Genomic DNA, 69,962 nt, shown 5'->3' with positions numbered 1-69,962 from the left:
GTTTTCAAATAAGTTATAAAGAGGACAGTGATTGATTGTTCATGTCCACTGAAGGTAGAACAAGAACTAAGGCTTAATCTGCGATAAGGGACGTTTCGATTAGCTATTAGGAAAAATTGTGTAATTATAAGGGTAGTTAAGCACTGGAATAGGTTATGAAGGGAGGCTGTGGAATCCTCATCATTGGAGGTTTTAAAGAACAGCTTGGACAAACGCTGGTCAGGGATGGTGTAGAACGGTTTACTTGGCCCTGCCTCAGCGCAAGGGGCTGGATTAGATAAACTCTTGAGGTCCCTTCCAGCCAGAGCCGTCCCTAGGGTATGGCAAATCGGGGCGACCGCCCTGGGCCCTGCGCTTTGAGGGGCCCCATGCTTTGTGAGGAGGAGACGGGGGGAAGGAGAGCAGGGGTGGGGGTGAGGAGGAGCCCCCCACCAACCTCCTCCTCTCCCCAGTGCTTCCTGCCTGCCAGCAGCCCTGCCGATCAGCGCCTCCCCCTCCCTGACTCCCAGCACCTACTGCTAATCAATTGTTTTGCGGTGACTGGAGGTGCTAGGAGGGAGGAGCGAGGGTGCAATGTGCGAGGGGGAGGGGGCAGAACTGGTGGGGAAGAGGTGGGGTGGGGCCTTGGGTGGATCCGGGTGGGAGTACCCCCTGGCAGATAGGCCCAGAGTTTCTATGTCCTGGGCCCCATACCCCCCTAGGGCTATGATAAACATCTATTGAAAGCTTTGGGATTTACTAATTTTTGGCTCATAACTGGTAAATTAAAAAATATATTCTAGTAATCGCCTAGCTATTGAACAAGACCCTAACAAATTTAGAATTCATTTTGGAAATTCTTGGCTGCTTTTCTTTCTGTGTAATACACATCGGATAATTCCTTTTTGGTGCACCAGCATTATTGGTTTTAGCACGCTTTTGTGGGAATGGCACACTTGTATTGGTAAAATATGCATTCGTGCTATGGTTTAAGTTGCAATACTAAACGCTAATTAATTTTACAGCATGTACTTGTGACTGTAAGAGCATCCCAGTGCCAGATAGCAAAGGGCTCTCTGGTATTTAACAGTAAATCTCAGCTGGCCTGACCAGCTCAATGCACCTCACACTGTTGCCATGATAGACATTTAAAAGTTGTCTTGTAATCTATCATTTGAAAACTAATAACACATTGGTTGTTGATATCACTGGGAAATGTATGTAATAACATTGTGTGTGAAAGTATGGATGCTCTAATACTGTGTTTTGGAGACTGTAAACAGACAAAGGAGACAAACCAGGCTTTTTTCCAGACAAAGGAGAAGGGCAAAAACCTCTGTCTCAATTGCAAACAGAGCCAGGTGTGACCAGGGACTGGAACAACGGGCTGTTCACTTGCTTGTGAGATTGTAGGAAGACCATTTGCATTGTAAGCCACAGGAGACTGCAAAAGTAATGTGGTGTCTGCTCCCTAGTGGATATGGGAAGCTGAGCCTCCAGGAAGGCTTTCTGACTTTGAAGACAAAAACTTTGGGGATATAAAGATCAGCTTGAAAGACTTTTGGGGGATCTACCAAGTGAGAGAAGCAAAATGCTACGTTCTTTGACCTATGAAAGATGGGTTCTCCTGCTAATCTAGCTGGAGAATGCTGACCCCTTGATGTGAATAAGAAACTAGATTAGGCAAGGATGTATCTTGCTAGAGTTAAGTTTTAGACACTAGAAATACTATTATTTTGTTTATAATCCTTTCATATCTCTTGCACTTTAACAAACAAATTTAAGAGAGATATTTTTTAATAAACCTATTCTTAGTTTTACTGCAAATCATCTCAGTGCTGTGTATTGGGGTGGAGTGTATAACTCCAGCTGAGTTAACAGGTTGGTGTGTGTACTGGCTTTTTGGAGGTAGGGAAATTGGTGTTACTGAGCACTCAGAGATAAGAGGGACTGGACACTGCAGGAGAGACAGTTTTGGGGAGAATTGGGACCAGAGGAGGTGTTGGGGTCACCCTGCAAGGCGTAGCTGGTCTGGTGGAAGCAGGGGTGAAACCATTGTGCTGTGAGCATGCTGCTTGTGTCAGGATTCTGTGCCAAAGCTGCGCAGCCCAGAGGCATCCAGAGTTAGAGGGCAGGTGGGACAAAACCTCTTACTGGTCAGGGTGAACTCCCAAAGTGTGTCAGTGCTACAGTACATTTCCTAGTATACTGTCAAGTGTTATGATAAAATGAAAGTATTTATCAGAATAAATGACTAAATAGTATTATGTGATGTAGCGTCTTTCAGCTTCTTAGGGTTGACTGGCTTGCAGAACCTTAAGCAAGCAAAAATGTGGTAATCTGCAATGAGTCTTTCAATTAGCATGAAATGAAATTCTCTTTTAGCTCAAAAGTAAAACCCTCTTCTTTGGTACACCTGCCGTGTGGCCAGTATTGGCTCTGTCCCGGCAACCAGTTCAAATAGGAAAAATGAATCTAAACTAGATGAAATTCCTTTTTGGTGCACCAGCATTACTGGTGTTGGCACACTTTCGAGGGGAACTAGCTGTTGCTGCACGGTCAGCTGAGAGAACTCGCGCACTGTGGCATTCGTCTTTTTGTGCATTTAAACTAAACGTTACATTATTCTCTACCGTTCAGGGCTTATTTCCCATTGGTTGAACAGTCTAATGAAGGATCATTAGTTTTGATTGGAGAAAAATGTTAGGCTATTATTTTAATCCTCTCTACAGCGTTTCTCTTAAGTGTAGCAGAAGCCGAGCCGTGCCAGGCAGTGCTAGCTCTAGCAACTGGCTGACCTTTGTGTGGTAAATGTCAGCGGTGCTCACTCAATCTTTCAGATTCCAGTTGCCTTTTTTTAACCTGTGCTCAGGACACTGCCTTAAGCTACTCTCTGAAGAACTGCTTCTCTAGTCTAAGCCATACTGTACCCAGTGTATACGTACAGTTGGGCTGTCTGATTATCACAAGACTTAATTGTGTTTATAGCTGTGTATTAATTGTATTGCAGCTCAATCTGCATTGTTGGTGAGTCAGTTTTGAGTCTTGGGTTGTGTCTACACTACAAATGCTGCAGTGGCGCAGCTGTGCTGCTGTATTACTGTAGTGTAGACATTTACTACCGCGATGGGAAAACCCCTTCCATTGCAGTAGTAATGAGTACCCTCAAGTACCTCTTGAGAAGTGGTAGCTAGGTTGATGGAAGAATTTTTTCCATCAACCTAGCAGTGTCTGCACCATGACTAAGGTTGGCTTAACTATGTCTCTTAGGTGTGAATTTTTCACACTCCCTAAGCAATATAGCTAAATTGACTGACTGAAGTTTTAGGTAAACCAGACCTTGGTTACAGCTTTCATAGACTGATATATTTCCAAGGCCAGAATGGACCACTGTAATCATCTAATCTGACCTCCTGTATAATACAGACCATAGAAATTATTTTGGGGAAGTTCTAGTGCAGATCTTTTAGAAAAACATCCAATTGTGATTTTAAAATCATCAGTGATGGAGAATCCACCACAATCCTTAATAAGTTGTTCCAGTGGTTAACTGCTCCAGCCATTAAAAGGTATGCCTTATTTCCCAGTCTGTATTTATCTACCTTCAACTTCTAGCCCAGGGGTAGGCAACCTATGGCAAGTGTGCCAAAGGCGGCACGCGAGCTGATTTTCAGTGGCACTCACGCTGCCTGGGTCCTTGCCACTGGTCCGGGGGTCTCTGCTTCTTAATTTAATTTTAAATGAAGCTTCTTAAACATTTTAAAAACCTTATTTACTTTACATACAACAGTAGTTATAGACTTCTAGAAAGAGACCTTCTAAAATCGTTAAAATGTATTACTGGCACGCAAAACCTTAAATTAGAGTGAATAAATGAAGACTTGGCACACCACTTCTGAAAGGTTGCCGACCCCTGTTCTAGCCATTGGATCATGTTATACCTTTCTCTGATAGATTGAGGAGCCCTCTATTAAATATTTATTCCCCATGTAGATTCTTATAGTCTCTAATCAAGTCTCTGAACCCTCTCCAGTGTATCAACATCCTTCTTGAATCGCGGGCATCAAAACTGGACACCGTATTCCAGGAGTGGTTGCACTGTTGCCAGCTATAGAGATAAAATAACCTCTCTACTCCTACTTGAGATTCCCCTGTTTGTGCATCCCAGGATTTTATTAGCTCTTTTGGCCACAGCATCACAGTGGGAACTCATGTTCAGCTGACTGAAAAATGATTTGGAGGTTGTGGTGGACAATCACTGCTTCCCAGGATAGAATTCCCCATTCTGTAAGTTTTTGGCTCACTTCCCCACCCCCCTTTTTTCTAGATGTACACATTTATATTTAGCCATATTAAAAACACTGTTTGCTTGCACCCAGTTTACCAAGCAATCCAGATCACTCTGTATCAGTGACCTGTCCATTGTTTACCATCTGCACATTTTCAGTGACTATTGTTTTCTTCCAGCTTGAGAGAAATAACTATCAAAAATTACACCACCACATTGAGTTCAGGGTGTTCACTGCTCAACTGTGTTGAAAGGGCTTCATTACTCCATGCTCTCGTTACAAGATGCCTGGAAGGACCTTTCATTTCTGTCTCTTGAACTGGTTCTCCTCTGTATTGACTTTGCCGGGGACTGAGGTGAGGCGGACCGGTCTGTAGTTCCCAGGGTTCTCTTTCTTCCCTTTTTTAAATATGGGCATTATATTTGCCTTTTTTCCAATCCTCTGGGACCTCCCCCGATCATAGAATCATAGAAGATCAGGGTTGGAAGGGACCTCAGGAGGTATCTAGTCCAAACCCCTGCTCAAAGCAGAACCAACCCCAACTAAATCATCCCAGCCAGGGCTTCATCAAGCCTGACCTTACAAACCTCCCTAGGTTACCTATTCCAATGCTTCACCACCCTCCTAGTGAAAAAGTTTTTCCTAATATCCAACCTAAACCTCCCCCACTGTAACTTGAGACCATTGCTCCTTGTTCTGTCATCTGCTACCACTGAGAACAGTCTAGATCCATCCTCTTTGCAACCCCCTTTCAGGTACTTGAAAGCAGCTATCAAATCCCCCCTCATTCTTCTCTTCTGCAGACCAGTTCCCTCAGCCTCTCTTCATAAGTCATGTGCTCCAGCCCCCTAATCATTTTTGTTGCCCTCCGCTGGACTCTTTCCAATTTGTCCACATCCTTCTTGTAGTGTGGGGCCCAAAACTGGACACAGTACTCCGGATGAGGCCTCACGAATACCAAATAGAGGGGAATAATAACATCCCTCTATCTGCTGGCAATGCCCCTACTTCTACAGCCCAAAATGCCGTTAGCCTTCTTGGCAACAAGGGCACACTGTCGACTCATATCCAGCTTCTCGTCCACTGTAACCCCTAGGGCCTAGGTCCTTTTCTGCAGAACGTCTGCCTAGCCACTCGGCTAACTCCAGTGCATGCTTCTGGGATTCCCTCTGGATCTCCGTAGCCGTCTAGTGGTCAGCCTCTTCCTTGGCCCTTTCTGCTTCATCCCTTGTCTTTTCAATTTCCAAAGCTCTTTCATGGGCAGTTGCCTCTGCCTCCCTTTTTGCTTTTTCTTCAGCCTCAAATTGGCCAATTCTAGCTTCTTTTGTGCGTCCCTTTCTGTCATCTCCCCCCCCCCACCCCCAGAGTAAGAAAGAAACAAGGAAAACCGGTTTTGTGATTTCTTTTGCCAGTGTTAATTATATGCTAGCTATCACCACTGGACCTTCTTCTAACAAAGCCCTTGTTAGAAAAACTTAACCTGTTTGCCTTCAGGTGAAGAGAGATAAGATCTGTATCTCTCTTCACTGCTTCCCCAGCAGTTCAAAGGAGAGAAAAAAATCTACTGGCTTTTGGTTCCTTTGAATCCCACCTCTACCACCATGTTATAGGTGTCACCCCCACTCTGAACTTTAGGGTACAGATGTGGAGACCTGCATGAGAACCCCTAAGCTTAATTACCACCTTAGATCAGTATACTGCCATCACCAAATTGTTTAAACAACCATTTACGAGTTATTTGGGAACTTTGTCTTCCCCCCAAAATATCTCCTTCCCACGTACTATAACCCTTCCCTGGGTAGCCTTGAGAGACTTCTCCACCAATTTCCTGGTGAACACTGATCCAAACCCCTTGGATCTTAAAACAAGGAAAAATCAATCAGGTTTTAAAGAACAGACTTTTAATTAAAGAAAAAGGGTGAAAGAAAAACCTCTGTGAGATTAGCATGCCAGCTATTCTCACAGACAACAGATTAAAAAACACAGAGGATTTTCCTCTGGGCAAAAGCCTTAGTTACACAAAAGAAAAACCCAATTTAATTCCCCTTCTTATGCAAAACGAAGTTACAAAAGGAAATAAACATAAGCTAATTTATTCCTTCTCTAATACTCACTACCCTGGTTGATTCCTGGATCTTTTCACTCTGGCACAGAACTTAATGATGAGAACAAAGGAAAAACTTCCCTCCTTCCTCTTGAAAAATCTTGTCCCCCCATTGGTTCCTCTGGTCAGGTGTCAGCTAGGCTAGGTGAACTTCTTAACCCTTTACAGGTACGAGAGGCATTAACCCTTAACTGTCTGTTTATGACAACCACCTTCTGGGTTTGTCAGCAGTGACCTTTGCGGGGCTTTACTCTGCCTTTTTTGGTCCCTGCTGCAGCCACCACTTTCTTAGGACTATTCCTGGACATGGGCATGGTGGCCTTTCTGGGGATCCCGGCAGCTCTAGCCAGCTTCTTGGTGGCTATTTTTCTGCTCAGAGCCACTGGCTGGTTCTTGTGGCTTGTCGTGGGGCCCAGCTACTGCTGGCTGACTGTGAAGGAGCCAAGGTGCTGGTGATCTCTGCTAACCCCTGAGCCCTAACTGGATGTGGTTCTTGTTCTTCTGCACAGCATTGCTCGTGGAGAACAAGGACCTGCAAATGTGCATTCATATTCTATCAATGTTTGAACAAGGAGGAGTCCTATGGCACCTTAAAGACTAACACGTTGATTTGGGCATAAGCTTTCATGGCTGGAACCCACTTTGTCAGATTTGTTAGTCTCTAAGGTGCCACAGGACTCCTCATTGTTTTTGCTGAAACAGACTAACACGGCTCCCCCTCTGAAACTTATCTTTGTTTAATCGATGAAAGCAAACTAGAGCCTCAGAGGACCAGAACTGATTTTAGACGATGGACAGGTTTGCTCGGTGTTTGTACATTTTAACAGGAAAAATGTTGATGTTTAAATTCATTTCACAACCTCATTCAGTGGAACTCCTGAACATACAGAAGATGCTGCTATCAAATCCCCCCCCCCCCACTCCTCTCTTCTGCAGACTAAATAAGCCCAGGTCCCTCAGCCTCTCCTTGTACATCATGTGCCCCAGCCCCCTAATAATTTTCCTTGCCCTCCGCTGGAATCTCTCCAATTGTCCACATCCTTTCTCTACTGGGGGGACCAAAACTGGACGCAGTACTCCAGGTGTGGCCTCACCAGTGCCGAATAGAGGGAAATAATCACTTTCCTCGATCTGCTGGCAATGCTCGTACTAGTGCAGCCCAATATGCCGTTAGCCTTCTTGGCAACAAGGGCACACTGCTGACTCAAATCCAGCTTCTCATCCACTGTAATCCCCAGGTCCCTTTCTGCAGAACTGCCGCTTAGCCAGTCGTCCCCAGCCTGTAGCAGTGCATGGGATTCTTCCGTCTGAAGTGCAGGACTCTGCACTTGTCCTTGTTGAACATCTGGCTGGGCCTGAGCCCCCTTCGGAGGGCCGATGGGGTTCGGCGGGTCTGTGCTGTGTCCCCTCCTGAGGGTGAGGGAGGACGGTGAACGAGATCCCCGTGTGCAGACGATCTCCTCGCACGGTGGCTGCCAGCGCTCTAGCCCAGCACTGAGTGTCCCAGAGAGGAGCAGGGAGAGGCCAGGCCGGGTTGGGATTTTGGAGCAGTGATGTGGTTGGTGTGGAGGGCAGTTCAGGTCTCCGGATGGCGGAGGTGCTCTGCACCTCTGACCTTGCAGGTGCCTTATCACTAGTGTGCCCCTTTCCCCCCCCCCGATTGTGCTTCTCTCCCGTCTGCACTAGCCCCTGGAGGGCCGTGAGCACAGGAGTCAGAGCGGGTCCCTGAGGGTTGGTAGCCTCCTGTCCTGAGCCTCAGAGACCCTTTCCACCACAGAGGCGGCTGGACATTTCATCTCTGTGCTCCCCTCGGGTTGCTACCTGATGCCCCTGCACTAGTGTGTTCCGCTCTCTGCCCTGTGGGACCCCTCTCGTGGGTGGGGTCTGCAGAGCCCCGTGCTAAGGGGCTGAGCTGCCGTCCTCAGCAGAGGGACACGCCATCCAGGTGAGCCGATGGGCATTGAGCTCAGTGACCAGGAATGTGCCCTGCACTGAGCTGCCGGCATAGCATGGGCTGGCCTGTGGGGGCAGGTGCTCTGTCTCACACTCCGGCCCCTCTGCAGCTACCTGACTGGGAAAGTGACTTTAAAAGAGCATCTCAATGGCCGTGGGGCTGATTGCTGAGGGGAAGCTGCCCGGCCACCTCTCCTCGCGCCGTCCCTGCAGCGCGGCCTGTCGTAGTTCATTGGTGCAGGGGTAAAGCCCTGCTGCACTGGGGAGCGTCACGGACGAACGGCTAGATGACACCGTTGCCAAGGAAAACAAGCAACCTGTTAACCGCACAGTGCCCTGAGCTGAGCAAAGGACCCTGTGCCGCCCTCCCCCCCCACCCCCGCTGCCACTGACCTACCCCTGCCGGCCCCTCCCAGAGAGTAATGGGGCCATGTGCTTTCATCTGAGCTTATCCGACCCCGTGACATACGTGGGTCAATGTTGCTCCTGCCCCTGTCCCCGCACCTGCTGCTGTTGCAAACAGGCCCCGTTGCGGGGGGCAGGCGAGGGAGGGGAAAGGGAACAGACTGTGTCGGGGAGGGGAGCAACGGGTGGGCAGTACATTGAATCAGCGCAGGCTGTGACTTCACTTTCTGCCCTGTGCTCCGAGCTGCCGAGGGGCCAGATGACGCCCAGCGCCTCTGTGACTACTGAATGCTGGTAACGTCCCCCTCACACAGATCAGGAGAGTCCTTTTATCCCCCGTTTGTGACAATCGAGAACAAAACCCTGCTACCTGACGGGGCACATGCAGCGGAGCCGGGCGGCGTTGGCGAGGAGCGGTACCGCAGCGCCGGCCCTGGGAGACGTTCTCTGCTTAGGACAGTGCACGGTGTGAGCTCTCACCGTGCAGCCTCCACGCTGGAGTAGTTACTCTCAGGAATCGCAGCCATGATGGAATTACATGGCACAGCCCTGGAGGGGAAACTGCCAAAGAAACCCACCGCAGGAGCATTCAACTCAGAAAGGGGAACTGCACAGACGTGAGGGGGCTCGTTAAATGGAAATTAAAAGCAACACGCCAGAGTGAAATGCCAGCAAAGCGCACGGAGACTGTTTAAAAACACCATGCTAGAGGCTCACACTACATGTATCCCGCAAATAAAAAACAAACCAGTGCGAGGATAAAAAAAATGCCCCCAGGGCTAAACAGCCGAGTAAAAGAGGCACTTTGGAAGTCAAATCCTAGTGAGGAAAATACAAAGCAGCATAAACTCTGGCAAGTCAAATGAAAAGTATAATAAGACCAAAAAAGAACGTGAAGAGCAACTAGCTAAGGCACAACAACTAACAGCAAAGCATTGGTTAAGTACATGGGATGCAGGAAGTCTGCCAAACAGTCAGCAAAGCCACTAGGCGATCGAGGCGCTAAAGGAGCACTCCAGGAAGACCAGGCCATTGCGGAGAAACTTCTGTCTTCAGTGCAGAGGATGCGGAGGAAATCCATACACGCCAGCCCTTCTTTTTAGGTGACAGATGCTAGAATCAAAGAATTATAGACCCATCGGGTTGGAAGGGACTGCAAGGTTCAGGGGGGGAGTTTGGGTGCAGGAGGGGGTTTGGGATGTAGGCTCTGGGAGGGGGTCTGGGTGCTGGGTGCAGGCTCTGTGGTGGGGCAGAGGGTTGGGGTTAAGAAGGGGGTGCAGAAGGGGGTGCAGGCTCTGGGATGGAATTTGGGGGTTGGATGCAGGCTCTGGGCTGGGACAGGGGTTAGGGGTGCGGGAGGGGGTTTGGAGGCTGGGTGCAGGCTCTGGGCTGGGACAGGGTGTTGGGGTGCGGGAGGAGGTTTGGGTGCTGGGTGCAGGCTCTGGGCTGGGGGTTGGGGTGCAGGAGGGGGTGTGGGAGGTGGTTTGGGTGCTAGGTGCAGGCTCTGGCTGGGACAGGGTGTTGTGTGGGAGGGGGTTTGGGAGCTGGGTGCAGGCTCTGGGCTGGGACAGGGCGTTGGGGTGCGGGAGGGAGTGCAGTGGATGGGGCTCGGTCAGGGATTAGGAGTTTGGGGTGCAGCAGGCAGGCTGCCCTGGGGCTAAGGTGGGGGCCAGAGGGGAGGATCCCCCCAGGGACAAGGCACTCACCCAAGCCCCGCCAGGCTTCTGCTCAGGAGGTCCTGCCAGAATAAGCCCCCGGCTCCCTCGGATTCGACTCAGAATCACCTGCCGGGGTGGGAGAGGGGAGGCTGCCATGCGCCTCCTCCCTCCGCAGGCGCAGCAGCCGCCTCAGCCTGACCCGGCAGCACTTCCTTGTAGCCCGCAGTGGCAGTGGCCGGCCAGGGAGCGCAGCGCGGAGCTGCAGGGGGCAGGCAGGGATACTTGGGGGAGGCGTGTGGGGGTGGCAGGCGGGACGGGGGGAGAAACCCTGCCCTGAACATTGGTGGAGCCAGACCCCCTGGGCCCTGAATTTATTGGAGCCCAGGCACCACGGGCCCATATAACTCACCGCCCCTGGCAAGGTTCATCTAGTCTAACCCACCCATCTTCTCTCTTCCGGCTGGGATCCCTTGACTGCAGCAGCTCCCCAGATGTCCTAGCTCTTCTCTTTCCCTTACATCCTTCACTTCTCTGGCCATTGGTTTGCTACATCTCTGAGTCCTCTCTCTATAGGCCCAGGCCCAGCAGCTAGTTACCCAGGCTACGCTCCCATTGCCATCCGTGGGGGTATCCTGTGCTGTCAGGGCTGCAGGTTTTGGCCCATGGTCAATGCAGGCGCTACGGCTGCTGCGCACTTACGTGGTGACTCCTGCAGCCCATCGCTAAACTGCGGTGCCATATTCTGCAGGGTGGCCTCCCTGGCTGAGATTCTGGGAGCAGAGAAACCCCGGGTTCGAGAAGGAAAATGACCCCACCAGAACACTCTGGAAATGGCTCCCAGAGACGTCCCAGTGACACCTGACTGTGCAGCCCGGGGGTTCTCTGGCAGTTCTCCTGCTTCTTCATTGTCACCGCGGGCAAGAGTCTGGCAGTGGGAATGGAGAGGGGGTGTCTGCCGGCAGATCCTTCCATGGCTTTCTGAATGGGAGCCTGACAGAGCTTGTGCCCATGGTTGTGAAGGGCCCAGATTCAATCCCCACCTGTGCCTATGGGGTCTTTGTGTGGCCATGGGTTCCCTTACCCATCACTGCAGGCTGTGCAGGAGGTGGAGGAGAACCTGGCCATGGAGGAGGCAGCGTCTCCCTGGTCTGAGCAGCACCAGAGCTGGGGGAGCCGGACGGGAGCTTCTGGTATGGGAGGTTTCACGTGCGGTCCATGGAGCTGGAGAGGACAGAGCTGGGCCCAGAGTCCTGGGGCAGCTCCTCAGTTAGTTCCTGTAAGACCCAAAGGAGAAGGTCAGATTCAGGCCCCACTGACCCCTGGGCACTTCCCAGAGAGGCTGCCCAGACACAGCCAGCAGGATTCTCTGGCAACACAGCTGGGCCCTGTCCTCCCGATTCCTTCCTTCCCTTCCAATTTGGCCCTTACCCAGCCTCTCGCAGCTGCCCCTTACCTTTCTTCCCCCAGCCTCAGCTTACCCTCCAGTCCCACGATTCCCCACCTGCCCCCAGTGCTTACGCCCAGAATTTCCTCTTGGCGGTGCCCAGTCCTCAGCCCCAGGAATCCCTGCTCTCTGCTGTTCTCTCCAGTGCCCTGCCAAGGGGAGCCCCCTCCTTGTCCGAGGTCTCCTGCCCTCCCGCCAGGTCCCCACAGCCGTCTCTCACTCACCGCTGTCTTCTCCACCAGCGCCGCTTTGGAGCAGGGCCATTCCAGGCTGTCCGGCCACCCTTCTGTGCGGTGAAGCAGATCGGAGCTGGGGGTGGAGGGGTGGGGGGAGACGATGCTTCATAGAGTTTCATAGAGCTTAAGGCCAGAAGGCACCATTAGATCATCTCATCTTACCTCCTGAATGTTCCAGGCCATTAAATTTCACCAACCTATAGTCTGAGTCTCTCACTGTAGGTCATTTTCTCCAGCTCTCATATCATTAGTGTGACTCTTTTCTGCACCCTCTCCAATTTAACACCATCCTTTTAAAACACAGACACCAGAACTGGCTGTCACTATTCCATCATCTCTCTCACCAATGCTATAGAGAGAGGTAAGATCCCCTCCCTGCTCCTACTCATTACTGCCCTATTTACGCATCTGGGCAAGGGGGACCTGGCCATGGAGGTAGAGGAGGACTTGGCCTTGCCCTCCTCCTCCTCATCCAAGTCATCCTCTTCCGCTTTCTTGTCCATGACCACGTGCTCCATTCCTATGGCCAGGTCCTCCCCCTCCTTCTCTTCTTCCCCCTGCATCGGCACATCCCTGTCCTCCTCTATTCCTGGTCCTCCTAGTCTATAGCCAGGTCCTCTTCCTCCTCTTCTGCCTCTTCTTCTTCCCCCTGCATGGCCACATCCTCCTCCTTCTCTTCTGTGGCCAGCTCCTCTTCCTCCTGCTCCTTCTCTGTGGCCAGGTTCTCCTCGTCCTTTTCCTCCTTCTTGTCCTCTCTGGCCAGGTCGTCCCCCTCCTCCACTCCCTCCTCTATGGCCAGGTCCTCCCTCTCCTTCTCCGTGGCCAGGTTCTCCTCCTCCTTTTCCTCCGTCTCGTTTTCCTCTCTGGCCAGGTCCTCTTGCTCCTCCTCCTCCATGGCCAGGTCCACCTCCTTCTCCTCTTCCCCCTGCATCGGAACATCCTCCTCCTCCTCCATTCCTGGGTCCTCCTAGTCTATAGCCAGGTCCTCTACCTCCTCTTCCACCTCTTTTTCTTCCCCCCTGCATAGCCACATCCTCCTCCTTCTCCTCTGTTGCCAAGTCCTCTTCCTCCTGCTCCTTCTCCGTGGCCAAGTCCTAATCCTCTTCCACTTCTTTTTCCTCCGTAGCCAGTACCCCCTCTTCCTTCTCTTCTTTCTCCGGCATGGCCACATCCTTGTCCTCCTCTATTAGCAGGTCCTCTTCCTTCTCCTCCTCCTGGTCCAGGTCCTCCTTGTCCTCCTCTGTGGCGTGGTCCTTCTCCATGGCCAGGTCCTCCTCTTCCTCCTCTGTAGCCAGGTTCTCCTCCTCTTCCACCTGCTCCATGGCCAGGTGCTCCACTCCCATGGCCAGGTCCTCCTCCTCTTCCTCCATAGGCAGGTGCTCCTCTTCCTGCTCCATGGCCAGGTCCTTCTCTTCTTCCTTTTGCTCCATGATCAGGTGTTCCTCCAACAGGGCCACGTCCTTCTCTTCCTCTTCCTTTACCTTCTTCTTCCTCCACCTTCTCTGTGGTCAAGTCCTATGCCTCTTCTATGGAGATCTCCTCCTCCTCCTCGTCCTCTGCAGACAGGTTCTCCTCCTCCTCCTCCTCCTCCTCTTCTTCCTCTTCTGCAGACACGTTCTCCTCCTCTTCTTCCTCTTCTGCAGACACGTTCTCCTCCTCCTCCTCCTCCTCTTCTTCCTCTTCTGCAGACACGTTCTCCTCCTCCTCCTCCTCTTCTTCCTCCTCTTCTGCAGACACGTTCTCCTCCTCCTCCTCCTCTTCTTCCTCTTCTGCAGACACGTTCTCATCCTCCTCCTTCTCCACTGTGTCCAGGTCTTTCTCCTCCTCTGTGGTCATGTCCTCCTCCTCTTTTATGGCTAGGTCCTCCACCTCCTCCTCTTTTTCTGTGGTCAGGACTTCCTCTTCCTGCTTCTCCTCCTCCTGTGTCTCTAGGTCTTCCTCCTCTTCCTCTCCTTCTGTGGCCAGATCTTCATCCTCCTCTGCCTTTTCCTCAGGGGCAAGGTCCTTCTTCTCTGACTGGTCCGTGGGGGTCTCTGCGTCAGAGAGACAAGGGCAGAGGGTGACTCTTGCTGGGGAGTGGGGAAGAGGAAGGACAGGGGTGTGAAGGGATGGGGAGAGAAGATTTAATGTTTCCCCCTCCCATGTAAGCACCCAAAGGCAGAGAGATTCCCCACACTGCCCCTCTCACAGACCCCTTAGCCCCAGGCCCCAGGGCAGACAGATCCCCACACTGCCCCTCTCACAGACCCCTCAGCGCCAGGGCCTCATGGCAGAGAGATCCCCACACTGCCCCTCTCACAGACCCCTCAGCGCCAGGGCCTCATGGCAGAGAGATCCCCACACTGCCCCTCCCACAGACCCCTCAGCCCTATGGCCCCATGACAGATGAGGCCCTTCACTGTCCCATCCTTCCTGGGAGTTGCCCCAAAGCATCAGGGACCCACTTCCCAGCAGCTCCCCCCATGCCCCACTGCAGGGGTGGCTCTGTGACTCCCGCTGACGTCATTGGGCTCACGTGGCTCAGGCCAGACCCCTGGGCAGGGATCTCCCCAATGACTCTGACAGAGTGACTGGGTGTTAATGGCCTCTTGTTCCTCCCCATGCCCAGGGGGTCTCCTCACCTGCAGTGGAGGAGCACTCGGCCTCCGTGTTGCAGGGAGCCTCCAGGGAACGGCTGCTCTCCCCTCCGGCACCAGTTGAGCTGCTGGGGCAGCTATCCCCCAGCTCCTGCCCTGGGGATGCCTCCTGCTGGCCCACGCGGCTGGGCTGAGGGCTGGCCTTCCAGCAGAAGCAAACCCAGAGCTGCGCTGCCTGGCTCCTCTCATGGGCTGTGTCCTGCCTGCCCAGACTGAACGTGGGCCACCTCCATCTCGGCCTGGATGTCGTCTCTCTCCGCTCGGCACCAGCCCCGGGAGCTGGTTTCCTTCTGGTGAGCAAGGCCGAGCAGGTCCATCTCCTGGGGTGGCCGGGAGATGCTTCCCATGCCATGGGGATGGAGGGGCGGCTCTCTGTCTGGGGATGCTGGCAGCTGCCCCGCTCTGGCTCCGGGGCCACCTGCGGAGCCTTTCTCCTGAGAATCCTCCTCAGCACGTCCATCCTGGAACTGAGCAGGGAGCAGCCGTGAGTCTGGGGCAACGCAGCCTCTCACCAATGGGCCTGTCTGCCCCCCAGCTGGGGCGACTCCCTCTCATCCCACGCGCCCCGGGGGGCACCTGGACTGGGCTCTGCACACACTGGCAGGGCTCAACCTGCAGGTTGCTCCCAAAGCTCCCCCGGTGTTGGGACCCCCAGGGAATCTCATCCCTTAGAGCAATGGGGTCAGTGACAGAGACCTGTAGTCAGTCTGGACAGGCATCGTCCTCCTGTAGCCCCGGGCCACACCCCCTCCCCGGCCTGAGAAGGCAGAGAACCCAGGTGTCCAGGCTTCACTCCTGAGCCAGTGGCAACATGAGACAGGTGCCCCCATTCCCCAACCCCAGCTCAGCAGCTACCAGATCGGGGACACCCTGACATCAGCCCCCCACTCCTACCCCCGCTCTGCACAGCAGACAGTGGGCAGGCAGCTTAGTCGGGGCGGCTCCATGGGGGCGGGGGCCAGGAGGTGGGAGCAGCAGTGGAGCAGCGTGGTGGGAGGAGGGGCACCCTTGCCCCAGAGGCACACAGTGGCACCCCCCTGAGTACGGTGCCCTGGTGTGCAATTAATTCTCGTAACAAAAAACAATGCACTAACTTGGTTTGAGCTAATCACATGCATTAACTGCAATTAATTGATAGCCCTAATTATTAGTTTTGATTACAAATATTTGTACTGTAAAAAAAAACCGATAGTGCAATCTACAAGTTGAAGCATGAAGTGGCATACAAATGTTTAGCATAACTGGCACGTAAATTCCTTGCAACGCCGGCTACACTAGTGCCATGCGAATGCCTGTTCTCGCTGTCAGGTGATATTGTCAATAAGAAGTGGGCAGCATTATCTCCTGGAAATGTAAATAAACTTGTTTGTCTTTGCGATTGGCTGAACAAGAAGTAAGACTGAGTGGACTTGTGGGCTCTAAAGTTGTACATTGGTTTGTTGACCTCAGGAGGCATCTAGTCCAACCCCCTGCTCAAAGCAGGACCAACACCAAGGCCTTTGTCAAGCCAGGCCTTAAAAATCTCTACGGAAGGAGATTCCACCACCTCCCTAGGGAACCCATTCCAGTGCTTCACCACCCTCCTAGTGAAACAGTGTTTCCTAATATCCAACCTAGACCTCCCCCACTGCAACTTGAAATCATTACTTCTTGTTCTGTCATCTGCCACCACTGAGAATAGCCGAGCTCCATCCTCTTTGGACTCTCCTTTCAGGTAGTTGAAGGCTGAGGTCCAATCCCCCCTCACTCTTCTCTTCTGCAGACTAAATAACCCCAGTTCCCTCAGCCTCTCCTCATAAATCATGTGCCCCAGCCCCCTGATCAGTTTTGTTGCCCTCTACTGGACTCTCTCCAATTTGTCCACATCCCTACTGTAGTGGGGGGCTCAAAACTGGACAAAATACTCCAGATGTGGCCTCACCAGTGCCGAATAGAGGGGAAAGATCACGTCCCTCCATCTGCTGGCAATGCTCCTACTAATGCAGCCCAATATGCCGTTAGCCTTCTTGGCAACAAGGGCACACTGCTTACTCATATCCAGCTTCTCGTCCACTGTAATCCCCCTGTCCTTTTCTGCAGAACTGCTGCTTAGCCAGTCGGTCCCCAGCCTGTAGCGGTGCATGGGATTCTTCCGGCCTAAGTGCAGGACTCTCTTGACATCTGTTGACTCCACCCCAGGGGGCCCCTCCTAGTGCCTGAGTCACAAGGGCTACTGTGCCCTGGGGAAGTGTTTAGTGCCCAATAACAGACTAGGATCATTGTCCAGGCACAAGGGGTACAAATCTATCACAATCCCCCCAGGAACAACACAACAAGTGAGGGAGCTTATTGGGCAGAGGGAAGAAAGGCCTGTGCTAAGGAAAGAACAGGAGCAACTAGACTAATAACCCATCAACAATAACAGCATTTACAAGGGGCCCGACCCCCACACAACCAGCTCCCTCCCAGCCCCTGCGCAGCAGAATGGGAGTTGAGTATCAGTTCTCTAGGGGCTGATGCCGCCCTGTATTCCATTGTCTACAGCCAAGCTCTAAGATATAACCACATTTGCTCCAATCCCTCAGATAGAGACAAGCACCTACAAGATCTCTATCAAGCATTCTTAAAACTACAATACCCACCTGCTGAAGTGAAAAAACAGTTTGACAGAGCCAGACGAGTACCGACAAGTCACCTCCTACAAGACAGGCCCAACAAAGAAAATAACAGAACACCACTAGCTGTCACCTTCAGCCCCCAACTAAAACCTCTCCAGCGCAGCACCAGAGATCTACAACCTATCCTGAAAGATGATCCCTCACTCTCACTGATCTTGGGAGACAGACCTGTCCTCGCTTACAGACAACCCCCCAACCTAAAGCAAATACTCACCAGCAACCACACATCACAGAACAAAAACACTGACCCAGGAACCTATCCTTGTAACAAAGCCCGATGCCAACTCTGTCCACATATCTATTCAAGTGACATCATCATAGGACCTAATCACATCAGCCATACCATCAGGGGCTCCTTCACCTGCACATCTACCAATGTGATATATGCCATCATGTGCCAGCAATGCCCCTCTGCCATGTACATTGGCCAAACCGGACAGTCTCTATGCAAAAGAATTAATGGACACAAATCTGACATCAGGAATCATAATACTCAAAAACCAGTGGGAGAACACTTTAACCTGTCTGGTCATTCAATGTCAGACCTGCGGGTGGCTATCTTACAACAGAAAAACTTCAAAAACAGACTCCAACGAGAGACTGCTGAGCTGGAATTGATATGCAAACTAGACACAATCAACTCAGGATTGAATAAGGACTGGGAATGGCTGAGCCATTACAAACATTGAATCTATCTCCCCTTGTAAGTATTCTCACACTTCTTATCAAACTGTCTGTACTGGCTATCTTGATTATCACTTCAAAAGTTTTTTTTCTTTCTCTTACTTAATTGGCCTCTCAGAGTTGGTAAGACAACTCCCACCTCTTTATGCTCTCTGTATGTGTGTATATATATCTCCTCAATATTTATTCCACTCTATATGCATCCGAAGAAGTGGGCTGTAGTCCACGAAAGCTTATGCTCTAATAAATTTGTTAGTCTCTACGGTGCCACAAGTACTCCTGTTCTTTTTGCGGATACAGACTAACACGGCTGCTACTCTGAAACCTGTGTTCCTTGGCCAGCTTGAAATTCACAAGGAAAACAAGCACACGTGGGGATTCTTACCAGGTCTTCGGTCTCAGTGTCAATGGGCACCTCCCAGGCTGTGATGCGTCTCCCTCCGCTCCACTCCACCAACAGCCAACAACCGAATGTAAACCGAGCCCTTTGTCTCCGAGCGCTGGCTTCTGATTGGCTCTGGTGGTCGCTCCCCACGTGTTCCGTCTCCGCCTGGCATTCCGGGCATTCTGGGAAGCGGGATCCTGAGCTCCGCAGCCATTGCAGTGGTGGATCAATGTACAGGGGGCCCATGCCCAGGTGCCTCGGGCAACTTGGGGGACCCTGGGAAAATCTCATGATGCTCGGGCAGGATGATTTTGCTGCTACGTCCTCTCTTCTGCCGGCCGTGCTGGCCGTGCTTGGGGTAAGGCTTCTTGGATGAGCCGGTGGGGGATCAGTTAGTGAGTGCGGCTGGGGGAGCAGCAACAGATGCTACCTCCCTCTTCTGCTTGTTTTCTTTGCTGCTGCCTATGACTTCTCACCATCACTGGTGACGGGCCCCCTCTGCATCCTCCCAGGCCTGTCCGGGCAGCCAGGGCTAGGTGGCGAAGGAAGATGGGGAGTATTGCCTCCTGTGGTGTCTCCTCCAGCCCCAAGCTGCGTGGGAATCAGTGGTGATGGACTTGGGGGGGCCGGGGGCCAGGGCCCACCCACTTATTGAAGGGGATAGAATCATAGAATCATAGCATATCAGGGTTGGAAGGGACCTCAGGAGGGATGGCCCTTGCCCATCCACTTTTCATCAGGGCTGACCCTGCTCCCTCCCCCCCGAAGCCCCACCCCCCCAGCCAGGCCAACGTAGAGCCTGGCCAGGGACCCCGGGGTGCTGTGGGGAGCTGGGGTGGGCCTTCCACCTGCCCAGGGTGCAGGGGGGCTGAGAGCATCCCCTGCCCTGTGTCCCCATCTCCCGGGCTCCCTGCTTGCCCACGGCAGGTGGCAGATCTGCAACTCCGCGTCTTCTCACAGCTGCCTGCGCAGCTCTCCCTGACCCGGAGCACAAGGGCAGCTGTGAGGAGCCACAGAGTCGTGGACCCTCCACCTGCCCTGGGCGGCGGCTCCGAGGGGAGGGGACACCGGCAGGGACCTGCTTTTGCCCAACCCCGGTGTGTGGGGGGGGGACTCCCCAGCCCTGCTCCGGCTTCCAACTTGGCCAACAGTGGGAGGTGTCTGGTGCTCTTGGTGGGAATGCGCACTCCTGGCTGGAGTCAGACCATCCCGAACCCATGCTGAGCCGCGAGGACACGGGCTGTAACCTGCAGCACATCAGCAACCAGGAGAACAGAGACGAAAGAGGGGTGTGAGGCAGCTGGGGAAATCCTCACGACCTCAACCCACAAGGGCAGTCCCCAGGGAACTGCAACCCCCATGAGCACGGGGGCGGGGGAAACGCTCTGCTGTCGTGCTCAAGGGGGGATCATGGAAACCCTCCACCCTCCCACACACGCACACCCTGTGGAAGCCCCCATCACCTCTTCCTTGCCTCTCAATGTTCAATCACCCCCAGACGTGACCATTCTCTTCTCTTCCAGGTTTTTTTCCTGTGTCTTTTGCTGATTGCAAAATGTATGGTGAGACAGAGGCTTGGTTTGGGTTTTTTATGCCGCCAGCCATAGTTTCGAGGCCTTTGGATGCCTCTACCCCTGCGTCTCACAATGCAGCATTATTTACCCCATCCTAGTATGTCATGATGTAGCCCCATTTACCCCCCTGTACCCCGAGACCTTTGTGGAGCCCACCTCCCATGCACGTGGTTCACAGCCTTGGGATCTTAGTGTGGGTTCTTGCTGGGTCCATTGTGACAGGGCATTATTCAGCCCGTGCTCAGCTGCTATGAGACCTTCTGTAGTACAGTTCTCCCCCCTTAGCAGTGGAGGAAAGGCCATAGCGCTATTTACCACAGACCAGACGTTTCAGATCTTTGTGTGTGTTTCCCCCTCACCCAGCATGGACTGATGTGGCTCTGTTTACACTGGGCCACAGCTTCCAGCCCCAACTCACTCAGCTACGAATTTCACAAATGAATTGTGGCCCGCCCAAGTTTACCGAACAAAGATGGTCAGTGGAATCGACTGTTATCATGGGCTAATGGCCGTCTGTTGCTACGTGCATGCCAACGCCAAGCCGGGTTGGGGGATAAAACAGAAAGGACAAACCCAGATAGTTATAGAAGTGGGAGAAATTTCTCTTGTGAGACATTCCAGTGACATGTTCCCTCCAATACACCGATGAGGAGGCATTGCTATAATGGAGTGATGAATAGTCTCTCTCCCTGCAGGATTATTGGAAAAACTATATTCTCACTGGCTTAGTAATGACCGAACATCTGTTGTGTGCACTGGCTAATCAGAAACTGGCCTATTAAAAGTGAGATTTAATGTATGCGTATAAACTAGTTTCTGATTAGCTGAAATAGTTAGTCCTAAAATTTAATTGGTAAAATGGTTTGCCATGAACTGCCTTGGGGAGAAAGCCAAGAGAGTCACTATGGCACATATCAGATTCTTTCAACATTTGTTCATAGTTTATGTGATCAGTTGCAAACTTTCTTTTAAACCAGTTTTCACCATTGGCTGAAAATTAAAGTTCTAATGATAGAGTTAATTTCTCCTCAGGTTAGGATTATTTCTTTTAATTAATTTACTTTTGGAATTGTGACTGTCGTCTTTCAGACGTCTTCGCTTCCACAGTGGAAAAACTGGACTGTAACAGGATCAAGAGGTGGGGAAAACGCATAATGGTCAGGGTTTAAGAAAATTGGGGGAGATGAAAGAACCACTTGTTGACCTGTGAATGACTGATTCGTGTACCACCAGTGTTGTCCATATTAGCAGTGAGCACCTTTGTATAATGGTGTGAATAATATCTAGCCATATTCATTTTCCATGTGAAAAAACTGAGCCGTTAATTTAGGCAGAATGAACTGGGCTATGATTTGCTTTATTATTAATGCTGTGTGCAAACACTGAATGGAGTCTTTGTTTTAAGGCATTTTGATAATTCATGTTTATAATGGAGTGTGGGGAGCCCAAATGTTCTCTGTTCCCAGGGTCCCAATAATCTTAATCCACCTCCAGCTTTAGTGCAATGTGTCAGGAACCACCAGCTGCAGAGAGGGTTCCAGGCCAGACTCCTGTTCTAGCCCATAGAGGATAAATGCCCCCAAAGACAGAGCTAGCACCCAGGAGTGCCTGCACCCTGCTGTAATCACTGCACTCCCCTGCTTCCCAAGCTGCACAAAATCCTGTGTCTTCCCCCCAGATCATCCTCCCTAGGCTGGACAGGCGTCATTTACTGCCCTTCTTTGCACTTCCTATGAGCCGGGGGAGTTCCAAAAGCTGCACAGACTCTTGAATGGAGCCTCACAGCCGCCCCCGCCCAGGGAGAGAGCTAGGGGATGATTATTGTCCCCCATTTCTTGAGGGAGACACTAGGGCAGAGGAAGGTGAAGTGACTTCTCTAATATCAAATGGGCAGGCGGTGGCAGAGTTAGGATTAGAACCCAAGACTTTCCCCAGGCTCTAGGAGGAATGGAACCCAGGAGTCCTGACTCCCAAACTTACTGACTGCTCAAATTTCAGACACCAAATGCCCACAATAAAGTGCTATCAAATGAGCTACAAAAATTGTAGATTGAAAAGAGTCAGCAAGTAATTTGGAAGAACTAACAATCAAACACCTCCCAGACATTATTGGAGAGAAGGTGGCAAAAAACTTATCTTTGTTCTGAATTGTTGCTCAGTCTTCAAAGTGAATAACTAGAGGGTGGAACACTTGGGAGCTACCAGAGGCTGAGCTGGCAGTGGGTGGAAGGGGCAGGAACACAGTCTCTGCCCCTGAACCTGTAGCAATTCTTGTCTGAGTGAAATGTGGCTACCACACAATTCAGTGGCAGTGAGATAGATGGCGATTTCCTGCAGTATCTGAGTGATCCCTGCTGAATGAGGTTAATCCTGATTGAACTAAGGTTCAGTGTTTTAGGAGATCATTGTAGTGAATAGGCAAATGGTTCTGTATTACAGTGGGGTTGTATGGAAGCTCTTTAGGGTGGGGAGGGCTCACGCAGGGGTTGTGCCCCCTCCAGGGGAGTTCAGGGGGCGGGGGAACCTGGTCTGGGGAGCAGCCCCTGGGCATGGCTGGCCCCTGGGGTCTATAAAGGCTCATTGGGATTTGCCCCTCAATGAACTGATGTGCAAGGGGGAGGGGTATGTGCAAGGTGGAAGTTTCCCCTAGGGTGCAAAATATCCCTGCACCGGCCCTGACTGAGGTGCAAATAAAAGCGGGGGGGGGGGGGAAAGCACTGGGTAAGACAGCTGTATTGCACCTTAAAGAACTGAATGCAGAAGTAAGTGATTTAAAATAAGTGAAGTTACATGTAGCTTTTGCAAAAATGAATACTACAGACTTTGTAGGGAAGTAAACACTTAGGAGTTGTGAAAATGTTAAAAAGTAACAGTTGTGGTGTTATAAAAAGGGAATTTTTGGTTTAATAATAAAATGCAGTTATGTAAATGTAAATATATGTGCAATGAGGTACAGTCACATTGAGTGGAACTGTGGTAGTTAAACAAATTATGCAAGGGGGTCAGGTAGAGTGGCTACAGCTACCACGATATGTTATCCCCAGAAGTCTTTACAACTATTCTGAGGAGAAATGGGAATAGTTTGTAATCAAAATCACTAGATAGGTGTATGGGAATGTAATCAGTGTACAGCATTATAAAAAAACAATTAGAGCTGTGCAAGGTATACTAAGCAAAAAATAATTTGTGTGTGTAAATATTTGTGTGTAATTATGCAAGGTTTTAAGGACCTAAACCACACTCATGGTTTGTAAAATCCTGTTTGTAGGTTTGAGATAAATTAGGTTTGTTTTGTTCTGTTTTTTTTTTTTTTTTTTTTTAAATGCCGCTAAAACTCCATTTAAATCTCACATCCAAAGTTGCAACATTGACAGACCCTTTTGCCAGACATGGCCAGCTAGTGTGAGGTGGCTTTAGGATTTAGCATTTAACCCTTTGGGTACTTCCAGGTGTTTATGAAGTTCAATATCTTTTTAAGTGTGGCCATGGCAGGGGCAGCCACAACTGGGGAAATGGAGAGAGATTGTGGATCTTTTTTTTTTTTTTACTTTGGTAATACATAGCAGCTAAGTACTGCAGGAGGGACACAACAAGTTAAAAGACAGTGTACCTCTGAAGCAAGAGCAGGGGTGAAATGTACAAAAGAAGCAATGTCAGAAACAGCCAGCCTTGCAGTGGCTCTAAGTAATCAGACTGTCACAATATTAAACCTTGAAATAAATGCTAGTGAGTAACCTTGTAACAATGTATAAGGTGTGTAATTTTAAGCATGCTAAAAATGGTAATTGAAAACAAATCTCATGTTCAAAGATCTCATAGTAATACTCTCAGCTATTACCTGTGAATAAACTTAAAGCTTGGCACAGCAGAGAAGCCACTACAAACCTGGTCTGCTGTACAAGAAGGGAAACTGAGGTACACCACCTCCTGAATTTCATAAATGAACAATAGGATAATTCACCCTTTTCTTTAAGGGTAGAAGCCATTGAAATCTGGCCTGTCTATAAAACAAATCACAGGAAAGTACGGAGGTAATTCCTCTGTTTTTCTTGCAATCAGCAACGAGATTTGTAAAAGAGAGAGATTTTTAAGCAATAATCTGTCCCCACGAGGGGAGGGAGGGGCTAGGAAAAGCTTCTTTTGTTTTTCAGACACTCTACAGGCAAGCTGGTGCCAGCAGAACAACCTAGAACACCAATGGTCTACTGTCACGACCAAAATTATGTTGTGTGTTTTCTGGTGTCTTGTTTACTATTATTTTGATGGATATTGTACAAGAAGGGTTAACACATAGCAGCAGCAAAAGTCAACGCATGGTATGATCTACCTACTCTGTAAAGCCTCCATCACATACACCACCAGTGGTAAATGGCCACTGGAAAAAAAATCTGTTTCCCAATTTGTGCTCTATGAGAGTCCAACCGGGAACAGTGAGCGGAAGTTAAATTACCTCCTATTCTATAACTGATGGGGTGGGGTGGCGGCAGGGACTAGGGGCATTGAGAATGGGGGTGCCTGACACACGTTGGGCTGTGGGGTTCCCAGCTGCAGCTCCACAGCCTGTAGCCTGCACCTCTTGTGACAGGCAGGGGCTGGTGCAGAACATGGCAGAGCAGGGAGACGACATCTCCCATAACGGCTGGGCCCTTTCACAGCAAGGACAGCACTTCCCCACGGTAGCACGGACCCCACCTACTCCGCCTGCTTTCTCCTGACAACAGCATCACCCTTCCCGGCACCACATCATGGAAACGTCTGCTTCCGGACTCGCACCGGAAATGGGAAGTCTGGGCCGGGCATTGCAGTGGCTGACAGGAAATGGAGGCAGGAGACACAACCACTCCCATGGTGCCATGGGCCTCACAGTGGCTGATGGGAGATGGAGGCAGGAGACACCACACCACCCTCGATATGGCTGAGGGGAGATAGAGCCCCAGGGAGACGCTACATCAATATCTTCATCAACGATGTAGATCATGGCATAGAGAGTGCACTTATAAAGCCTGCGGACGATACCAAGCTGGGAGCAAGTGCTTTGGAGGATAAGATTAAACTTCAAAATGATCTGGACAAACTGGAGAAATGGTCTGAAGTAAACATGATGGAATTCAATAAGGACAAATGCAAAGTGCTCCACTTAGGAAGGAACAATCAATCAGTTGCACACCTACAGAATGGGAAATGACTGCCTAGGAAGAAGTACTGCGGAAAGGGATCTCGGAGGGTCATAATGAATCACAAACTAAATATGAGTTAACAGTGTAACGCTGTTGCAAAAAAAGCTAACATCAATCTGGGATGTATTAGCAGGAGTATTGTAAGCAAGACACGAGAAGTAATTCTTTCGCTCTACTCTTCGCTAATTCTGCCTCAACTGGAGCATTGTGTCCAATTCTGGGCGCCACACTGCAGGAAAGATGTGGACAAATTAGCGAAAGTCCAGAGAAGAGCAACAAAAATGATTAAAGGTCTAGAAAACATGAGCTTTGAGAGAAGACTGAAAAAATTGATTTTGTTTAGTCTGGAGAAGAAAAGACTGAGAGGCGTCATAACAACAGTTTTCAAGTACCTAAAAGGTTGTTACAAGGAGGAGGGAGAAAAATTGTTCTTCTTAACCTCTGAGGATAGGACAAGAAGCAAGGGGCTTAAACTGCTGCAAGGGAGGTTTAGGTTGGACATTAGGAAAAACTTTCTAACAGTCAGAGTGGTAAAGCACTGGAATAAATTGCCCAGGGAGGTTGTGGAATCTCCATCCTTGGGGAGTTTGAAGAGCGGGTTGGACAAACACCTGTCAGGGCTGGTCTAGATAATACTTTGTCCTGCCTTGAGTGCAGGGGACTGGACTAGAGACCCCTCGAGGTCCCTTCCAGTTCTACGAGTCTACTTCCCAGCATGCATTGCTTCACTCTTCTCTCCCCTCCCACCCCGCTTCTCCTTCCAGGGGCAGCCTCAACCCCGTGACTGAGTTTGTGGCCCCAGGATTCCCCTCCCCTCCTTGGAGCAGGCCGCCCCCCAGGCTCCATAGGGTTTGCAGGTGGGGAGCCCCCCCAGGGTTGGAGTCGTGCTCAGGGTCCAGGGGAGGTTTGGCAGGTGAAGGGACCTGGGGGGTGTTGCCTGGGGGGGTGTGACGTTATGGACATAAACTGGAACCGTATAGATCATTGTTGCAACCAAGGTCCTGTAGTGGCACCCAAATCTTGTATAAAGGGGGTCAAATGGGGTGTCTAGGACAAGGTTATGGTTTACTGGTTATGATTATGCTGTCTAGATGTGTGTATCAGTTTTGTAGTTGAAGTTATGAATATTGGCTCTATACTGTCTGTATGGCAAACTTATGCTATGCTTCTGGGTAACATCCCAGACAAGCTGAAATTAGCTCTGCCTAGCCTGCTTGATGGCCCATTAAGGACCATCAGCTATACAATGAACCCATTGAGAGAAGGCAGATACGCCTTGTACCTCAGCAAAGTATGCAGGGACTGGCCCATGTGACTCCAGACTCCATGTTGCTGTAATCTTCCACAGTAAGAACAAAGAGGTAATCTTACACCTGGAAAAGACTATATAAGGCTAATGCCTAATCTCCATCTTGTCTTCAATCCTGCTTCTTACCTCTGGAGGAACTTTGCTACAAGCTGAAGCTTTGAACAAAGAACTGAAAACCCATCCCAGCGGGGGATGTATTCCAGAAACTTGATTTAAACCTGCAGTTTATTCCATCGCTGCTGCAAGCCTGAACCAAGAACTTTGCCATTACTGTATGTAATTGATTCCATTTAACCAATTCTAACTCTCATCTCTATCTTTTTCCTTTTATGAATAAACCTTTAGATTTTAAATTCTAAAGGATCGGCAACAGCGTGATTTGTGGGTAAGATCTGATTCGTATATTAACCTGGGTCTGGGGCTTGGTCCTTTGGGATCAGGAGAACCTTTTTCTTTTACTGGGGTATTGGTTTTCATAACCATTTGTCCCCATAACGAGTGGTACTGGTGGTAATACTGGAAAACTAAAGTATCTAAGGAGATTGCTTGTGAGACTTGCAGTTAGCCAGTGGGGTAAGACTGGAGTCCTCTTAGTCTGGCTGGTGGTTTGCCTTAAAGGTGGAAAAAACCCCAGCCTTGGGCTGTAACTGCCCTATTTAAGCAATTTGTCCTGAGTTGGCACTCTCAGTTGGGTTCCGCCAAAACCGCATTGTCACAGGGGGTTGGACAACAGCAGCGAAGGGGAAGTTGGACACTTGCAGAATACCAGGGAGACAAGGCAGGTGAGGTGATACCTGTTACTGGACCAGCTTTGGAGCCATACAGGGTCTTCTTCACGTCGGGGAAAGGTGCTCAGCGCGTCACATGTACATACAAGATGGAGCGCTCTGCCCCGAGTCCCAGCCATTCCCCTACTTCCTGGAACAGAGGGGGCCTGTCCCCACTGGCCTATAAACAGCCCCACTGTGTAACCCAGAGGTGGCTGCATCTTAGCACCAAGACACCAGCGGTCACTGTTCCAGTGGAGATGGTACACACAGGTCACTGCCCCACATGGCTACTAGAGGTCACACACTGGGCACTGGTTGGGGGGATACATGCAGGGCACTGCCTCACCTGGCCACCAGGGGTCACTGCTGCAATGGTGGTGGTAGGGGAATGAAACAGGCCACTGCCTGAAGTGGCCACTACCACAATGGTGTGTTGGGGGGGGGAGGGAGATACCAATAAGGCACTGGCACACCAGGAGGTCACTGCTCCAATTAGTAGAGATACACATCGGGTAGTGCCCCAACTGGCCAACGGGGGCACTGTGTCAGACAGAGAGAGAGAGAGAGAGAGGGAGGTGTGTGTGTGTGTGTGTGTGTGTGTGTGTGTGTGGAGAGAAGAGGAAATCAAAGGCCACTGCCTCACTTAGCCCCCAGGGGTCACTACCCAAATAGGACACACACACACAGGGCACTGCCCAAGCTGGCCAGCAGGGGTCACTGCCCCAGTTGGGGGATACACAGAGGGCACTGCCCCACAGGGATCAGTGCCTGCCATACCTGGCACAGAGGGTGAGGGGGGGCTACACACAGGGCACTGCCCCACGTGGCCACCAGGGCACATCCCTAGTGGGGGAGTGACGCACACCAGGAGCAGGGCTCACGGCCACAACGGGGTTGGAAGATACCCAGGCACTGCCTGACACTCAGGCCCCTGCCACCTTGGGGGAGGTGAAGAACATACCTAGGGCAAGTATCAGGGGGTAGCCATGTTAGTCTGTATCTACAAAAACAACAAGGAGTCTGGTGGCACCTTAAAGACTAACACATTTATTTGGGCATAACTTTTCATGGGTAAAAACCTCAATTCTTCGCATGCATAGAGTGAAAGTTACAGATGCAGGCATTATATACTGACACATGGAGAGCAGGGAGTTACTTCGCAAGTGGAGAACCAGTGTTGACAGGGCCAATTCAATCAGGGTGGATGTAGTCCACTCCCAATAATAGATGAGGAGGTGTCAATTCCAGAAGAGGAAAAGCTGCTTCTGTCATGAACCAGCCACTCCCAGTCCCTATTCAAGCCCAGATTAATGGTGTTGAATTTGCAAATGAATTTTAGTTCTGCTGTTTCTCTTTGAAGTCTGTTTCTGAAGTTTTTTTGTTCAATGATAGTGACTTTTAAATCCGTAATAGAATGACCAGGGAGATTGAAGTGTTCACTTACTGGCTTATGTATGTTACCATTCCTGATGTCCGATTTGTGTCCATTTATTCTTTTGCGGAGGGACTGTCCGGTTTGGCCTAGGGTACCGACTCCTCTGGCTACCAGTGGTCACTACCCCAGTGCAGGGGCTGGGGTGTGTAAATACACACAGGGGACGGCCCCGCCTGGGCAACACGCGTCACCGAGATGAGCGTGGGATACCCAGAGGGCACTGCCCCAATGGCTGATATACATACAGGGTGCTGCCTGACCCAGCCACCAACCATCACAGGTGCAATGGTAGTGGTGGGGTCACATAGGCAACTGCCATCAGTGGCCACCAGGGGTCGCTGCAGCAACAATAGGGGGGGATACATGCCAGGCATTGCCGCACCTGGCCACCAGGGGTCACTGCTCCAACAAGAAGGCACAGACAGGGCACTCCCGTGCCTGGCCAGCAGGGGTCACTATTACAGTGTTGGGAGGGAGATACACACATGGCACTATCCCACCTGGGCAGCAGGGGGCACTGCACCCTGACACCTACCCACACATACCCCCGGGGAGCAGGCGTGTGCCTGAGTGTTATTCTGCACTTTCAGAAATGAGGAAAAGGCTAATTTTACTAAAGTTTCTGCTGAAGAAAGCTCTAAGTTACAACCCTACCTTGCCAAGCACCTGCCCAAAGCCAGAGCAGTGTCCCTGCTGCCAGCAGAGACCTCAGAACACACTGCCCCAAAGGGGAAGCAGCTTTTAGGTGAAGCAGTGACAGACTCTGGGGAGGGACTATGGGGAAGCAGAGAAAGAGCAACTAACCGCAGTGGGGAAAATCATAATCTACCTGGGAGAAAGAACGGACTCCGCTAGGACATCAAATCAACTCCAGCCAGGCTGGATACCAGCAATTCGGGGCTGGAGCAGCTCCAGCCAGGCTGGGCGGGGGCAGGTGACCTCGGTCTCTGTGCTGAGGAGGCTGCTTTGGCTGCGAGGAGGGACAAGGAACCCCCGGCCAGGATCTTGCTGCCCAAGGGGGGTGAGATCTGTGGCAATCTCTGGAATAGCTGGTTCAGCAGCCGTGAGCCCCACGCTTGTCCCTGCCCGAGCTCTCCAGGAGCACATTACGCCCAGGTGTACGCACTGGATGTAGGCACCAGTGTAACGCTACAGAGCCACACTCTGCTGAGTGCTGCCTGCGAGAGACAGGGGCGGAGTCAGACGGGGGCAGCAGATGACAGGACCAGCCCCCACTGTATGCCACACACCCCTTCATCCATCTGCCTGCCTCACACACTCATCTATCTCCACATCATCCTGCTGTCCCTCCGATTGTCCATGCACTGCCCAGCACAAGGAAGCGTGGACAGGGCCCGATTAACCTTTTGTAGGGCCGGCGCCAAACAGATTTGTGGGCTCCCATGGGGGAATGGGGCATGGCACGAGGGGGGTTGATCCCCAGAGTGAGTGGCTGGCCAGGGGCAAGGCATGGGGGGAGAAGGGAGGTACAGCCACGGTCCACGCAGCCCCGCCAGAGGCCACTGGCCCACCCAGCCCTGCCAGCGTGCTCTGTCATACTACCCCCCGCCCATTACCCCCACCCCCTTATGCCTGGCAACTCCCATGCCCAGTGCCCCTCTGGCCCGCAGAGCCCTCTAACCAGCACCCCCCACTGCCTAGTGCTCCTCTCACAGCTCCCCCACAACTGCCCAGCACTCCATATTCCTGAGGGAATTCAGCACCAAAACATTACAAATTCTGTGCACTATTTTAAAATTCTGCAAATGTTATTTGTCAATAAATAAACGTGGAAGCTGCAGCCTGGCAGGGGGAGCCCAGGCCACTGGCTGCATGGAGGTGGGAGATCACCCTGCAGCCTCCCCCCTCCCTTCCCAGGACAGGGACTTGACAGTGAGGCTGCACCTGACCCTGACACAGTGTAAGGGATGGGCCTGCCCCAGGAACACCTTTGGCCACTGCCCCTCTGTGCCAGGTGCACCGGGTGTGGGAGGCAGGCTCAGCCCAGCAGGATCCAAGTGTGGAGGGGCTCAGTGTGGGGGGGATCCAGGTGGGGCTAACAGGGTTCTGGGTGGAGCAGTCGGGGTGCAGGTGGCTCAGTGGGGGATCTGGATGCACAGGGGCTCGTTGGGGGTTGATGGGGCAGTGGGACTGTAGAGGGGTCCAGGTGAAGGTGCTTGGGGCTCAGCAGGGGGTGTCTAGGTATGGTGAGCTCAGCGGCAGGGCGGGTGCAGGGGAGGTGGGGCTCATTGGGGTGGGGGTCCAAGTGCAGCTGGCTGGGGCTCTGTAGAGTGTGTGTCCGGGGGCTTATCGGGGTGGTACACATGCAGGGGAGGTGGGGCTAGTCAGGGGGAGGGTTCGATGGGGCTGCTTAACGGGCGAGCCTCAGCTGCTGCCAAGGGGATGCTGCATGCCAGGCTCCCGATTTTCCCCTGTCCCCGCATCCCCCATTCCCTTCTCTTTCCCATCCCATGTCCCTTCCCCACTGCCCATCTCCTCCCCATCCCACCCCCTTCCTTCCCTACTGCTTATTTCCCCCAGCCCACCCCTCCGCCCCAGCACATGCACTCCCTGCTGTACAGAGAACAGGATGGCCCCTCCCAGCACACAGACAGGGAGCACCACCGGCACTAGGACCCAAAAGGCTGTGTCCAGCTGCAAAGTCAGCAGAACTGAACAGCCCCCTCTTTCCTCGGGCAGTTCTGTGGGGACTCCCCAGACGACCCAGCTCCTACAGCCAATCCATCAGCACTGAACAAATACTGCAAGACTAATATCTCACAGGCCCAATTGCACCAGAGAGCCTCTAAGCCTCACCGCAGGGAGCTTCCCCCCCACCAGCCCTGAACAGAATATCCCTGCCAGCCTCCAGCTCAGGGCTGAGCCTTCACTTCCTCCCATGCAGCTCTGGGAGAAAGAGCTCCTTAGGCACCCTGAAGGGGAAAAGCCACAAACAAATCTTCACGTTGCTCTCACACCTCTAGGGGCCCAGGCCAGCCAGGTATCAATCCCAGCCCATGTAGGGTTAGGAGTTCCTGCTGCTCCCTGCGGAGATACACCGACTTTGCTCTGCACTGGGGGGTTGGGGGGACTGTCCCCTTTTGCAAGCACGTACTTCCTGTTTCTGGGAAGGAAGAACTACTGCCCTAGTGTTAACTGCCTGCTGCACTGTGCCTGCATCACAATGCCACAGCCTCCCCAGGCAGGAGACTCCTTTGCCAGCCACCTGGCGACAGGAGCAGGCTCATGTCCACAAGACACAGGTCGTTGGGAGACTCTGGGCAGAGGAAGGAACCCCACACGTGCTGAGCTAGGAGAGCTAGTGCCCGATAAGAGAGCCTTACCCTTATAGCGTTCACCACCCGCGGCGGACAGGAGCGAGCAGTGGCAGTGGGTGGGGGGCAGGGGGCAGAGAGGAGCCCTAGGCCTGGCCGGCCAAGAGGAGCGAGCAGGGGACAAGGAGGAGTAGAGGGGAGAGGAGTCAGCGGGCAGGGGGGCCTCAGGGTGCATCACAAGTGAAGAGGGCTGGGCCAGGGCACCATCGGAAACCTGGTACTGGGCGTGGCCCCTGAGCAAGGCTTTTGGGTGTCGCAGTAATGGAGCTAGGAAGTGATAAGGGGGGTTCTAGGCATCTCTAATCCCAGCCCCACTTCTCCAGTGTCCAAAATCATGACCGTGAGCCCACCCCTCTCAGTCTCAGACCCCACAGCCCCAAAGACATGACTGGCCACTGACGCTGTGCCCCAGTTACAGCTAGGATGGCTCCCCAAACTCTCTAGAAAGATAGGAGTGGGAAGAGCAACCCCCTTAGCCTGGCAGGCAGTACGCATTCTTCCCAGTATGGCAGAGACCATGCCTCAAGCGGAGTGCCCCAAGGGTCGGGCCTGGGGCCGCTTTTCTTCAATGTCTTCATTCATGATCTGGAGGATGGCGTGGGCTGCACCCTCAGCAAATTTGCGGATGACACTAAACTGGGAGGAGTGTTAGATACGCCGGAGGGTAAGGATAGGATACAGAGGGACCTAGACAAGTTAGAGGATTGGGCCAAAAGAAATCTGATGAGGTTCAACAAGGACAAGTGCAGAGTCCTGCATTTAGGACAGAAGAATCCCATGCACTGCTACAGACTAAGGACCGAGTGGCTAGGCAGCAGTTCTGCAGAAAAGGACCTAGGGGTTACAGTGGATCTAGACTGTTCTCAGTGGTACCAGATGACAGAACAAGGAGCAACGGTCTCAAGTTGCAGTGGGGAAGGTTTAGGTTGGATATTAGGAAAAACTTTTTCACTAGGAGGGTGGTGAAGCATTGGAATGGGTTACCTAGAGAGGTGGTGTAATCTCCTTCCTTAGAGGTTTTTAAGGTCAGGGTTGACAAAGCCCTGGCTGGGATGATTTAGTTGGGGATTGGTCCTGATTTAGGCAGGGGGTTGGACTAGATACCTCCTGAGGGCTCTTCCAACCCTGATATTCTCTGATTCTATGATAGGCAGATAGACCCAGACTAGCCCATAGGAGACTGGACGCAGAGGAAGAGGATGCAGGCAACTGAACGTGACAGGTGTTCACGAAAGGAGAGGGACAGAGTTTGAGTGTGAGTTGGCCAACACAGAGAAGAGAGAGAGAGAGAAAAACCTAGGAGGAAGGAACAAAACTCAGAACAAGGAGTCACCCTCACGGACCCAACCTACTGCTAGGGAGCAAACACCACCGCTGGCCAGAGAGATGAACAGCCCCCGCAAATGGCAACATCATCTCCCTTGACTCTACAGCTAGTCAGGAAACCCTTTTTCTTGTTTTTTTGTTTGTTTGTTTTTAAACACACACACACACACCCAGCTAACGGGAAGTCCCTGCCTGGAGCCAGGGGGGCTGTGACCAGAGCCCTCACCAAACCAGACACTGGTCTCACAGACAGTGACAGCTGCTCTGCTCCCAGCTGGACAGGTCTTGCCTGGCATCAACAACGCTTGCGCTCTCGCTCGCTTTCCATCTCACCACCGAGACGGAGTCTGTCCCCCACCTCCAGCACACACTTCTTTTCCCTTGGTGCCAAACACAACACAAGAAGGAAAAACAAAAGTTATCATCACAATCTGCCGTGATGGCCAGACTCTCTTTCTCGCATCTCCCACACCTCAGGGCTCTACCCTGAACCCCCTTCCCATGATGTTGTCAGAGCTACAATTAGAAAGCACCCAACTGCACCTGCACCCAACATAGTCACACTGCACAGGAGACTCTTGTCCCTTCCACTAGTCTTAACCCCACAGAGCCCCAGGCCCAGCTAGGATGCACCTTATTTTTCTTTAGTACTGGGGCTCTTGTCCTCTCCTTCCTATCCCTCTTGGAATCCATCTGTGAGAGAGGACTGGGAAGTGTTACAGACTCAGAGACCCTCCCCCAGCTCTCTCTGCGCCCTGGGCTCATACCTGGTTGTCTCCCCAGTCCTTGGCACTGTCCAGCATGTCTCCCTCCACAGAAGTCACCTGGTGTCATCTTAGACTCCATCTTCATATTGCTCTTCTCCTTCCCAGAGCTCCTGCTCTGCTCCTCAGACCTGTCTTTCCTCAGCTCTGCAGGCAGAGGGGAAGGGGCATCATGGGAACACACATGCCCCATTCCAGACACCACATGGCATCCACAGGGCTACCAAACCATGTCACCTTGTGCCAAAAACCACACCCCAACCCAAGGGAGCAAAACGCCTTTGTGAGCCCAGCACACACACACAACTAAGCCCAGCCAAATTGGGAGTGTTACCTCAAGGGGAAGAAGGTAACGCTTCAAAGGAAATACTAGAGAGATGGTAGAGGGAAGATATAACAGGGAAAGCCCTTTTCTCAGAAGCTGCAGACTCGGCTCCGTTCCGTGTCTGTCACCGGTGGATTTAGCTACCCATAAAATATAATAAAAGAAAGAAAAGACAAGATATATGGTGCAAATAAAGGTAAGTGTATTAGGGATAAAAGGTACAGAAAAACTAGGGAGAATGGGGGGGAGAAATACAACAACACAGTGAAACAGCAAAACCATAAATCAGTAAAATAGGGGATCAGTGACTGACTCTGAGAGCTTGGAGCTCAGGCCCATAAACCCTCCCGTGGGATTCTACAAAACAATAAACAATACCCCAACACGGAAACCTTTCTCCTATTGCTCTGATGCAGCAGATGTCACGTACAGGCGTGATGCCCAGGACCTACAACTCTTGGACTGATTTAGAGTCCTTGAGGAGGAACACTGGGGAGTCCAGACGACTGATGGTACTTGTCGCTGGTGAGGAGACCCTCTGGGATGATGGACACCAGGAAATGCAGGATATAGAAATGATGATGACAGGACTCCTCTTCCTCAAACACACTATGGGATAGATGTTGTTCTTCGATCTCAGCTCTGGAGCTCTGCGAAGACCCGACCGTGTACGAACTGTCACTGGAATGGACAGCCCTGCGCAGGCGCTGAACAAGACCTTAAAAAGCCTTTTGGCAGGGGGAGTTCTGAGGTGATGGAACACTGAGGGTTGGACTTGTGGGAAAAAACCGGTTCTGACTGGTTTAAGCTAGAGTCTGTGTAGTAAATAAGTCCCCTCTCAAAGATGGAGTTCAAAGTTAGAGTTCATGTACTCCATTTTGAATTTCAGTTCAAAGTCAGTGATTCACTTCAGTATTTTAAAAACATCTTATTAATAGCTAATTGAAACAGTACATTCCATCTCACAGGCGCTTGCCCCCGCTTCCGGGCCTCATGGATGGAGAAGTTTGGTGGGCAGTGGGGGCCCCAAGGGACTGGCTCAGCGTGTGAATGAGGGACTGGGATATATGTGGGCGGCGGGACTGTGGGTTTGAGGTGTCCAGGAGGACCCAAGGTAAGGGACTAGGAGGATTAGAGGTAGAAGAGAGTAGGATTACCAAGTGCACTGTGGGACTGGGGGATTTAGAGAGCCCAGAGAGGAAAGGTGGGGCAGGTTGGAGGGCCCCACGGGGTCTGAAAAGGGGAATCCGGCAGGTTGGGGGGTAGCAGAGAGTGGAGATGAGGGACTCGCACACTGGGGATGGAGAAGGCAATGGGGTGACAGGGACGTGGGGCCCAGCACTGGAGAAATGGGCTGGAGTCGATTGGGGCGGGGTGGGAGGAGGACGCTGAGGGAGGCAGCACATTGGCAGGGCAAAGGGAAAGGCCAAGGAGAGAGAACAGGGTGGGGGAGGGGAGGGGAGGGCTGGGGGATGACGGAGGGCTGGGGGGTGAACTAGGGGGAGTTTGGGGAGCAGGACTGAGGGGTCCCCATGGCCCCAGGACAGGGCTGGGGGTGGATGGGGGGCTGGGGAGGCCCAGGGACGAGGCAGGTTGGGGGGCTGAAGAGAATGTCAGGGCCCTACAGAGCAGGGAGCGGGTGGGGGAGGGGATGGGGGGGCTGAGGGGTCTTCACGGGCACAGGGCGGGGCTTGGCGCAGTTGGTGGATGGGGGGGTTGGGGATGGGGGGGACAGGGCAGGTTGGGGGCTGAGGGGGATGTCGGGGCTCTAGGGAGCTGGGAGCAGGTGGGGGGCAGGATGGTGAAGCTGAGGGGGCCCCACGGGGACAGGGCGGGGCGCAGGGGGTGGAAGGGGGACTGGGGGGGGCGGGGCAGGTTGGGGGCTGAGGGGGATGTCACAGCTCTAGGGAGCAGTGGGGGAGGGGGTGGATGGGGCACAGGGCTGGGCGCATGGGGTGGGGGAGGGGATGGGGGAGCTGAGCAGGATGTTGGGGCTCTAGGGAGCGGGTGGGGGAGGGGATGGGGGGCTGAGGGGGGTGTCGGGGCTCTAGGGAGCAGAAAGGGGGTGGGGGAGGGGATGGGGGCTGAGGGGGGTGTCGGGGCTCTAGGGAGCGGGTGGGGGAAGGGAGGGGATGGGGGCTCAGGGGGATGTCGGGGCTCTAGGGAGCGGGTGGGGGAGGGGATGAGGGGGGTGTCAGGGCTCTAGGGCGCAGGTGGGGGAGAGGAGGGGATGGGGGCTCAGGGGGATGTCGGGGCTCTAGGGCGCAGGTGGGGGAGGGGAGGGGAGGGGGGCTCAGGGGGATGTCGGGGCTCTAGGGAGTGGGTGGGGGAGGGGAGGGGAGGGGGGCTCAGGGGGATGTCGGGGCTCTAGGGAGCGGGTGGGGGAGGGGATGGGGGGGATGAGGGGGTGTCGGGGCTCTAGGGAGCAGAAAGGGGGTGGGGGAGGGGATGGGGGGCTGACGGGGGTGTCGGGGCTCTAGGGAGCGGGTGGGGGAGGGGAGGGGATGGGGGCTCAGGGGGATGTCGGGGCTCTAGGGCGCAGGTGGGGGAGGGGAGGGGGGCTGAGGGGGGTGTCGGGGCTCTAGGGAGCAGGGAGCGGGTGGGGGAGGGGCTGAGGGGGCCCCACGGGCACAGACTCGGGCGGGGAGGCGGGGCCAGGCTGCTCGTGGTGCGCGAAGGCGACACGCGACTGAGAACAGCAGAGACCGGCTGGGAGGGAGGAGGAATCCCACAATGCACCGGGGCTGGCAGGAGCCACATGGAACGGCCCCGCCCTCTGGCGCCTCTGACCTTCTCCTAATGGCGTCCTGAGCGGTGCACTCACTTCCGCTTCCAGCCTCGCCCTGGGTAGAGGAGTTTCAGGGGCGGGGGCTCTGGGGAGGCGAAAGGGCGTTGCAGTGGGCGGGGCATGTGGCGGCTGGGGGGGTGGGGCAGAGCGATCAGGGCTGAGGCCAGGCCCCCGGGCAAGGCGGGGCCGGAGCAGGGGCGGGGCTGGGGGCGGGGCCGGGGCAGAGCGGAGGGGGCTGCGGGCGATCCAGTGGCGGGGCTGAGGGCGTGGGGGGAGCAGGGGCGGGACTGGGGGCGGGGACAGAGCAGGGGGAGATGAGCCGGAGAAGGGACGGGCTGGGGGCGGGGCCAGGTCAGAGCGGGGCGGGGGCGGGGCAGAGCGGAGCGGGGCGGGGCTGGGAGGGGCAGAGCGGAGCGGGGAAGGTGGCCCACAAACTTCCACCCACCCACTCACCTCCACAAACTTCCACCCACTCCCACCCACACACTCACCTCCACTGACCCCCACAAACTTCCGTCCCCACTCCCACCCACACATTCACCTCCACTGCACCCACAAACTTCCACCCACCCCCACCCACACACTACCCTCCACTGCCCCCACAAACTTCCACCCACCCCCACCCACACACTCACCTCCACAAACTTCCACCCACCCACACACTCACCTCCACTGCCCCCACAAACTTCCACCCCCACCCACACATTCACCTCCACAAACTTTCACCCACACACTGACCTCCACTGCCCACCACAACCTTCCACCCACACACACCCCCAACTCACACTCACCTCCACTGCCCCCCACAAACTTCCATCCCCACCCCCACCCACACATTCACGTCCATTGCACCCACAAACTTCCACCCACCACCACCGACACCCACACACTCCTCTCCACTGCCCCCACAAACTTTCACCCCCGCCCTCACCCACACACTCACCTCCACTGCCCCCACAAACTTCCACTCCCACCCCCACACACTCACCTCCACTGCGCCCCATAAACTTCCACCCTCACACTCCTCCCCCACTCCCCAACACACCCATACATACTCTCCACCAACACACACACACACACACACTCCACTCCCCCCACAACCTCCCTCCCCCATGCACACACACACTGCTGTGGACTGTAGTGTCACTGTTCAGCAATGTCAGCTGGTCGTGTTACTGACGGCTACTTTAAAAGGTCAGTTAAAAGTGTCACTTTTGCCGTACACTGTGCATCTGCAGGAAGTTTTATTTAAATTGTAGGATTCTTTTAGTAAAATCAGTTTCTCTCCTTGCAAGCCACTTCTGAACATTTGTGTGCATTTATAGTAAAGCTACTTAACTGTGGTCAGTGTATCAAACAATTGTGATTAACACAAAAACCAGAAAGACGGAATTAATTTTTAAGAAATGGAAAGGACAAAACTCAGAAAATACTAAATTGGAAAATCCCCAATAATAAAAGAGATATCAGAGGGCCCTACATAGATGTGTACCATCTTCTGAAACAACTCCCGGGGGTGGAGATGGGCTCAGGGCTCCAGGCTTGATCGATGGAGGGGGAACTCTGGGTTTGGGGCTCTGGTCTCCCACAACTGGGTAGAGACTCCAGGATCCGGGCTATAGCACCCAGGGCGGAGGGGGGAAGGGAGGACTCCGGGCTTGTGGTCCAGGTTCAAGCCACCAAGAGAGATGAAGGGAAGAGACCTGGTCTTTGGCTGCCATGGGAGGGGGTCAGGACTCCAAGCTTCAGCCGCTGGGGAGGTGGAAGGGAATGGGGGGTCTGGGCTCTGCGACTCATCCACTGGAGAGCAGGGAGGGAGGTTGGGGCTCTGGACTTCAGCCACAAGAGGGGTGAGGGGGTCAGTGCTCCGGGCTTCAGTCACTGGGGTGACAGCCCCTCCCCCAGTGCACTGGCCCCCAGACCCTCTCACCTGCTCCGCCAGAGTGAAACCCAGTCCAGCGCATCCCGCTGCAGCTCGCAGCCCCACCATCACCTGGTCCTGCTCCGGGCAGCTGTCAAGCTCCTTGAATTCAAGTTTGTAAACTACTTTGTGACTCCCCAGGTACAATGTGATATATTCTGTACATGCAAAGTATCAGTCCTTTGTGCATCCCCTCCCAGAAATCAAAATTCCTAGAGATTTTGGCCGAGTCTCTCAGTGTTGCTAATGGTACCAGCCTCTGTCTGTATGTCTGTGTGTGTGTGTGTGTGTATGCATAAGTTTATTGTGATGTCGTGTGACAAGAGCAAAGACCGTTCTGGTTCAGCATTCTTGTCCTGCCTTCAGTCTGCCAACTTGCTTGGTTGACAACGGCAGGTGAACCCAGGAGCTGATAGACGTGTACTCTCCATCTGTCAACAACTTCTTGAATCAGCTATTTCCACAGGTTTTCGAAAGAAGATGAGATTTTACAAAAGGTAATTCCCAGATTCTTTTCCTGCTCCTTAGATCACACTTGACAGGCTGGTGCCTCTTTCATAGATTCATAGATTCTAGGACTGGAAGGGACCTCGAGAGGTCATTGAGTCCAGTCCCCTGCCCTCATGGCAGGACCAAATACTGTCTAGACCATCCCAGATAGATATTTATCTAACCTACTCTTAAATATCTCCAGAGATGGAGATTCCACAACCTCCCTAGGCAGTTTATTCCAGTATTTACTGAACAAGTTTTCTCCCTCCTCCTTATGACACCCTTTTAGATACCTGAAAACTGCTATCATGTCCCCTCTCAGTCTTCTCTTTTCCAAACTAAACAAATCCAATTCTTTCAGCCTTCCTTCATAGGTCATGTTCTCAAGACCTTTAATCATTCTTGTTGCTCTTCTCTGGACCCTCTCCAATTTCTCCACATCTTCCTTGAAATGTGGTGCCCAGAACTGGACACAATACTCCAGTTGAGGCCTAACCAGCGCAGAGTAGAGCGGAAGAATGACTTCTCATGTCTTGCTCATAACACACCTGTTAATGCATCCCAGAATCATGTTTGCTTTTTTTGCAACAGCATCACACTGTTGACTCATATTTAGCTTGTGGTCCACTATAACGCATAGATCCCTTTCTGCCGTACTCCTTCCTAGACAGTCTCTTCCCATTCTGTATGTGTGAAACTGATTGTTCCTTCCTAAGTGGAGCACTTTGCATTTGTCTTAAACTTCATCCTGTGTACCTCAGACCATTTCTCCAATTTGTGCAGATCATTTTGAATTATGACCCTATCCTCCTAAGCAGTTGCAATGCCTCCCAGTTTAGTATCATCTGCAAATTTAATAAGCGTACTTTCTATGCCAATATCTAAGTCGTCGATTAAGATATTGAACAGACCCGGTCCCAAAACAGACCCCTGCGGAACCCCACTTGTTATAGCTTTCCAGCAGGATTTGGAACCATTAATAACTACTCTCTGAGTACGGTTATCCAGCCAGTTATGCACCTGCCTTATAGTAGCCCCATCTAAGTTGTATTTGCCTAGTTTATCAATAAGAATATCATGCGAGACCCTATCAAATGCCTTACTGAAGTCTAGGTATACCACATCCACCACTTCTCCCTTATCCACAAGACTCGTTATCCTATCAAAGAAAGCTATTAGATTGGTTTGACATGATTTGTTATTTACAAATCTATGCTGGCTATTCCCTATCACATTACCACCTTCCAAGTGTTTGCAGATGATTTCCTTGATTACTTGCTCTTCCCTGACACAGAAGTTAAACAACTGGTCTGTAGTTTCCTGGGCTGTTTTTATTTCCCTTTTTATAGATGGGCACTATATTTGCCCTTTTCCAGTCCTCTGGAATCTCTCCTGTCTCCCATGATTTTCCAAAGATAATAGCTAGAGGCTCAGATACCTCCTCTATTAGCTCCTTGAGTATTCTAGGATGCATTTCATCAGGCCCTGGTGACTTGCAGGCATCTAACTTTTCTAAGTGATTTTTAACTTGTTCTTTTTTTATTTTATCTTCTAAACCTACCCCCTTCCCATTAGCATTCACTATGTTAGTCATTCCTTCAGACTTCTCGGTGAAGACCAAAACAAAGAAGTCATTAAGCATCTCTGCCATTTCCAACTTTCCTGTTACTGTTTCTCCCTCCTCACTGAGCAGTGGGCCTACCCTGTCCGTGGTCTTCCTCTTGCTTCTAATGTATTGTGGAAGCAGAGAAAGAACGGACAGGAAGGGGATTGCAATGCCTGACAGTTTGTTAGCAAGAGTTAGGCTAACTGTAACCCTAATAACGGGAAATTTGTAGAAGCGAGGATTGTGTGAGGCGAGTGGGAAAGAACTGTGTGAGAAGTTGTTGCGACCTTGTGTAGATAATGTGTAGATAATATTGTATGTAGACTAGAGTCTAAACAAGTGAGGAAAATAAGATATCAGGATGACCTATGTATAAACAAAATGCAGCTGTTGCTCATTATTGTCTGTAACAAAAGGTATAAATGCTTGCTGTAATTGTTTACCTGAGAGAGACCTGCCTAGGAGAGGGAGACCCTGTGTCCTAGTGCACTCTCTCCCTCTATGCAATTGATAGAGAGAAAATAAAGTATCTGACTTTGCTGTACCCAACCAAAGAGTGAGAACTGTGTTTTTCTCCAACAGTATTGATAAAAAGTCTTCTTGTTTCCCTTTATTCCCGTAGACAGTTTGAGCTCATTTTGTGCCTTTGCCTTTCTAATCTTGCCCCTGCATTCCTGTGTTGTTTGCCTATATTTATCCTTTGTAATCTGTCCTAGTTTCCATTTTTTATATGATTCCTTTTATTTTTTAGATCACGCAAGATCTCGTGGTTAAGCCAAGGAGGTCTTTTGCAACATTTCCTATCTTTCCTACTCGGCGGAATAGCTTGCTTTTGGGCCCTTAATAGTGTCCCTTTGAAAAACTGCCAACTCTCCTCAGTTGTTTTTCCCCTCAGTTTTGATTCCCATGGGACCTTACCTATCAGCTCTCTGAGCTTACCAAAATCCGCCTTCCTGAAATCCATTGTCTCTATTTTGCTGTACTCCCTTCTACCCTTCCTTAGAACTGTGAACTCTATGATTTCATGACCTTCCCCGTCTACAACAACCCTCCCCAGCAGCTCCCCCAAAATCCCCTTCCTGAGCTGGATCCACCACAGCTATTTCCCTTCCCCGGCCCCTAGGAAGATGGGACGGTCCGGAGCAAAACGGGGTCGTTATTCTGCAGCCTGTCAGGGCGAGAAGGGAAGTTTGTGAGGTTTCTGAATGTTAGTCCATTTCACACCCCGATTCCCCCAGGCTCTGTCCCTGTAGACAGACACTCTAGACTCTGCCATGCTGGGAAAAGCCTCAGTGACGTTATTACAGCACAGACCCAACCTCTCCCCTGGGACTAAATCCACCAGACGCTAATACACTCTCCTAGGAAAAGAGTCTCTGAGCCAAATGCCAGAAAAGAGCAGAATCAAAGGAGCTGCTTTGGGGGATCCCCCGACACTGTCCCCAGAACAGCCCATTCCCTTAGCAGCGCAGGGACCAGGCAGAGGCAGGAACTGGCTTTTCCTCTCTCTGCCCCTCACCTCTCCCAGGAAAGTCACTGCCCTGGGGGGCTGCAGGGAATGGAGCTGGGCAAGGCTGGGTGCCCGGAACCGCCCTTCCCACTGATTGCTCCAGCTGCCCCGTCCAGTCTCTCCCCTCTCCCTCCTGCATGAAGAGCCGGTCACTGTCCTGCATTCCCGTGGGCATTTCCTCACCAATAGCTACAGCCACTGCTAACGGGGTGAGCCTGGGGGCGCTGGGCAGCAGCTCTGAACCGCGCAGAAACTCCGGGGCAGGGATGGGGCGAGCAGGAGCCATTTCTGCAGAGTCACTTTCCAGCCAGGGCCCAGCACTTACCCCAGATCTCTCGTATCACCTGCAGTCTCTGGCCCAGGGGGGGGTGGGGGGAGAGTGTAAACTATTTCCCTGAATCAAGTCTCCTTCGGCAGCTCAGTCACCATTTCAGCTAGAGCAGAGCTGCGGTACCTGGGCACTGGGCCACCCGGGGCCTTTAACACCACAGCCCTGGGGAGGAGGTGCTGAGATGAACCATCCAGTGAGGAACACAAGTCCTTCTACCCTCCACCACACCCTAGTTTGGAACTGCTGCTGACAGCTCCCCCCACCAGTGGTAACTTTTATCCCCTCTGCCTCCCTCTATCTGGGGGTTTTCCCTTCTGCACCTACCGGACAGGGCAGGCCGCCCCCCCCCCCATCTGAACCCCTAATCTTATCCCAGTTTTGTTCCCTCTGCCCATCCCTCCCCTCCGATTTCCCCCCTTCAGGGGGATTTTCCCTGCCTTTGATTGCAGGGAGCAGATTCTGATGGCGCGTGAGGGCAGCAACTTGCAGACGTTACTGAGCATGTGATAAGAACATTAGAAGATAAGAACGGCCAGACTGGGTCAGACCAAAGGTCTACTAGCCCAGTGTCCTGTCTGCCAACAGTGGCCAGTGCCAGGTGCCCCAGAGGGAATGAAGAGATAGGAATCATCCAGTGACCCAGCCCCTGTCGCCCAATTCCCAGCTTCTGACAGACAGAGGCTAGGGACACATCTCTGCCCATCCCGGCTAAGCCATTGATGGACCTGTCCTCCATGAACCCATCTAGTTCCCCTTTGATCACAGGACTCTGCTCAGGAACAGTGAAGTTGCAAGTTCTAATAGGAAACAGCTTCTGATACAAGGGCAGCTCCTCTTCCTCCTCCCCTCCCGTGGGGATGAGCAGCCCCCGCAACCGCCTCTCTGCCCCTGGCCTTCTTCAACCCATTGCCCCCTTCAGCCTCCCCCCAAATGTCCCCTTCCCCCATCTCCCCCTTCAGCCTCCTCCAACTGCCCCCCATCACCCCGTTCAGCCTCCGCCAACTGTTCCCTTTCCCCCACCGCACCTGGTCACATTCAGCCCCCCATTGCCCTCTTCAGCCTCCCGCAACTTCCGCCCCCTGCCCTGGCTCCACCACTCTCAGGTTCCCTTCCCCACAACCATCTGCTTCCTTACCATGGGTAACAGGGGCAGAAAATGCTTTTGAAAAAAAACTTTTGCAAAGTAAAAATAAAACAAGCCAAGCAACCCCCTCCCTTGCTTTGTGCTGGGTGCCCAGCTGTGGGCTTGTGTGTGTGTGTGTGGGGGGGGGGTTGTTGTTCTGAGCACACTCTGTTCAGGGAAGGAAGGGGTGGAGTTGGCCAAAGGGGCAGGTTGAATCTTTAGCAGAGAATTCCTTTCTCCATTCTGTTAGCTAAGCCTTGCTGTTAAATGTCAGCCGACGAATCCAGCATTTGAAGCAATCTGACTATAAATCCCCTGCCCTCTCGGTGGCTGTAGTTCTCACACTCTCTGCTCTTGCGATGTCACCACATGACACGGTGTCTTATTCCCATAGTGTCTTGTATATTAGATAGGAACTAAGTTTATAAGGTAAAAACTGAAGCATAACTCCTTCCCTTCCCCCTTTTGACTTAGGAAAAATAAATCCTGTCCCATCCCCCAGTCCCAGCCCAGCCCCACCAGAGCTGCTGCGGCCAGGAGACAGCTGCTCTCTCACCTGGCCCTGCTGCTATGGTGAGAGAGAGCTGGGGGGAGTCCTCTCTCCCTGGGACAACCTGCTCCCCAAACCCCTCATTCCAAGACCCAGCCCAGAGCCTGCACCCCCAGCTGGAGCCCTCACCCCCTGCACCCCAACCCTCAGCTCCAGCCCTGAGCCCCTCATTCCCTGCCCCATCCCAGAGCCCACACCACCAGCCGGAGCCCTCACCCCCTGCACCCCAACCCTCTGCCCCAGCCCTGAGGCCCTCATTCCCAGCCCCACCCCAGAGCCCACACCCCCAGCCGGAGCCCTCAGCCCCCTGCACCCCAACCCTCTGCCCTAGCCCTGAGCTCCTCATTCCCAGCCCCATCTCAGAGGCCACACCCCCAGCCAGAGCCCTCACCCCCCTGCACCCCAACCCTCTGCCCTAGCCCTGAGCCCCTCATTCCCAGGCCCATCCCAGAGCCCACACCCCAACCCTCTATCCCACTTCAGCCCCCTCCCACACTCCGAACCCTTCAGCCTCACCCCTGCCACACCCCATCCATGTGCAGAATGAATTTTGTTATGTGCAGCAATATACAAGTGATGTGTCAAATAACAAAATTCCCATATTGGTGCACACCACAAAATTCATTCCGCACACGGACATAAAAAATTTGAGGAAACACTGCTCCTGACTTTCAACCTATCTGTCACATCTTGAATTTCATACAGTGACTGATCAGAATAAAGTACTCTCAAGTGACCTACAGACCAACAGTGGTTCATAGTAATTATTCAGCAAGTATTTTGGAAGACCTCGACCATTAGAGGAAATCATGACCTGCTAAGAGACAATTAATGGAGAGAAGCAGCAAGATTAATCCCATATATTGGATTGGTTCTGACTTATTTGCCTGATTTGAAAAGAGGCCAAAAGGACCTGAGTCTCCTCGTTGGCGATAGCCCCCTGCTCGGCCAATCGGCACTGAGACTCTGAGGCGCGGGAGGCTGAGAGGTCTCACCAGATGTCCCAAAGGACGGCCCAGGTCACCATCAGAGGGGATCACTCTCAGATCCAGCCCTACCTCTTTGTGAGGACCTCCCGCAATGAGAGCACCCTCCATCCCATCCACACTCCACACACACCCCTCCTTGGTAGAGGGAGGGAAGCTGGGGAAAGGGGAAAAAGAAGCAAGAGAAGAGGAGAAAGGTAGGGTTACCATACGTCCGGATTTTCCCAGACATGTCCGGCTTTTTGGGCTCCAAATCCCCATCCGGGGGGGAATCCCAAAAAGCCGGACATGTCCGGGAAAATCGGGACATGCGGGCGGCGGTGCTGGGCCGGGGGCCGGTGGGGCCGGGGGCGCCGAGCGCCGGGGGCCGGCGGGGCCGAGCACCGGCGGTGCCAGGGACCAGGGGGGCCGGCGGGGCTGAGCGCCGGGGGGTGCCGGGGACCGGGGGCACCGAGCGCCGGCGGGTCCGGGGAACAGGGGCGCCGGCGGTGCTGGGGACCGGGGTCGCCGAGCGCCGGGGGCCGGCGGGGCCGAGCGCCGGGGGTGCCGGGGACTGGGGGCACAGAGGACCAGGGGGGCCGGGGGCCGGCGGGGCCGAGCGCCGGCGGTGCCAGGGACCGGGGTCGCCGAGCGCCGGGGGCCGGCGGGGCCGGGTGCCGGGGGCCGGCGGGGCCGAGTGCCGGGGACCGGGGGCACCGGGGGCTGGCGGGGCTGAGCGCCGGCGGGGCCGAGCGCCGGCGGTGCCGGGGACTGGGGGCGCCGGGAGCCAGCGGGGCCGAGCGCCGGCGGTGCTGGGGACCGGGGGCACCGAGCGCCGGGGGCCGGGGACCAGGGGGGCCGGGGGCCGGCGGGGCCGAGTGCCGGCGGAGCCAGGGGGGTGCTCGGCCAGGGGTCTGGGGTCCAGGCTGGGGGGTGCTGAGCGGGCCAGGGGTGTTTGGCCGGGGGCCCAGGGGCCGGCGGGGCTGGGGGGTGCTGAGCGGGCCGGGGGATGCTCGGCCAGGGGTCCGGGGGCCGGGGGGTGCTGAGCGGGCCAGTGGGGCTGGGGGGTGCTGAGCGGGCCAGGGGTGTTCGGCCGGGGGCCCGGGGGCCGGCGGGGCCGGGGTGCTCGGCCGGGGGTCCAGGGGCCGGGCCGGGGACCGGCAGTGCTGGGCGGGCCAGGGGTGCTCGGCCGGGGGCCGGGCCCGGGGCCGGCACCCCAGGGCCCGAGCCGACCCAGGCTGGAAACGCCGGAGGGGCAAGCCTGGGCTGTGCCTCCTCCCCCCACACCCCCCCTTACCTGCTTCAGGCTTCCCGCAAATCAAATGTTCGCGGGAAGCAGGGGAGGGGGCGGAGTTGGGCGGGGACTTTTGGGGAAGGGGCGGAGTTGGGGCGGGGACTTTTGGGGAAGGGGCGGAGTTGGGGCGTGGGCGGGGCTGGGGCGGGGCCGGGGCCTGGTGGAGTGTCCTCCTTTTGGAGGCTCAAAATATGGTAACCCTAGACAAGTGGAGACTTGGGGAGCTCCTGGGAAGTTGGCAGGAGATGGGGCTGAGCGGCCTTGAGTGAGTTAAGAGTAGTTTCAGGTTTTGCACCTGCCCAAGTGCACCACCAGTGTTCGTGGTTTTATGATCACAAGCCCTGATGCTGCAATGAACCGCACAGACTCCAGTGGGGCTCAGCACGGATGTAGGGATCCACCCATGGGGTTTTCAGTGCAGGATCAAGGCCATGCTTTTCTGCTTCGCCTGGTCTGCTCTAATGAGTCTTACTGGCATTGTTGTGTTGGTTGGGGTGTGATTTTTACTAACGTAGATATGCCAGTAAAACGGTAGTATAGACACAGTTATAACGGTGTTTATACTGGTATCGTTCATCCCGGTCAGGGAAATCCAATAAGCACTTCTATACCAATATAAATATGTCCACACTAGAGGTTTTTGACAGTATAGCTCCTAGCGTAGACCTGGTCTACCCTTAAAATTGTTGCCAGTGTAGCTATGTTATCAAGCGTGGAAAAAATCACACCCCATAACTGACCTGATGGTGTTGGCAAAAGCACAAGTGTAGATGCAGTTATACAAGCAAAACCATGCTTTTGCTGATATCGTTTATTTCATTTAGGGAACTGATATAAGTTATACCAGCAAATGCACTCTTCCTGGTATAAACGGCACCTCCACTAAGATGGTTTGCTGGTATAGTTACACTGGCAGATCCTTTTCTAGCAGAGACAAGGCCGTAGCGTAGCCTTTATTAAACTGCTTCTCCTTTCATGTGCTGCTGTGTGAAAGATCCATGGAAAATAGCAGGTAGAGTGTGACCTGATTATACATGGAGTGTGGCTAAAGGCAGTCCACATACTGAAATAATAGAGATCCCCCCTGCACGCTAATCTCAATTCTAATAATCTTAGGGCTTACTTGTAAATCACTAGGAACTACATTTTTATCCCTCAGTCCTGGAAAGATTTCTGCACGTGTGTACCATTACTCATGTGTGTAATCTCATTGGATTACTCCTCTGACTAAAATTGTGTACATGTGTAAATCTTTCAGGACGTGGGCCTTAATAATTCCTGGAAATTTTCTGCTACTGAAAAGCTCTATGATTCTCTAAAAACAATGGTCACAGTACAGTAGTGTAGAATCCCAGCTCTCCTGTTGTGCAGTGCAAAGTGGGAAAATCAGGGATCTACTATGTATGACTGTGAACATGCATATCATGCTGTCCTTTGTCCTCATTCGCTACCAGAGCCAATCCTGCTAATAGGCAGGATTTGCCCGGTTAACAAGCAGATATTTACAAGAATTTCACTTCCTCATGAGGGACTGCACACCATGCCTGCATGTCTCTGCAATAACAATGAACCCAGTGCCCTGGGCTAGATTTGTATTATAATAGAGCCTGGGAACCCCAGTCACAAATACAGTGCAGACAGGCAGGTCTCTGCCCCCAAAGAACTTACAGTTGAAGTGTAAGATGAGATAACAGATGGTGGGGGAGTACAAGGAAACATTGAGACCGTATTGGTGAACGTGATAGGCTATGGTCTCAGCGCCCTCGCTGCTGATAAGCACTACAGCATTGGTGCCTCATCAGCTGGGCAACTTATGTGGTAAGGTGGATAGGAGTCTTAGTGTGAAGGGGATATTTAACCATTGGAACAACTTGCCAAGGGCTGTAGCGGATTGTCCATCACTGGTAATTTTTCAATCAGGATTGGATGTTTTTCTGAAAGATCTGATCTAGGGGTTATTTGGGGGAAGTTCTGTAGCTTGTGTTATACAGGTCAGGCTAGATGATCACGATGGTCCCTTCTGGCCTTGGGATCTGACATTTAAGATGACTTTGGGGGAGGGGTGGTGTGTGGTACATAGCACTGAACGAGGTGACATGTATGTTTTGCTTTTCAGGTGTCCATTGTGGAAGGCATATAACCTCTCATGGGCTGGCGCTGAACTGCTGCACAGATCTTATGTGGTTTGATCACATTGTTCCTTGTGGACTCAAAGGGACGGGTGTCACCTCCCTGAGCGAAGAACTCCAGAGACATGTCACAGTTGATGAAATCACTGAGCCTTTTCTGGATGCTTTTGAAGAAGTGTTTCAGTGCACCCTAACTTCCCATGAGGAATCTATCGGATAAAGGGCTCCGAGTGCCTCACTTACCTGTGGAAATGTGAATATTTCTTTGGTGCTTTCATGGTGTTACTAGAAATCCAGCTTGCTTGTTCCATCTTCCTATCAGCAATTAAATACGTGTAACAAACTGTACTCCTCGCATTTGAAACATATTTCTTGCTTTTGTAAAAATGAGCTGCTGTGTCTTTAAGTATACATGGGTCTTTAAAAAAAACAACGAGGAGTACTTGTGGCACCTTAGAGACTAAAAAATTTATTTGGGCATAAGCTTTCATGGGCTAAAACCCACTTCATCAGATGCATGGAGTGGAAAATACAGTAGGCAGGTATATATACACAGTACATGAAAAGATGGGAGCTGCCTGACCAAGTGGGGGGGTCAGTGCTAACAAGACAATTCAATTAAAGTGGAAGTGGGCTATTCTCAACAGTTAGGATACCAAGGGAGGAAAAATCACTTTTATAGTGGTAACGAGGACAATGTAATCAGGGTGGCCCTTTTCAAACAGTTGACAAGAAGGTGTGAGTAACAGTAGGGGGAAATTGGTTTTTGTAGTGACCCATCCACTCCCAGTCTTTATTCAGGCCTAATTTGATAGTGTCCAGTTTGCAAATTAATTCCAGTTCTGCAGTTTTTCATTGGAATCTGTTTTTGAAGTTTTTTTGTTGAAGAATTGCCACTTTTAAGTCTGTTATTGAGTGTCCAGGGAGATTGACGTGCTCTCCTACTGGTTTTTGAATGTTATAATTCTTGACATCTGATTTGTGTCCATTTATTCTTTTGTGTAGAGACTCTGCGGTTTAGCCAATGTACATGGCAGAGGGGCATTGCTGGCACATGATGGCATATATCACATTGGTAGATGTACAGGTGAACGAGCCCCTGATGGTGTGGCTGATGTGGTTAGGTCCTATGATGGTGTCCCTTGAATAGATATGCGGACAAAGTTGGCAACAGGGTTTGTTGCAGTGATATGTTCCTGGGTTCGTGTTTTTTGTTGTGTGGTGTGTAGTTGCTGGTGAGTATTTGCTTCAGGTTCGGGGGGCTGTCTGTAAGCGAGGACTGGACTGTCTCCCAAGGTCTGTGAGAGTGAGGGATCATCCTTCAGGATACGTTGCAGATCCTTGTTGATGCGCTGGAGAGGTTTTAGTTGGGGGCTGAAGGTGACGGCTAGTGACGTTCTGTTACTTTCTTTGTTGGGCCTGTCCTGTAGTAGGTGACTTCTGGGTACCCTTCTGGCTCTGTCAATCTGTTTCTTCACTTCAGCAGGTAGGTGTTGTAGTTTTAAGAATGCTTGATAGAGTTTCTGTAGGTGTTTGTCTCTGTCTGAGGGATTGGCGCAAATGCAGTTGTATCTTAGAGCTTGGCTGTAGACAACGGATCGTGTAATGTGGTCTGGATGAAAGCTGGAGGCATGTAGGTAAGTATAGCGGTCAGTAGGTTTCCGGTATTGGGTAGTGTTTATGTGACCATTGCTTATTTGCACTGTAGTGTCCAGGAAGTGGATCTCTTGTGTGGACTGGTCCAGGCTGAGGTTGATGGTGTGGTGGAAATTGTTGAAATCCTGGTGGAATTCCTCAAGGGCTTCTTTTCCATGGGTCCAGATGATGAAGATGTCATCAATGTAGTGCAAGTAGAGTAGGGGCGTTAGGGGACGAGAGCTGAGGAAGCGTTGTTCTAAGTCAGCCATAAAAATGTTGGCATATCACTTTAATTGAATTGTCTCGTTAGCACTGACCCCCCACTTGGTAAGGCAACTCCCATCTTTTCATGTACTGTGTATATATACTTGCCTAATGTATTTTCCACTCCATGCATCTGATGAAGTGGGTTTTAGACCACAAAAGCTTATGCCCAAATAAATTTAGTCTCTAAGGTGCCACAAGGACTCCTCGTTGTTTTTGCTGATACAGACTAACACGGCTACCACTCTGAAATGTGTCTTTAAGTATACATTGCATTCTGACACTGATCTTGGCCACCTCGATCTCTTTGTCTTAATGACCAAATGACATACAAAACAGGACAAAAAAAACAAAAGAGGTTTAATTTTCCTTTACACTAAACCCCCTTTACACCATTTTGGTGGTGTTACAATGCTTTGAAGTGGGTGCAGGTGTAATTTACTCCCACTTAAAGTCCCCAATATACTGCCAGAGCAGTGTGAAGGGGTCATAGCATAAATGGGGATAAAGCCCAGGAATTTCATTGACAAACTAGATGCTGCGTCTGAGCTGAGCTTCCCCGGAGAAGTAAGTTTGAAATTAAAACAGGAAGGGCTGGGTGAATCATGTCTAGTTTGTGATTCATGCTAACAGCCAGATCCATTTCTGCAGTACTCCTGCCTAGGCGGTTATTTCCCACTATGTATTTGTGCAACTGATTATTCCTTCCTAAGTGTAGTACTTTGCATTTGTCCTTACTGAATTTCATTGCATTTATTTCAGACCATTTTACCAGTTTGTCAAGATCATTTTGAATTCTAATCCTGTCTTCTAAAGTGCTTGCAACCCCTCCCAGCTTGGTATCATCTGCAGATTTATAAGTGTATTCTCCATGCCATTATACAAATCATTTATGAAGATATTGAGTAGACCTGGACCCTGGATAGATTCCTGTGGGACCCCACTTAATATCCCCTTCCAGCTTGACTGTGAAGCATTGATATTGGCTCTTTGAGTATGATTTTCCAACCAGTTATGCACCCACCTTATAGTAGGTTCATCTAAGCGATAGTTCCCTAGTTTGTTTATGAGCAGGTCATGTGAGATGGTATCAAAAGCCTTAGGCTAAAGTCGAGTTATATTACAAGGCTTGTTATCCTGTCAAAGAAGGATATTAAGTTGGTTTAACATGATTTGTTCTTTGACTAATCCATGTTGACTGTTATTTATCACCTATCTTCTAGGTGCTTAGAAATTGATTTTTTGATTATTTGCTCCATTATCTTTCCCGGTAACAAAATTAAGCTGATTGGTCTGACTGGTCAGACTAATTCTTTAATTTGTCAGGGTCATTTTGAATTCTAATCCTGTCCTCCAAAGTGCTTCTGTCCCTCTCAGCTTGGTGTCATTCTCAGATTTTATAAGCATGCTTTCCACTCCATTATCCAAGTCAGTAATGAAAATATTGACTAATACTGGACCCAGGAGTGACCCCTGTGGGATCCCACTAGCTATGCTCTGGTTTCACAGTGAACCCTTAAGAACTACTCTCTGAGTTCAGTCTTTCAATCAGCTGTGCACCCATGTTATATTATTTCATCTACACCACATTTCCCTAGTTTGCTTATGAGAATGTCACATGGGACTGTCTCAGAAGCCTTACTAAAATAACCATATATCACATCTACTGCTTCCTTCCTATCTGCTAGGCTTGTAACCCTGTCAAAGAAGGAAATTAGGTTGGTTGGCATGGTTTGTTCTTGAAAATTCCATGCTGGCTATTCCTTAGAACCCTATGATTAAAAAAAAATTTAAAATTAAATTAATGGAGATATCCCATCTCCTAGAACTGGAAGGGACCTTGAAAGGTCATTGAGTCCAGCCCCCTGCCTTCACTAGCAGGACCAAATACTGATTTTGCCCCAGATTTCTAAGTGGCTCCCTAAAGGATTGAACTTACAACCCTGGGTTTAGCAGGCCAATGCTCAAACCACTGAGCTATCCCTCTCCCCCACCCCCTGATCATTTAGGTGCTTACAAATTGGCCATTTAATATTGATGGTTCGAGTATCTTTCCAGGTATGGAAATTAGGCTGACTGGTCTATAGTTCCCCAGGTTGTCTTCTTCCCCAAGAAGAAGGATACCAGGAGCGTGTAATGGAATTGAACCAAATAGTTATTTATTAATAACCTCATTAAACTATTTCTTTTAGTGAATTCCCCTCTGGCATTTACAATGCCTGGGGCCTCATCTTGCAATAACCTCTGCTCAGGTGGACCGCAGTGCAGAGCTCCCATGACTCTACTGGGTCTCCATACAGTCACACTGCTCTGTCCATGTAGTGAACCCTTGCAGGATGGGGACCTTAGGTCTCTCCCGGCCCGGAAGACTTGGACAACTGGGAAAGTGACAAGATTATCAAAATCCTGAAATCAAAAAATGGGAGGAAGTGTTGTCTAGTGGACTCGGCACAGGACTGCGACTCAGGAGATGTGTGTTTGGGTCAGCCACATACTTTCTTTGTGCTTACTTGGGAGAGATTTCCAAAGGCACAGAGGACAGTTAGGCACCGAATGCTCATTGAAAGTTACTGGGAGTTGGGTACATAACTGATTCCGGCCTTTGCAAATATCCCCCCTTAGCCTCTTCATTCTCAGTTCCCCCATCTGTGCAATGAGGATAATACTTTCCTACCTATTGATGACGGTGAAGTGCTCAGGTAGAGCCCTGCATGGATACAAAATTTGTATCCACATCCAATCCACAATCCGCAAACACGGTATGCAGATATCGGCAGATTTGCAGGGCTCTACACTCGGGTACTACGGTGATACGGGCCGCCTAAGTGCCTAGATAGGTATCGGCTGCCATACAAATGAAACCTGGTTAACAAAGTGGGGGAGTGATTGTTATTCAGACTGTTTAACTCAACCTGACACAGCTGGAAGGAAAGATCTTGATTCAACACCCACGTAAATCGATTAGTGGCTGCAAGAGCTGACACCCCAGTTCTTATGGCCCTGCAAGGGCATGTGCAAGTCATGATTTGATATTCCTAAAGTAACAAGAAAAAAGCAGCCCCTCACCCCCCAACTGCGTTTAAAAAAAAAACAAAAAACATGGTCCCCTCCCACCTCCTTTGCAGTCATCTTTAACAGCATATGTATTTTTAGTGTGAATCTAGTGCATGCAGGTTAAGGCTGCTATAGTTTTCTTTGGGATTGTCTGTAGAAGACTCTTAAGGAAGTGCCCCATCCCCCTCAACGAGCTCCTCCTTGCCTATCAAACATAAGCTACTTGTCTTCATTTTCAAGGACTATCCTCACCCTATCTATCATTTCTCATTCATCACAGATGTCAACTCCTACCTTCATTCATCCTATGATATTCATCGCTGTGACATTCCCCAGGGTACAATCTGGACTGATGGACAGCGATGTCCCCTCAATTCTACAACCTTGGGTGCCATTTATACTGCTTTGCTGTGAGAACAACCACTCCTGGCCTTCTCACACCCAGTCTCTAGCATGTAAATTATTCTAGCTGAGTTATAGGAGTGCTTTTAACCAGCCACTCCTGAATTATATTTCAGAGTGACACCAGAAAATTCCCAGTCCTAAATTTGTCCTCAGAAATGTGCTGCTTGTACTGCCCAGTAGCTTCCTGAACAATACAAGCTCATAGAAAGTCCATCTCAAATGGAGCTTCCCACACACTTCAAACACACACATGTTTAGATAAAATAATGTTAATAACTACAGAAAGAAATATTTTAAGTGATTACAAGTAATGAGACATAAAAAATCAGAATTGGTTACAAATAAATAAAAGATAAAACACGAACAAATACCTAACTTAACAAGCAAAGTGAATTCAAAACAAAAGTCTCTGACCACATGTTCTTTGCAGTGTTGGACCCCTCCCCCAATCCAATGTTCCATTCCTTTTCTTGTCCATTAGTCATGGGTGTCATGGGTAGAGAGAAAGGGAGGAGAGGGGTGATTTGGGGCCTCTGTTCCTCATTTTTATGCCTCTTCCTCCTCTGAGAATCATCTCCAGTTGGGGTTCTGGTGGCAGCCAGCCTGTTTGCATGGGAATCTCCAGCTGTTCCATTGCCAAGATGTAAATTTCTTGCTCACACCCTTCTTCCTGCCACAAAATGGACACTTACCCAGGCGATAGTCCATTTGATTATGCTGATACTTGGCTGAGGCATCAGTTTGCCTTTTGTCTCTGAGGAACTGGTTTGTGCCTGCTTTTCTAAACTTGGAGCATGTCTCAGTAAAGTCATACAGTAGAATCTTTATAACTTTACATACAATGTTGCCATACGTATTTATCCTCTCGATCAGGGGAGAGGAGCCCCGGGCCCCGAGCTGGGGCAGAGGCTCCCCCAGGCGGCAGTGTGGGGCAACAGCAGCAGGTGGCCCTGCCCCGGGACTGGCGGTGCTGATGGCCGCAGCCAGGGGATGCTGCGCTGCGCTCCCCTCCCAGCCTGGGCGGGGCAGGGCTGGGACCGGGGCAGCGGCTCCAAGCGCGGCCCCCACATGCTGCAGCCACAACCGGCAGGGAGCGAGCGGCAAGTGAGTGCGGGCGGGGAGCGGGACGACGCTGCGGGGAGCCAGGGCTCGCTGCCCCTGCCACGGCCTGGGGGCTCGAGAGGTGCCGCAGGATCCCCGGGTCTTCCCCAGGGAGCTATGAAGCCCCTCCCTGGAGATCCCCCGAATTCCCACCTAGGGAGCCCCATGCCCTGCCCCAGGGACCCCCGATCTCCCCCAGGGCTCCCCCTTCCCATTCCCTGGGGACCCCTGATCCCACCCCCAGGGAGCCTCAATCCACTGCCCCGGGGACCCCTGACCCACCCAGGGAACCCCAAACCACCATTCATCTTTCCCAGGGAGCCCCCATACCAAGTCCTACGGGAACCCCCCTCCCACCCCGAGCCTCCATTCACCTTCCCCAGGGAGCCCCCATCTGGTGTCCTAGGGGATACTTGACTCTCCCTCCTTCCCCAGGGGATCACCGATCCCCCCCCCCACACTGTCCCAGGAGGCCCTGACTCTCCCCCCACACTTTCCCCATGGAGCTCCTATCCCCTGTCCCAGGGGACCCTCCAAACCCCCTGCACATTCCCCCAAAGAGCCCTTACCACCTGTCTTCAGACATCACCTACTACCTACTCCTTGACCCAGGGTCCCGCACCTGCCCCCCTCACCCCTGTCCCCAAATCCCTCCCAACCCATATCCCTGTGCCCCAGCCCCCTGTCCTTTTGCTGCAGGAGGCACTGGGGGGTTCAGGGAGAACCAAACTGCTCAGGGGACTCCCAGGGGTGACACTTACCTGATGTGTGTGAGTTGGGGGAAGGGAGATTTGTCCTAATTGAGACGTTCTGGCCCTGTGTGTGTTGTGGAGAGTGCCTTTGCTTTGGAACTGGGGTGATACAAAGCCAGAGTGGGTGTGGATGACAAGTGATGCTGGGATGAGGAGCATATCCTAACAAAAGCACCTTTTCAGGCGCTTAACTTCTTCGCAGAAGTTTTAACATTTGGGCAAAAATAATTGTCATACTTGTTGGCTTTGAATGTCCTCTTGAGGGAGCTTGGCAAAGCCTTGATTTGCCGCCCTTGTAGTAGCAGGGCGAGGGGAGGTATTTTTTACACTGAAGACTTTTCTCAGGGTAGAGGTAACTCTAGGTGTGCAGGCACTGCAAAGTTTGAAGGGGGGAATTGGTTGAATAATTATTAGTTGTTACTTGAATGTCCTGTCTAGAGTGTATGCAGGACTGCCCTCTACTGGGTGGAGTGAGAACTACTCAACTGGGTCATAAACATTATGCTGCTAATAGCTAATGGAGATTCTGCTTTAAGCTCTTTGGGGGCAGGGACTGTTTTGTTCTGTGTTTGTACAGCACCTAGCACAATGAGGTCTTGGTCCGTGACTAGAGCTCCTAGGCACTATCATATACAAATAATAATAAAAAGTGTGGGCTAGTGCTTTGGGAGCAGGAGGATCTGGGCTTTCACATGTCACAGTGAAGTTCTAAGTAGCTGTGTCGTGGGCACTGGGAAATCCTACGTGACTATGGTTTTGTTACAGGAGACTGGAAATACTATATTGGGCATATGTAACTTGAACCAGCGTGGACCATTCAGGTGAGTTAGATGGGACCTTCAGTAACGAAAGCATAAGCCTCAAACAATTGAATAAAGAATTAAATCCCTTAGGGCTTGTCTAGGCTCAGATAAAAGGTGTATTTTCAAAACATGTTGGTTAAAGCAATTTAGCAACATGTTTTCAAACCCTAGTGCTGTGAACCGAACAAGAGGTATTTTAACAATTCCAGCTAACACACATTAAAATACAGCTTGTCCCGTCCATAGCAGGATTTTAAAATGTGTCAGCTAACTTGCTTTAAAGAGATGCCTTTATGCCAGTCTAGATGTACCCTCAATTAGCAACCACAGACTCTTCAACCCCTTCTGTGAATCAGCCACAAGAGGGGAACAAAGACTGACTTGTGGGGTTACTGAAGGTGATTGTGCAGATACCTACCCCTATGTGGGTCGCTACCCCTTGAAATGAACTGTGTATTTCAATGATAAGCATCCCGCAGCTTTTCTCTTAGTCAGGATACATATTGCTGATGAGTTTCATAGCTATCTCCATCCTCTGATACACCAAAGCACAGGTCTATGGGTAATCTTGGTTCTCGTCCAAACATTAAGAGATATGGGGTGACTCCTGTAGCATCATTCTTTGTGGCATTGTAGGCGTGCACCAGAAATGTGACATGTTGGCTCCAGGTTGCCTTCTGCTCTGGCCGCAAAGTCCCCAACATATCTAATAGGGTTCGGTTGAACCTCTCTGGCTGAGGATCACCTTGTGGGTGATAAGGCGTTGTCCTAGACTTTTTAATTCCCGCTATCCTCAGCACCTCCTTCAGAAGATGACTCTCAAAGTCCCGCCCCTGATCCGAGTGTATCCGGGCTGGAAATCCATAAACTGAGAAATATTTCTCCCACAGTACTCGAGCAACAGTGGTGGCCCTCTGATCACGCGTGGGATATGCCTGCGCATATCGTGTATAATGGTCAGTCACTACTAGAATGTTCCCAATATTCCTCTTGTCTACTTCTAAAGACAAGAAATCAATGCATACCAGCTCCAGAGGTTTGTTGCTGGTGATGTTCTTCAGCTATGCAGCCCTCGTGGGCAGAGTTTTCCTTTGAACACATCGAGCGCAGGTCTCACATTTCCTGCGAACATCTTCAGCCATCCGAGGCCAATAGAACCTACTACGAATAAGTTCCAGGGTCCTCTCCATCCCTAAATGTCCAAAGTCATCATGCAGGGCCCTCATGGCCAGGGCTCTGTACTCTTTTGGCAGCACTAGCTGTGCTTGTTGCTTTTGTAAAGGGTCTGTGGTCACTCGATGTAGCACTCCCTGAATCAGTTTTAGTTTGGTCCATTCTCTCAATAGTAGTTTACCCTCCGGGTTAGGTGGGACAACCACAGCTGGGCTTCGCCCCTCCCTTTTTGCAAGTAGTGTATCACGAATGTCAATATCTTGCAGCTGGGCTTCCTGCCAGTCAGCCGCATTGAGCATGGGCAAAGGAGATTGGTCCAACGCAATATAGTTCACTGAAGCAGAAGGCACGTATTCAGGGGGCAGGCCCAAAGCTTCTGCAGCACATCCATGAAGACTCTCCTGGGACTCTGTTCCCGGCGACTCACACTGCAAATAGCCCTCACTCCATCTGTGGGTATCACAGCAACTCCTGGTGCCTGTGGACGCCTGGACAATGCATCTGCATCTACATTGCTTCTCCCTGATTGGTATTGAATGCTGAAGTCATAGCTAGCCAAAGCGGCCACCCATCTTTGCCCTGTAGCATCCAGCTTAGCACTTGTTAACACATAAGTCAGTGGGTTGTTGTCCGTCCACACCTGGAACTGAGCACCATATAAGTAGTCTCGAAATTTCTCAGTGATGGCCCATTTCAAGGCCAAGAACTCCAGCTTGTGGGTGGGATAGCGAGTTTCACTATCAGACAGTCCTCGGCTGGCAAAGGCTACAGCAACAGAGGGTCCTGTGGCACCTTTGAGACTAACAGAAGTACTGGGAGCATAAGCTTTCGTGGGTAAGAACCTCACTTCTTCAGATGCAAGTCTGAAGGCTACAGGTTTACGTCTTCCTTCCACTTCCTGGTACAGTACTGCTCCCAGACCCTCCAAACTGGCATCAGTATGCAGGATAAATGGCTTGCTTGGGTCAGCAAAGACTAGGACCGGAGCATGAGTTAGGCATGTAATGATTTCTCGAAAAGCCCTTTCACATCTCTCATCCCACCGTGGCCCAAATGGTTTGAAGGGGCCATAGTGTCTCTGCACAGGAGGCTTTGGGGACCTCCCCTTATTCTTGGTCTTAGATTTGTTCCTGCTGGACTGGTATCCCCTGGTAAGATCATTCAGAGGTTTTACAATCGTAGCATAGTTCTTCACAAATCTGCGGTAGTAGCCACTAAACCCAAGAAAGGTCTTGAGTTCTCTGTAGTTACTTGGACATGGCCATGTAGTGAGGGCTTCTATTTTATAGGGATCAGTACTCACACCCTCTTGGGACACGATGTGACCCACATACTTCACTGAGGTCCTGCAGAACTGGCATTTGTCAATTGAAAGCTTCAAACCATAATCCTCTAACCTATCAAGCACTTTAAGAAGTCTTTCTTCATGCTCCTCCAAGGTTCTTCCAAACACAATCAGGTCATCCAAATAAACTAACACTTGCAGTAAATTCATGTCTCCCACAACTTTCTCCATAAGACGTTGAAATGTGCCAGGTGCTCCAGAAATCCCTTGGGGCATGTGTTCAAACTGATAAAACCCTAATGGGCAGATGAAGGCTGTCTTCTCCTTATCTTCTTCGCCCAGAGGGATCTGGTAGTATCCACTCCGAAGATCCAACACAGAGAACCACTGGCTTCCCAGCAAACAGTCTAAGGCATCTTGGACTCGGGGCATTGTGTACTGGTCAACCACAGTACGGCGGTTTAGGGTGCGGTAGTCAATACACATCCGGATTTTCCCATTCTTTTTACGGACCACCACCGGCGTATGGGCTGCGGGACTCTGTAATGATGCCATTCACAGCCAGCTCCTGAAGATGTTGTCGCACATCTTCCATCTCGGAGAGGGCAATCCTCCTAGATCTCTCCCTGAAAGGTCGAGAGTCATGTAGTCTGATGTTGTGCTCTACTCCTTTTGCACATCCCACATCCCACTCATGCAATGAGAACACCTTGGATCTTTCACAAAGTTTCCTCCTCAGGCGATCTTTCCACTCCTCGGACAACAGTGAATCTCCAAAGTAAAACTTTGCAGGGTCTATTGGCGGAACTTGAGTCTCACACTGGGGTTTTACAATTGATTCAGGCTCGAAGAGATCTGCTATCTTTTGTCCTTGCTTCACAACAACATCTCGACTTGTTTCATTAGCAATCAGTATAGTCACCTTTTCCTGGGCTTCATCAGGTAGGGTTATGACTCCACTGGGGACCAGCACTCCTTCCAGGAGCTCTCCTTCAACTGGCTGCTCTACCATTGCTAATGCCCCTTTACTGCCTTTCAGCCGAGTACTCATGACAAGCACTTCTTGCTCCGTCCTTGCAGGCACTACTAAGGAGGTTGTGCCCATGTACTTCAGTGCCTCAATTGGTAGCTCAGATGTCTCCTTTTTAGCACCCTCAATCTTCCTATAGGCTTCAGCACAAAGCGTATGGATCATCAGGGTATTCAGGTACTGGTCTCCAGCCCGTCGTCTGCAGTAATCCGCGAGCACCTTGAAGAGACTGGAGTTGGTCCCTATCAGCACAGACACATCAGAGGTCCCTTTAGGGTCAGGGCATATTAATGCAGCTGTATCCACCTCTTCTCTTACCCCAGCAACCTCCTCTGGGAATTCCAGGTGCACTATGACATACCCTTGGTAGGGGTATTCATCCATGCTGAGGCCACACAGACCAATGCCAGTCAGTGGCTGTATAGGCAGGTGCCTAAGCATTTGTTGGTAGAATGACTGAAATATAATAGTCACTTGAGATCCAGTGTCAAGCACGGTTTTACACTCCTCCCCTTCAATCTTCACCATGACCTCTGCTCGAGGCCCTATCAGTCCTGCGGGGATCCCAGCTGGACGGTCTTTTCTGGGGGAATCTTCAAATCCTGCAGGCCTGGGTGGTCCCCGTCCCCGGACTCTCTGGCAGCTACCGGATCTCTCCCAACTGATCCTCAGCTTTCCATACACTAAGGAGGGGTTTTCTTCATTATGGCACTTGGCAGCACTGTGTCCATCCTGACCACATCGGTAGCAGAAGAATTGTCCTTTCCCCCTTCGCCCAGATGGGATGGTGGCTCTAAATACTGACTTCTCCATCGCCACAGTCAGAGGCTCCTCCGAGGCTTAGCTCGGTCAATGGTGCTTTGCAGTTCAGCTATCCGTTCTGTCAGGACCTGCACTTGTTGGGCAAGTTCCTCTGTGGTGCTCACCATCAGTACACTGGCCGTTTGCAGTGGTGTTGTGCCGGCTGGCTCCAATGTTTGGGCTTCCCAAAACTCGCTGGCAGCCTGCCTTTCTTCCTCTTCTCTGACCTCCTTTATCAGCTGGGAATAACTTGGGGGATGTTCCCGTCGTTCTCTTAGCCGGAGATAGAGTAGAATCGGGTTCTGATACTGAGCTCCTCTTACAATTTGAGCCAGTCTGGTCCGATCCAGGGTCAATGAGCTTCAGGGTGCGAATCACATCTAATGCTGGGCCACTAAGGCTCTCTATTAGACATCTTCGCTTTTCTGCATCAGGTACGGCCCACTCCTGCAGCATTTCAGTGGTATGCTCCAACCAGGGTTTGAACTCCTCTGCCCCAGCAAATAACCTTAACTCACGACAAGAGTTTGACCTAGCATGGGACAACACAACCTATTCCAATATTTGCCCCAGTGCTTTTGCCCAATCATTGGCTGAGGCTGTGGCCCCTGAGCTAGAGGCTGCAGGGCCGGGGCCCAACAAACCTGACATATTAGCCATTATACAAACAGTAATTTCCTCAAAATATAACCACAATTGTTTCCCAATGCAGTGGGACACTCAACAGGTGCTTGCGAGGGGTACTGACCCAGGGAATCCCGGACGAGCCCCCAAAAATGTAACCCTTCTGCCCATCTAAGTTGGCACCAACAAGGGCCGGGTTCTATATCTAGGGGTTCCGTTTCAATAACGCAATGCAAAACCGGCTCGAGCCCCCACCCAGTGACCTGGGACAATTACATACCACCCCCTGGGTGCCTCTAAGAGGCAATACTTCCCCTCTCGCAAGCATGGAGTCTGAGTGTAGCAGAAAATGTTTAATAACATGAGGTAAACGACATCAGCATAAAATTGGGAAAACACCACAAACAGGATTCATAACACAAACCATGAGCAAAACCCACCCCAGCAAATTGGGCCGTGTCCTTTCCCTCAGGTTCTTGAATCCAGCAGCCCAAAAATCACCCAGAGTCCCCAAAGTCCAACAACCCCCCAAAGTCTCTGTCCCTGGTCAATGCAGCCCCAGAGTTCAAAGGGGGAGGGCGTGCAGGGTGTTAAGGGGCACCTTACATGATCCGAGGCCGACCGGCTGCCTCTCCGTGGGGTTCCGCCGCAGCCTTCACCACAAGCCGCTCCACTCCACCAGCTGTCCCGTGAGCCGCTCCTGCCGTCCCAAAAACTGCTCTGGCAGCTGCTCCGCTCTGCTCACCGACCTGTGAGCCGCTCAGCTCTGCTCCACTTCAGCCGTCCCTTGGGCCGCTCCCACAAGGCTCCACTCTGCTAGCTGCTCCTCCAGCCACTCCGCTACGCTCCCCGACCTGTGAGCCACTCAGCTCCGCTCCGCTCCCCATCCCAGGGAGCCTCCACTCTGCTAGCTACTCTGCCAGCCACTTAGCAATATAGCCTCAGGCTCCCCCACTAGTTAACACAGCCTCAGTGATCTCAGCTCTTGGTAACTTTAGCTCTTTTGTGATTTCAGCTCTTAGTGATTTCAGCTCATAGTAGGGGAGCGCCACTGCTAGTGCACCACTGGCCCAAAGTGAATTCAGCTCAGCAGCCTATAACTAGACTCCTAATGGAATCAAAGTTAGCTCTGATATTCAACAGTGGAGAGAGGAGGTAGTGCAGTTGGTGTTTCAAACCCTCAGAAGGGGCCCATACCATCAGGTACAAATACCTGCCCCCACCCTCTCTCTATTCACTGGGTTTTGTAACCCATGCCCCTTGTCAAGCAAGTGCTACTTAGGTAATGGTGAAGGACTCACTCAGTCCTTCTGTCATACAACAGTTCCACTGGCCTTGATTCACAGGATCAGGATAACAAAACTTTATTCTTCCTGCCCCAATAACAGAGAAACTGGGGATCCCACACCAGCCAAAGTAACCACTTTCAGTTGCTGTTGTTTCATGCCAGGCGAGTGGGTGTGCCTATGCAAACAAGATCAGACCCTGAAGTTCTTTTCCACCCTCGCCATAATTCACCACCAGATGTCAGGGTAGAGTTCATCCTGACTCTGCTTACACTTATCATAGCCTTGAGGGTTCGGTTAAACCTTTCTACCAACCCATCAGTCTGCAGATGGTAGACTGAAGTTCTCAGGGTATGTATATGGAGCAGCGTACAGAAATTAGCTTCGACATAATTGGGGTTCCTTGGTCGGTTAATATCTTCTTCGGTAGCCTCATTCGGGCAAAGATCCCCACCAGCTCTTTGGCTATAGTTCTAGAGGCCGTGTTCCGCAGGGGGACGGCTTCTGGGTAGCGAGTAGCATAGTCCAAAACAACAAGTATATATTGGTGGCCCCGAGCCATCTTCTCCAGGGGTCCGAATAGGTCCATTGCTATTCGCTCGAAGGGGACCTCTATGATGGGAAGGGTTACTAAAGGTGCCCTTAAGTGGGGACGGGGATTGTGCAGTTGACACTCCAGGCAGGAGGCACAGTACCTCCGCACTTCTTCATGTACTCCGGGCCAGAAGAACCGTCGTAGGACTCGTGCCAGGGTCTTCTCTACCTCCAAATGCCCCCCAAAAAGATGACTATGAGCAAGACTTAATACAGCATTCTGGTGTTTTTGAGGTAATAGGATCTGCTGTACCTTCTGCCCCTGTACTGGTGCAACCCAGTATAAGAGATCCTTCTTCATTATGAAGTAGGGTCCTGTTCCCTGGGTTTTTCCTTCCACGGGGACCCCATCTATTTCAGTCACCTCCTTCCTAATGTTGTCATACCTTGGGTCTTCTGCCTGGTCCCGTCCAAAATTTCCTCTCCCGGGGCTAATCTGCCCAAGATCTAGGGGCCCAGTCTCTGTTGCCTCTACTGGTTCAGAAGCATTAGGGTGGGGGTCAGACTCAGATGCTTCTCCCTCCTGCGTGGCCTCCTTTTCAGCTGTGCGAGTCCGCCTACTACAAGAGCGATCCTCTGACTTTGGGTCAGTATTCGGGTTCCCAAGGCCTTAACTGCCCTTCTTTCCCTTTTTGTCTTTCTACCCTGTCTGGGAATGGAGAACAAATCTGGGAATATTTCAGAGAAGATTGGAGGTTGACAGTCTGCTGTGAATGCCTCACCAATTTTAGGGTCCCCATCTTTCTCCAATCCCCCCTACTGGGAGTAAGTTTCCAAACCCTGGGAAGTCCCTCCCTATGAGCACCGGGTATGGGAGTTTAGGGATTACACCTGCTGCTACCTCAGTAGTTTTCCCTTGGATCTCGATTTTTACTGGGATGGTGGGGTAGTAACTAACTGTCCCATGGACATGTTATCCCCATACGTTTAGCCTGCAGCAGCTGACTACGCTTCACAAGCTTCCCTGAGATAAGCATGATAGCACTCCCTGAATCAACCAGTGCCGTGGTCCCTACCCCATTTAGTTTCACTGGTCTGGTATACATATGTGGGGTTAGTGAGACCCCCACAAGGTGGATTAGGGAGCATGGGTCTGCCCAGTTCCCTAGGTTACACTGCATAGGCTCTTCAGCATTGGGACACTGTGCAGCTATGTGTCCCCACTCCCCGCAGGCATAACATCTGTATGGAGCCCTAGGCGTTCCCCGGTCTCTTGGTTTGGGCAGTCTAATATCACGATCCTCTTCTCCCTCAGTGCTCCGACTCTTTGTGGCCTCTGATGGGCCTTCAGCCTCTCTCTTTTTCCACCTGGGCCCTCCTGGTGGCCCAGTCACCCAAACTTTAGGGCTTGGTGCTGGTAGTTTAACCCGGGGTGCCTCTTCCTTAACTGGTCGGGTCAGCTCCCTCGCTGTCCTTCGCCTCTCTACCAGTGCGACAACCTCGTCATAGGTGGAGGGTTCGTTCTGGCTTACCCAGGCACGAAGGTCTGGTGGTAGTCCCCTCATGTATCGGTCGATGACCAGAACCGCTAGTATCTCTTCCAGACTCCGGGACTCAGTTTGCAACCACTTTCGTGCGAGATGGATGAGGTCATACAATTGGGACCGCGGGGTTTTGTCTTCCTGGTATCTCCAACCGTGATACTGCTGGGCCCGCACTGCTGTCGTTACCCCAGATCTGGCCAGGATCTCTGCTTTCAGCTGGCGGTAGTCTGCCACAGCCTCTTCAGGCAGATCATCGTAGGCCTTCTGGGCCTTCCCACACAGGAATGGGGCAAGGATGCCAGACCACTGATCTCGAGGCCAGGCCTCCCATAGGGCTGTCCTCTCAAAGGCCAGAAGGTTTGCCTCTACATCATCCTCCCATGTCAGTTTCTGCAGCCAATGGCTGGCTGGTATGAGCCACCTCCCATCATGGCCACGATTCAGCTCTGTAAAGGACTTTACCTGGTTTACCAGTTCCCACAACATAGCTCGGTCTTGACTAGCCTGGTCCATCAGCAGGCGATTAGTCTCTTGCTGCAGCCGCACTGCCTCCTGTTGGGCGGCTGCCTGGACACGGGTAGCCTCCTGCTGGGCCGCCGTAGCTTGTATCAGTGCCCGTACTACGTCATCCATTGTGGTGAAAAAAAATAAACCCTCTCCTTTTTTTTGTTTTTGTTTTTGTTGTTGTTTTTTTTTTAAATTACCCTCCTTCTTCCACCGCGCTATGCACCCCAAGATCCCACCCCTGACACCAATGTGACAAAGTTCCTCCTCTATCTTGGTGGGTCCTGCGCTTATTGGCGGATTTTCTTGCCTCAGAGAGTCACCATGTGGGTTGGGGAACAGCTCAGAGACCTTCCCCTCTGGAAGAACCCACAGTCCAGGTCAATTGGGAGGTTTGGGGGGAACCCAGCCCCGTTCTCTACTCCGGGTTCCAGCCCAGGGCCCTGTGGACTGCAGCTGTCTATAGTGTCTCCTTTAACAACTGCATGACAGCTACAACTTCCTGGGCTTCTTCCCCATGGCCTCCTCCAAACACCTTCCTTATTCTCCCCACAGGACCTTCCTCCTGGTGTCTAATAACACTTGTGCTCCTCAGTCCTCCAGCAGCACACCCTCTCACTCTCAGCTCCTTGCGCCTCTTGCTCCCAGCTCCTCACACTTCCACCACAAACTGAAGTGAGCTCCTTCTAAAACCCAGGTGCCCTGATTAGCCTGCCTTAATTGATTCTAGCAGCTTCTTCTTAATTGGCTCCAGGTGTCCTAATTAGCCTGCCTGCCTTAACTGGTTCTAGCAGGTTTCTGATTACTCTAGTGCAGCCCCTGCTCTGGTCACTCAGGGAACAGAAAACTACTCATCCAGTGACCAGTATATTTGCCCTCTACCAGACTCCTGTACCCCACTGGTCTGGGTCTGTCACACCAGCCTGAACAAGGAGGTCCTGAGAGAGTAGTACACAGGGACCAGCTCAAACATTGGACTTTTTGTCTGACCAGGGCTCGTAGGAGGCATAGAACAGCATTTTCCAAGGAGACTAAAACCAATGGGATAAACCCAAACCCTGATGAAAATGGCCAGATCCCTCAAATTAACCTGGTGTTACCCGGGGACAGGGCAATAGAAAATATGGGTAATAAACCATCAGTCTTAAGAAGGTCCCAGAGAACTACTAAGGGTGTATTGCCTGTTAAACTTAGAAATGATTATGTTATTGGTTCTATGTAGTGTTTTAATGAATATTATTAAGTATAGTATACAGAAGTAGACATAGAATGTTAAATGTTCTTTTTTTAATTGTGAATGTTTTTTTATATGACATGATGTGGGTATATGTTTTTAACATGGGGCCCAGATGTACTGGTGTGAATATAGTGGCTGTGGCAGAATTTTAGCAAGGGGGAATGTAAGGGGACTGTTGGCCCCTTACTAACATTCAGTGGGGTGTTTTGGTTGGCTAGCTCCCAGTACCAAAAGAAAGGGGAAGGGTTCATGGGAAATCAGGACCCTGAGACTGACAGTCCCCAGGAACAATGGGGAGAGGCCAATGCTCCAGGTCAGCCTGATTGACAGGGCAGGCAGCTAATCAGGGAGTCAGGAGGCCAGGGGTGTCCAATCCTCCGTCTGAGCTGGAATTGCCTGGATCAGACAGAGTGGGGCCAAGCCAGGGGTGAAAGTAACTTAAAGGACTTACTGGTACGCCAGAGTCCTGAGTGGGGGCGTGGCCTCAACCGGAAGAGGCGTGGCTTCAACCGGAAGAGGCGGGGCCTTTTGAGATTTACAGGCCCTGGGGCTCCGGCCTTTAAATCACCCCGGAGCTACCAGCTGCAGAGGCGGCTGGGAGCCCCCGGGCTCAGGGGCAAATTAAAGGCCCTGGGGCTCCAGCCGCTGCAGAGCTCCAGCGGTGATTCAAAGGGCCTGGGGATCCCTGCAGTGGCAGGAGAACAGGGCCCTTTAAGTCCCCACCCGAGCCCAGATGCCGGAGCTCCAGCGGCGCTTTAAAGCACCCAATGACAGGGTGCCCCCCAAAATGCAGGACAAATCTCATCTGACAGCCTGCCCCCGAGTCCCAGCCAGCGGCGCAGCAGGGCTCAGGCAGGCTGCCTGCATTCCGTGCCCGTGGCCCCACGCTGCTCCCGGAAGCGGCCGGCTGCTGGCACGTCTCTGTGTGCTCCTGATGGGGGGAAGTGGCTCTGCGCCCTGCCCCCAGCCCAGGCAGCGCATGGAGACCGACTGCTCCCTCCCCCCAAGGGGCGCGCAGAGACGTGCTAGCAGCAGCACAGCTGGGCTAAGGCAACTCCCTGCCCACACTGCCTCCTTCCCTGCCGCGCTGCTCCCGGAAACGGCCAGCATGTCCCTGCGGTCCCTGGGAGGGGTATCTCCGTGCATTGCCCCCACCCCGAGCGCTGACTTCACAGCTCCCATTAGCCAGGAACTGTGGCCAAAGGGAGCTGCGGGGGCGGCACCTGCGGGCAGTGACGCACAGAGACCCCCTGGTCCCCTGCCTAGGAGCCGCTGCCAGAGGGGTGTGTGTGCCACTTGCTTTGGGAGTCACACTGCCCGAGGTAAGTGACACCCCCTGGCCCCTCCCACATCCCAACCCCCTGCCCCAGCCCAGAGCCCGCACCCAAATTCCCTCCCAGAGCCTGCACCCCGCACCTCTTCCCACACCCCAACCCCCTGCCCCAGCCCAGAGCCCGCACCCACCCAAACTCCCTCCCAGAGTCCGCACCCCTCACCCCTTCCCACACCCCAACCCCTTGCCCCAGCCCAGAGCCTGCACTCCTCACCCAAACTTCCTCCCAGAGCCTGACCCCTGCGCCCCCTCCTGCACCCCAACCCCCTGCGCCAATATAGGAGGAGGAGGAAGAAAAAAGAATGAAAAATGGGGGAGGGGGCAATAAGAGAGAATATTCTTTTTCTTGGCTGGGTCCCGAGGTGGGGGCCCCAAAAATGAAGCTGTGCACAGGGCTCCACTAACTCTAAATCCGCCACTGCCTCAGGCTGTTCAAATTAACAACGATTTACACATGCAGGATCCGATGCCCACTGCCTGGCAATGCAACGAGCCAAAACACATACTAGCCCTTTGAACCGGTTTCTGGCCCCACCGGAAACAATGAAATGAGCTTCCCAGACTAGAGGAGAAAGATCACAACTCTAAAGCCAAAGGCAACCCTGTGATGCTTTGTGTGTGTGTCCCTCTCGCTCCCTGTGACGCTTTGTGTGTGTCCCCCTCTCGCTCCCTGTGACGCTTTGTGTGTGTGTCCCTCTCGCTCCCTGTGACGCTTTGTGTGTGTCCCCCTCTCGCTCCCTGTGACACTTTGTGTGTCCCCCTCTCCCTCCCTGTGACCTTGTGTGTGTACATGTACGTCTCCCTCTCTGTGACCCTGTGTGTGCGTCCATCTCTGTCCCTGTGACCTTTTCTGTGCGTGTCCCTCTTTCTCACTGTGACCCTGTGTGCGTCTCCCTCTCTCTCTGTGACTCTGTGTGTGTGTGTCTCTCTCTCTCCCTGTCACCTTTTCTGTGCATCTCCTTCTCTCTCTGTGACCCTGTGTGTGTGTGTGTCTCTCTCTCTCTCCCTGTCACCTTTTCTGTGCATGTCTCTCTCTCTCCGTGACCCTGTGTGTGTGTGTGTCTCTCTCTCTCCCTGTCACCTTTTCTGTGCATGTCTCTCTCTCTCCGTGACCCTGTGTGTGTATGTGTCTCTCTCTCTCTCTCCCTGTCACCTTTTCTGTGCATGTCTCTCTCTCTCCGAGACACTGTGTGTGTGTGTCCCACTTTGTCCCTGTGACCCTGCGTGTGTGCGTCTCCCTCTCTCTCCCTGTAATTGTGTACGTGTCCCTCTCACTCCCTGTGACCCTGTGTATATTGTGTCCCTCTCACTTTGTGTACCCCTGTTGGTGCATGTCCCTCTCTGTCTCCCTTTGTGTGCACGTAACCCTCTCTGTGTAACTGTGCTCTTATGTTCCTCTCGCTCCGCGTAAACCTTCATGTTTGTGTCTCGCTGTGTTTT

The 69,962-nt window shown here is 51.9% G+C and overlaps 1 protein-coding gene and 1 long non-coding RNA gene across 2 annotated transcripts; one reads left to right on the top strand and one right to left on the bottom strand.

Moving 5' to 3' along the window:
• Positions 1 to 13,583: 13,583 nt before the first annotated feature.
• Positions 13,584 to 35,867, bottom strand: LOC135975930 (ribosomal biogenesis protein LAS1L-like). Its single transcript, XM_065570095.1, has 4 exons — positions 34,876 to 35,867; positions 34,124 to 34,267; positions 14,690 to 15,171; positions 13,584 to 14,101 (listed from the first exon to the last, which is right to left on the bottom strand). Exons 3-4 carry the CDS (start codon positions 15,162 to 15,164, stop codon positions 13,584 to 13,586), a joined length of 993 nt encoding a protein of 330 aa, XP_065426167.1. The 5' UTR covers positions 15,165 to 15,171; positions 34,124 to 34,267; positions 34,876 to 35,867.
• Positions 35,868 to 37,790: 1,923 nt separating this feature from the next.
• On the top strand, positions 37,791 to 49,502 carry LOC135976936 (uncharacterized). The gene is made up of 2 exons (XR_010594199.1): positions 37,791 to 38,427; positions 49,142 to 49,502. It is a non-coding gene; the product is annotated as an uncharacterized LOC135976936 (long non-coding RNA).
• The last annotated feature ends 20,460 nt before the right edge of the window (positions 49,503 to 69,962 follow it).

The sequence above is a fragment of the Chrysemys picta genome, chromosome 1 (assembly GCF_011386835.1).
Source record: "Chrysemys picta bellii isolate R12L10 chromosome 1, ASM1138683v2, whole genome shotgun sequence".
In the NCBI taxonomy this organism is placed as follows: domain Eukaryota; kingdom Metazoa; phylum Chordata; order Testudines; family Emydidae; genus Chrysemys; species Chrysemys picta.
Note: the sequence above shows the minus strand (reverse complement) of the source record. Positions and strands in the feature narration are given on the sequence as shown.

Coding starts and splice junctions, on each gene's coding strand:
- LOC135975930 (XM_065570095.1), bottom strand. CDS start 15,164: ATGGACGTGCTGAGGAGGATTCTCAGGAGAAAGGCTCCGCAGGTGGCC. Junction 14,102..14,689: donor CGAGTGCTCCTCCACTGCAG/GTGAGGAGACCC, acceptor TCTCTGACGCAG/AGACCCCCACGGACCAGTCA.